Raw genomic sequence first — 72,089 nt, 5'->3', positions numbered from 1 at the left:
ATAATATTGCAAACCCAAATTCTAAAAATGAACCAGACAGACCTCAGAGTCTCTAAGAGTGTAAGCGTGTGCTTCAGTGAATGTTCAAGACAGTGTTTGGCAAAAACAGGTCTCATAATTTTTATAAATTCAAATGCAACACAGTGTCCCATGGGAAAGAATTTTCCTTGATGTCTTAAGCATCTGCTAACCAGCATTCTGCCTCTGTTTGTATTCACTTTTACTTCAACTGGACACCTCCTAACATCCCAAGAAGGAAATGTTTCTAAGCTATAAAGAACTTGGAATGTTGCGATGGCTTCAAATAAGTTGGTGATTAGAAAGCTGATGCATGAATATAAGGCATTATTATTCTACACTGATGCTTCAGAGGAGGAAACTAGTTAAGCAAATATTTTCCTCCCTAATATTTTATCCCTGCTGAAATAAGTCAAAATACCCAATGTTCTTTGTATTCAGAGGTGACACTGGTAGCAGCACAACTGTCAGCTGCTGTCAATCCCAGGCTATTGGAAGCAATGTCATGGTGCTTTAACTTGCTTTTCAGTTTGCACAGCATGTCTTTGAAGCATTGCCTCTACTCATCTCTTCCACAGCTCACTGTTCAGCCAAATTGCACTATTTCAGCAGGAGCTCAGCTAAATACTTAAAAGCTAGTGGGCCAGCCTCCTCCTTGTTGAGGTTTTAAGTCTGTGTTTTTCAAAGAGAGATCCTCAGACAGGCAGCAGCCATACTGCCTGGGGTGCTTGTTACATTGCCTATTCCTGGACCTTATCCCTCAGAAGGATTCAGAAACTCTGGGAATGGGAAATCAGATAACCTGCATTTTAAGCAAATAAATGCCGCTGGTGATGCCTATGCACTGATGGTTAACACCTCTGAGTTGAGGGCTTTTACAGTCACCAACTATGTTTTGGTTGAGCCTCATGTATTCTTTTACACACTGGGACATCAACAGTCTGTAGAAGCCTGTTCTCAGAAATACACCTGGACATCTCCACAAAGGGTAGGTCTGTTCATATGATTCAAAGCTTCCCAGAAAACTCCCTGTCCCTTAAATATTTTACGGCTTATATTTTGAAAATGTCCCACTTGCAATCAAGTATATATCTTTCTAAATGGCTAGGTAGATCTAGAACAAAGATAAAAAACAAACCAAATCCAAAACATTAACATACTTTGAAAGAAGAAGAGATTGAACAGTGAGAGTAGAATTATAACTTTTCACGGGAACAGAAAAAGCCCTCAGCTTGGCTGATACACAGGCAAGAACTCTTTCAGGTATTTGTTAAGAAAATGAAAATAAATTCAATATCTTGGGCTTCCTTCCCAGACAGGTATCCTCCCCGCTGCCCTGCTCAGGGAAGACTGCACTTCCTCTAGTGGCCCAGGTGCAGTGGCCATTCCCCCACCTCCTCACCTCCCACCCCCCAGTTCAGAGCTTCCTTTTCCATCCATATTGTTTCTACAACCATAGGCATCATTTCTGCCCAAGTTTTTAAAACTTTTGATTTTGAAATAATTATAGATTTGCAGGAAACTGAAAAAAAAAGTACAGGGAGCTACCATGGCTCCAATATAATAAAAGTTTATTTTTTATCCAAAGAAGAGTTCAAGGAAGATCTTCTATATAGCAAGTATTTCTCCTCCAATTGGCAATCAAGTCACCCACACTCTTTTCATCTTGTGACTTTGCCACTTTGATGGTTAATTTTATGTGTCAACTGGACTGGGTCATGGGATGCCTAGTGATTTGGTTAAACATTATCTCTGGGTGTGTCTGAGGGTGTTTCTGGATGAGATTATATTTGAATCAGGAGACTGAGCAAAGCAGATTGCCCTCCCCAGTGTGGTCAGTCCTTATCCAATCTGTTGAAGGACTGAACAAAATAAAAGGCTGAATAAGAAAGAATTCCTTCTCTCTGCCTGACTCTCTTTGAGCCGGGACATTGGTTTTCTCCTGTCTTTGGACTCAGATGTGGACTGAAATTTACACCATTGGCTCTCCTGGTTCTTAGGCCTTTGGACTTGGACTAGAACTGTACTACTGGTTCCCCTGGATCTCCAGCTTGCCATCTGCAGATCTCAGGATTTTCAGCTCCCATAATCATGTGAGCCAATTCCTGATAGTAAATCTCTTTCTCTCTATATATCCTATTAGTTCTGTTTCTCTGGAGAGCCCTAAATAATACAGCCACTCTCTAAGGCTGTGCATAGTTGCCATTGCACCTCTCTAGAGGATGGGTACAGAGAGAATGGGAGAAGCACAGCTACTTCTTCGAGATTTGACTAGGCAACAGTCTGATCACTTTCACTTACATCCCATTGGCAAGAACTCAGTCACATGGCCACACTCAACTGCAACAGGGGTTGAGGAAAGTTGTCTAGATCAAAGGACATCTCTCTTCTAACTTCTAAAAATGGAGGTTCCCTTAGGAGGAAAAACTGGGAGAAGAAATGGCTTTGGGATAAACAAAACTAGTGACTAAAAAAAGTATGCATGCAAAGATGATGCCACGAAAATGTTCATCAGAGTTGCTTACAACAGTGAAAATATTTTAACAACCTAAATAAGGTATAATAGGAGATTGCTTAAATGTAATACATTATGATGGATTCATACAGCAGAATAAAATGTGATGTTCAAAATAGTATTGTAGAAGAAAACATGATTTAGAACTACATGGAAAATGTTTATAATGCATTGTTAAGCATGAAAAGCAGGTAATGAAACCTATACAGTATATTTCCTCTTTTATAAAACATCAACAAGAATAGTAAATATGTGCACAGAAGAGAGACAGGATGGGTATATACAACAATTTTAATAGTGGTTATCCTTCTCTGGAAAATTATAGGTGATTCTTAATTTCTCCTCTTTTTTAAAATCTGTATTTTCTAATTTGGGGGGACTATGCCACAAATGTATTACACTTGAACAGAAATAATAAAAATTTAATTTCTTTTTAATAATAAAAAGAAAAGAATAGATCTAGATGACCATAAAACTGGTGACCTGGGTTTGAATCCTCACTCTACCACTTACTAGTTGTATGACCTTGGGTGAGTTACTAACCTTTCTAAGTATTGATTTCCTCATCCATAAAATGAGAACACTGGTAATAAAAATACCAACCTCACTGGCTTGTTATGAGGCTTAAATAAAATATTGTTCTTATAGTTCAGTACTTGGCACACAGTAAGAGCTCAAAAAGCTTAACCATTGTTATCATGATCATTATTAATAGTAATAATAGTGTCTTAGGGCAACTCAAGGTCATGGGGTAACATAGAAGTCATTGATGGTTCTCTCCACTCCTGGGTCAAATATCAATCTTCATAAATAAAGTCCTGTTCCCCCTAAATCTACATTGCTTTTCTTTCGCCTCAGTTTTGGCACCATCAATCAATCATCATTAAAGATCATTTCTAAAGAATTCAGCTCTTGGCGCAGTGGCTGGGAGTCCACCTGCCGATGTGGGGTTGTGGGTTCGTGCCCCGGTCTGGGAGGATCCCACATGCCACGGGGCGGCTGGGCCCGTGAGCCATGGCTGCTGAGTCTGTGCGTCCGGAGCCTGTGCTCCACAACGGGAGAGACCGCAGCAGTGAGAAGCCCGCGTACAGCATAAAGAAAAAAAAAAAAAGAAAAAGCCGTGTGTGTGTGTGTGTGTGTGTGTGTTTTCTTGGGAACTTTGAGTAGGGCCCAACGAATAAAACTGCACTCCCTATCCAGGTTTTGAACCAATTAAGAAATAAGACAAAGGATGAGGCAGATAGGGACCGAATATCCTCTTTATCACTGATAAAGTCCAGGTTAGAGACACTGCCAAATGGGCTTCCCGTACACATCCAGAATTAACCAGACTTAACCATAATGCGCTCTGGCCCAGGGCAGGCTCCCCAAAGGGAAGGAAAGGAAGTCCTGGCTGAGGGAAGGGGGAGGAGTGAGTAAGGGGCTGGAGAGAGCCAGGAGAGTTAGCTCCACATAAAAGAAACACTGGGAATGGAGACAGGTATGTGTGTGGAGGTGGTGAGAGAGATGTGTTCTATAAAATGTGGTCATCATAAATGCCTAGAAGTTTCTTAAGAGCTTAATTCTTTTTTTTTTTTGCGGTACGCTGGCCTCTCACTGCTGTGGCCTCTCCCGTTGCGGAGCACAGGCTCTGGACGCACAGGCTCAGCGGCCATGGCTCACGGGCCCAGCCGCTCTGCGGCATGTGGGATCTTCCCGGACCGGGGCACGAACCCGTGTCCCCTGCATCGGCAGGCGGACTCTCAACCACTGCGCCACCAGGGAAGCCCCCACACACATGGCTTTTTGATGATACAACTTCAAAGGATAGGTGGGGTTTTGTGTGTGTGTATGTGTGTGTTTTGTTTTTAACTAAAGCTACAGTAGGAAGCAGGCAGCCAGGAAGGTATACTAAAGCATCTAAAGGAATAAAAATATCTTTAGATGCTTTAGTATACCTTCAGAATAGGAAAGACTAGGTGAGTGCCCAATGTGGATTCAGTTTGCATATTTAGGATAGGCTAGTGGTTCTCAAACTTTAATAGTGACAAAGAATCACCTGGGGGTGTTGTTGAAATTCATATCTGATTCAACAGGTTTGGTGGGGAGCCTAGCTCCACAGGAAATTCTGTATTTCCAATAAGCTCCAGGTCCACAGACAACATCTGCCTCTGGTCCACAGACAACATCTTAAGTAGCAAGAGTGTGGAGTATCATGAATTACTATCTTCCACACTCTATAATCACTCATCAACTTCTTTATTTTGAAGCAAATTTACATTAATAATTATTTTGCTTAATCTAATATTTACGATGAGCCTACAATTTCCTAACTATATGTCTATCTGGATAGCATGTCATATTTGCTCACCTGCCTCCACCTTTGAATGGCTCCCATTATCAGCAGGCTTTTGCTGTTTAACAAACCACGCCAAATGCAGTGGCTTAAAACAACAACCATTACTGTGCTCACAGTTCTTTGGCTTGGGCCCAGCTGGGTGATTCCCTTGCTGGTGTTGACTGGGCTCGCTCTTGGATCTATGGCCAGCTGCAGGGAGCTAGGTTGCTGTTCCCCTACCAGTGCTGACTGTTGACTTGTGCAATGGAGAGAACTGGACCACATGTTTCTCATCACCATCCAAATGACTAAAGCAGGTTTGTTCATGTGGCAGCAGAAAGTTTCCATGTGCAGCATGGGTCAGCCCACATGTGCAAGCTCTCTTCATGACTCTACCTGAATCACATTTGCTACCATCCATCCCACTGGTCAAAGCAAGCTGCATGATCAAGTTCAGTGTCAGTGTGGGATAGAATTACCTACGTTGTGGATGCTGAAGGGGGAAGCATTTGTGGCTGCTTTTGCAAACTGACTATTCAAGTTCAAGTTGGCCTTTAAGGTCCACTCCCTTACCCACCAAAAGGCCTATCAGGCTTATTTTTATCTCTGCACTATTACTCATTTACTGCCCTCCTCCTGGAACACTCCTTCTACCTATCTTTGGACAGAGACCTGTTCCACTTTCAAATGATAAGTCCTACTTAAGCTTGTTGTCTAAATTGGATGGGATCTTGAGTTATATGGCACATCTCATCCAGACTCTTATGTTACCTATATGCAGGTTGCATCCTCCCTTACTAGATCAGATATTTCTAAAGGGTTTTGATTGTGGCTTGCTCATCTTTGCATTCCTGTGACATCCAGCAAATAATTTCAATTTCAAGTCCATTCATGTTGCTGCAAATGGCAAAATTTCATTCTTTTTTATGGCTGAGTAGTATCCCATTGTGTGTGTGTATGTGTGTGTGTGTGTGTGTGTGTGTGTACATATAAACACACACACACACCACATTTTCCTTATCCATTCATCTGTTGATGGACACTTAGGTTGCTTCCATATCTTGGCAATTGTAAATAATGCTGCTATGTACATTGGGGCGCATGTATCTTTTCGAATTAGTGTTTTTGTTTTTTTTCAGATATATATCCAGGAGTGGAATTGCTGGGTAATATGGTAGTTCTATTTTTAGTTTTTTTGAGAAACCTCCATACATTTTCCCCACAGTGGCTGCACCAATTTACATTCCCACCAACAGTGTAAGAGGGTTCCCTTTTCTCCACATCCTTGCCAATGTTTGTTATTTGTATTCTTTTTGACCATAGCCATTCTGATAGGTGTGAGGTGATATCTCATGGTGGTTCTGATATGCATTTCCCTGATGATTAGTGATGCTGAACATCTTTTCAGGTGCCTGTTGGCCATCTGCATTAAAAGTAGGTATTCTTATTGCTTCCTTTTACAAATTAGGAAAATGAAATGCAGAGATGTAAAGTAACTTGTCCAAGATCACAGAGCCAGGAAGCCAAAGACCAGGATTTGAACCCATATCTCTTGAACTCAAGAGCCTGGCCTTTTCAGTTAGTCTCCTAAGGGAATGAAAATAAATGGTGTTGAATATGCCACATGCAGATAATTAAGAATTGAACAAAAAGTGTATGTTGGTCCACTTGAGAATGCAAGTTGGGCTTTGGGGGGTAGAAGAAGGTCTCAGGGTTAATGGGCTTCTCATAGAGATGAGCTCAGATTTTGACTCAGATCTACAGGTTCACAAACTATTCTCACTTCTCTGTAGAACAGTTTTCAGGCTCTGTAAAATTGAATCATTGATAAAATGATTACAGACTCACAAAAAGCTGAAGAAAACTCTAGAATGCTAACTCATTAGTGTTGAGGGTGATAGAGAAGTTACAACCACACCAGCACAGGTGTCAGATGGGCAGCGTGATCCTTTATCAATAGGGAAACCTAGTTAAGATGAAAGGGTTGCAGAGTGTGTTTATTTCCTGCCTTCTTCTGAAAATGATTTGAGTCCATTGCAAAGGGAGTGGCTATTTTTAAGTAATACAGTCACCAATGAGGGATGGTGAGTCATTCTCAATGAAAAAGCTAAATCTGTCAAGCTGACGGAAAGACTCATATTGAGTCATCAGTGCTCCATCTCTCTTGGGCAATACTGGAGAAATTCTCCTCTGTCAGCGTCTCCATTTTCAATATTCCATGAGCACATCAGTATGGATTGGGCTCCCCTTTCTTGGTTTGGGAATGTGAAGTCTGCTCTACTCTGATTTTCTGACTCTGATTATTCCCTCTCCAGCATCACAGTAGCAATCTGGGCAGCTGTCACCAGGGGATGACAATGCCTCAGGCTTAGTTACATAGGGATGGGGTAATTGGTCAATCTTCCTGTAGGTGTGAATAACTCAGGGAAAATAATATTACCAGGTAAAGTGGATGATGCTTTAAAGACATTTTTTTTTCAGTCATGAAAAATGTGATAACAATTGAGATTGTGAAAGAAAGAAATGCAAACATCTAGTGTACTAGTCAGGATTGAGTGCAGGAAGCAGACATGCCTCTAGATATTTTAACTGTTAAGGGACTTAATATAGAGAATAAGGTGTTTACAAAATCATTGGGAGTTCTAGGGGTGTAGGCCCTAGACTGGGCCTCTAGAAATGCGTTCCAGAATACTGCAGAACTGACCTGCCAAGGAAGATACCACCTCTGGGGCCATTGCTATGGCTACTGATGTCAAGAACCCAGAGCTGAGACTGTGTTCCTAGTATCAAGGTCACACTGCCTCTGGATACCCAGGAGACTAAAGAATGGATTCTGAAAGGCCAGAAATTTCATGTGTCTACTGCCTTGCTTGCCAGTGACAAGAAACAGTCAAAAGAAGCAGGAAATGCCCTCCATCTTCTAAGTCTCACACAAGTACAGCTAATTGGCTAAACTTAGTTTGTTTCTAGAGTGCTAGTTGGGAGTCTGGAGAATGTATTTCGTAATTGTCCAGCTTCCGGTAAGGCCCATGAGAAAGAAGCTGTACGAGCCAGTCCACACTCTCCACACCCAGGGTCAAGTGACTGACTCACTACCATGGCCACTACTAGCTGCAACAGCAGAGATCAGGGTCTCCCATTTGCTGAGTGCTCCCTTGGTGCCAGCGCTGGGCTGAGCCCTTTACATCTGTCATTGCCTTCCCCTCACTATTATTAGATTCCTTTCACAGAGGAGGGAGCTGGGGTCTAGAGAGATTGGGTAATTTGCCCAAATTTATGCTGGAGGAAAAGGAGGAACCAGGCTCTGAACTCCATCTGCCTGATTCCAGAGGCCACTTCCTCACCATTACTTGACCACCAGCCACTCACTTCCCTTTATCACTGTTCCCCCAACCGCCATCACTCTAAGTCAAGGGCCTCTGAAACTCTCATTACTCTCTTTCAAGTGTCAGCGAGCCCCAGGCTCTGGGCCAGTTCACAGACTCCTGACAAGTCTCCCACAGCTTTCCTCTTGGCTCCTGCTTTTGCAGGAACTGTAACCATCTCGCAGTTTTATTGCTTGGAAGAAGCTTTCTCTACCCATCCCTCCTCCCTCTGGAGAGAGAATTGCTTTACTCATCCCAGAGAAGGTCTTCAATTACCTTCTGCTACATCCACATCTACTTTTATTTCATCTTTCTCCATCTGAAATAGAGATGAAGGTGAGACCAGGATCTCTGAATTCTGAGCCTTAGCAAAATGTAATTATGACATTTTTTTCTTTTTCTAATCACAGGAGACTTTTCTGAGCAACCTAGTTACTGATTCTACTACTCCCTCACTTCCTCCTTCCAACTGCTCTTTGAAGCTTGACATTGGTGTGGAAGTTATTTTGCTTCAAATTGCTTAAGAGGTCTCATTAATGAGGTTGACAACAGCCATATCCTGCCATGCTTCGTGAGACTTGTCATCTCCCCCAACCTAAACATTTTTAGAACACATGTGAGTGGAATGACAAAGTGATGTGGTCATTATTTGCCTATTTGCATTTGCCTTTGGAAAGTATTTCCTTAATTTGAAATACCCTCATCACATGAGGTGTCACCTGCTCATCTCTGGTCCCTGCTCTCTCCCCTCTCTTCATATCTGGGTTCATTCAGCAACCACCAAATGATAAGCAATCTTTGGGACCCATTTTTATCATTTATTCATTCAAAAATGTTGGTGAATGCTTACTATGTGTCAGACACCATGCTAAGTGCTGGAAGAGTAGGTGAATAGATAGTCATGGTTCCTGTCTTCCAGGAGCTTCCATTCCAGACATTACCCAAGCAATCAACTCATTAAAGAATTTTAAGTGAATATATAGGCAATTTACTTCAAACTAAGTTCTTACTTAGATATGGTGATCCAGGAAGGTTTCTCAGAAGAGGTGACATTTACACTGAAGGAAAAGTAGGAGCTAGCCATACAAATGGAGGAGGGGAAGATCATTTAAGGCAGCAGGCACAGCATGTGGGTAGGTCCTGAGGTTGTAAAGGAAAAATTTGGTGTGTTCCAGGGTCTGCAAGGAGGTCAGTGGGGTGGGAGCCCACAGGCTAGAGCGGAAAGATATCGCTTGATGTTAGTGGGGACTAGACTTTGTGGGGCCTTACAGGTCAAGGTAAGGAGTCTGGATTGTATTTGCAGTTGTCTAAGGTTAATGAGATGCCTGGCATAGGTGGCAGAGGGAAGATGGAGAGAAAGGGCTGGGGTGAAGCATGAAAAGATTGTTGATAGATGAACTGTGAGTGGTGGTGGAGTGGAAGGGTCTATGGTGCCTTCTGGGTCTTCAGATGCTATCAGGGCTCAGCATCAAGGACTCCTGATACCAATATGGTGGGGTCTTTTCTGCCCATAAGGTTTAATGGCTTTAAGATTTAATCATATGCTTTTGGCAACCTGTCCTCTCTCCCCTTCTGGCAATATTTTTGTTACTCCATCCACATCCCATTGGATAGTTCTTTGAGGCTGCATATTTACCTATCTAAAGCATGGATCATGCAGTGCCTCTTGGCTCTGACACTGGGTGGGGATGGGGGTGGGGGGGCATTGGTTAAGAGCACAGTCTCCAGAGCCAGACAGCACGGTCAGAATCCTGGCTATTTCCCTTGACTATTGGTGCAATCTCACCTGGCTTCTTTGAGTCTTAGCTTTTTCAGTTATAAAATAGGGTGAGGATAATAATACCTGCCTCATGGGCCACTGGGAAGATTGGATGAGCTACTGCAGGTGAAGTCCTCAGAGCAGCACCTGGCACATGGGCTCAGTGTTAGCTCTTATTAGAGCTAGGGACCAGGTGCTTTTGAACTGCCTTTATTTCACTCTTCACCCACGCTAAGAGCAGGATTTAGTGCTTCAAGACATCGCCAAAATAGATCCAATCCCATAATGGATTAACAAGAAAAGACTATTTTACTAAGTGTTTCATAGGGAGATGGAGGATGGGGGTTTCCTCTAGAATGTACAGCACTTCACCTCAAAATCCCCGTTGAAAGTCTGGCTCCTTCTCTCCCTCCCTGGACACTTGCTGTGTACCTACCTTCCCCTGCTACCCCTCACACTTCATTCTTGTAGTTTCCCTGGTCTTTGGACCTGGACCCTGCTTCCCACCTCATCCTTAGTTTTTTCATAGAAACCACTATTGCTTTTGCTAATCCTCTCTTTGTTTTCTATTTCCTTAATTTCCAGTCTTACTGTTATTATTTCTTTCCTTCTATTTTCTTCAAGTTTATTTTCTATCGTTTTACTAATTCTTGAGATAAAAGCTAAGAAAGGTTTAGCTTTTTTTTCTTCCTTTCTACTATATGTTTTTTCCTTCCATGCCCCCTCCCTTTTGCTTTTTTTAAAAAAAAAATTATTTATTTTGGCTGTGCCGGGTCTTAGTTGCGGCACACGGGATCTTTAGTGCGGCATGTGGGATCTTCATTGCCACATGAGGAATCTAGTTCCTTGACCAGGGATCAAACCTGGGCCCCCTGCATTGGGAGCACAGAGTCTTAACCACTGGATCACCAGGGAAGTCCCCTCTTTTGCTTTTAGAGTCATATGTTTCTCCCAAGCATGGTTTTAGCTTCTTCCCATAAGCCTTGATATGTGGTATTTTTGTTATCGTTCAGTTCAAAATACTAATTTCTATTATAACATTTTCTTTGGTGTATGAAGTACTTACAATATTGCTTAATTTCCAAATAACCTTGTTTTTGTTATTGATTCTTAGCTTAGTTGCATTGTGTCAGATGAGGTACTCTGCAGGATTTTACTGCTTTGAAATCTGTTGTGACTTGTTTTATGACCCAGGATATAGTCAATTCTGGTAAATGTTCCACGTGACCTTGAAAAGAATGTGTGGCTCTGCAGTTGTTGGGTACAGGGCTCTATGAACGTCCATTAGGTCAAGTTTACTAAACATAGTGTTTCTTAATCTTTACTAATTTTTTGTGTTAATTTGACCTATTAGTTCCTAAAAGGTGTTCTGTAATATCTCAAAATGACTATAGATTTATCTATTTTTCCTTTTATCAGTTTTGACTTATGTATTTTGAAATTATATTATTTGGTGTATACAAATTTAGAATTATTATATTTTCCTGGTGAATTGAGTCTTTTATCATTATGAAGTATTCCTCTTTATGTTTAGTAATGCCATTTACCTTAAAGTCTACTTCATCTAATATTAAAAATCTATGTCATCTTTCTTTTTTTTAGTATTTGCATGTTATATTTCTTCCCATTCTTTTACTTTCAATTTTCAATCTTTGTATAGTCTTTTGTTTTAGATGTGTTCTCAGCACAAAGCATATAATTGTTTTTAAAAAATTGTCTGATAATTTGCTTCACTTATATTTAATATAGTTTCTATGTGTCCTACCTGTTCTGTTTCTTTTTCACTCTTTTCTGCCTTATTTTGAACTGATTATTTTTTGTTATCCCACTTTTCCCCCATGTTAGATTGGAAATTACACACTTTTTAAAACTATTCCTTTATTGGTTACCCTAGAGATTATAAAATAAACTCTAGATTTGCAAAAATGTAATATCAATTGGTAGTTTTACTCTCTTTTTGAGACAATACAAGCACCTTTGGAACAGTATTTCCCAAACTTTAATGTGCATGTGAATCACAGGGGAGCTTGTTAAAATGAAAATTATGATTTAGTAAGTCTGGGGAGAGGACCAAGATTCTGCTTTCTAGTAAGTTCATGGGCCACTCTATGACTACAAAACCCTCAGAACACTTTAACTGTATTTACGCTATTTACCTCCTCCCTACTTAAATGCCTACCATGTACTTTAATTCTATATATAGTTAAATCCCTCAACACATTACTGTAGTTTTTTATGTAGACAATATTAGCCTAGATTCACCCATATATTTACATCCATATATTTTCGTTGTTCCTTATCCCTTCTTGCATCTTTGCTATCTCATCTGGAACTTTTTCTTTTTGCCTTGAGGACACTCTTTAGCATTTCCTTGAGTGGTGTTCTGTTGTTGAAAACTCTCTGTTTTTGCCTGCAAATGTGTCCATTTTTAAAAAAAATAAATTTTTAAATTCTGGAACAATTTTAGATGTACGGAGATGGATAAAGTTTCCCATATATCCTTCACCTAGCTTCTCCTAATGTTAATGTCTAATATTACCATAACACATTTGTCAAAACAAAGAAACCAATATTGACACATACTGTTGACCACACTTCAGACTGTTATTTGGATTTTTCTGGTTTTCTCACCAATGTCCTCTTTCTGTTCCAGGATTCAATCCAGGAAACCACACTGCATTCAGTCACCATGCCTTCCCTAGTTTTCTTCGGTCTATGATAATTTCTCAGATTTTATTTTTTTCCATGATTAGGACAGTTTCGAGGAGTACTGGTCAGTAATTTCCTAGAATGTTCCTCAATTAGGGTTTGTCTGATATTTTCCCATGGTTATAATGGGGTTATTAGTTTTGGAGAAAAATATCATGGAGCTGAAGTGCCCTTCTCAATGGCAATGGAGGCAGGCAGGGCAGTGGGAAAGCTTTATAATGGAAAAAAAGAGAAGGCGTCAGGTATACTCCGATTGTAGGCTGTTGGCATGAGGAAGCTAGAGATGGGTTAACTAGAAATGAGGTATCTTATGTGACTGGTGTGAAGAATAGCTTTTTCGAATCAGTCCTGCTTTGGAAGTGGAGGCAAATTAAAGGGATGCTTTTGGTGCTTGACCAAGTCCTGACTATTCTAGGATGATTGCTGCAGAGACAGTGGTTTGCCTTCCTGGACTGGTTGCTGCAAGGTTTTGGGTACGAGTTCTATCATCATAAATGGTCTGGCTAGTGTTCCTTTGTATAGTCAGCTCCTCAGACCCTGCCCTTTTGGGTCATTTTCTCACTTGAAAGAGGTTGGCCAATGTAGGGAAGGCTAGAGATCCAGATCTTCACCTCCTAGGGATTGTTCAGTTGCCTTCATAGTCAATTTTATTGTGAGATCTTCTTAAACTTTTTGTTGTTTTATTATTATGGTAATAATCTGATGAAAGAGTGAGTGTACAGGAGAATTTAAGACTCTACATAGAATGCAAAGACCAGCATCATGACCATTATGACAAAAACAAGTAAAAGTTCTTTTAAGATGCTTTAGAACCAGGAACTCAGTAGATCCAACTCAGGCCAAGACAGCAAATCTTACAGGCCATGAGTATCAACTTAAGCCAGCTAATTAGCTTTTTCCTTAAAACAATGTATAGCCTTTTCTATCTTGGATTTTTTATTGATCTAAGTACAGCAAGAATTTTAGCAATGGCACAGATGCCACCATGACTGGCCAATAAGAAACCTAGAAAAATGCATTTGTCCATTACTACTCATGCCAATGAATTGCAACTAATTTGTATTCCATCTAGAGCAGAAATGGTATCATTGAAAAATTCTGCTTTAGTTAGCAACAAGTTTCTTATAGTCTTTTCTCTTTGTATGATTCTCACCACTGGGGACCCTGCCTGAGCAATGAATCAGTAATTCTCCCAGGTAGAGAATAAGCAAGCAGATAAAAAAACAAAACAGGGGGCTTCCCTGGTGGCGCAGTGGTTGGGAGTCCACCTGCCGATGCGGGGGACACGGGTTCGTGCCCCGGTCCGGGAGGATCCAACATGCCGTGGAGCGGCTGGGCCCGTGAGCCATGGCCGCGGAGCCTGTGCGTCCGGAGCCTGTGCTCTGCAGTGGGAGAGGCCACAACAGTGAGAGGCCCGTATACTGAAAAAAACAAAAACAAAAACAAAACAGGAATAGGGCAGGGATCTTGGTTCAATATCTTGGGAGGAAGCTGTCTACTATTTGAGGTTATCTGCTTTTTCTGAAGGTCTTGAGTCAGCTGTCAACTTCCAAAGATTGGCTTCTTCTAGAAGATCCCTGAGAATCTTCACTTTGAGCTGCCTTATTGGAGTAATCTTCTAATTGCATGGAATTCTGAATTGATTCTTTAGTTGTGAAACTTGAATCCCATGATTGACTCTCTGGAGTAACACTGTTGTACTTGTTGTTAGCAGTTCCTGATAAGGTCTTTACCAATGAGGTTCAAAAACAGTTTGTCTCTTATATGTCTTCCAATAGCTGAAATCTCCTGGCCGAAGATCACAAAGAGGCTGTTTAGGAAGATGTTGTGGAATAATGGCAAAATGATCTTGGTGATAGGACGCGGTATAGTACATGAGTCCCTGCAGTATTTTCTCATGTCTGTGTGCAGCAGGATAGAGACTATTATTAAAGGTGAAATCCCTAAATGCTTGGGCCTTCCAGTTGCCAATTCATAGGGGAATAACTGATGTGATATGTGATGTGTCCCCAAGGGGATGGACCATATGGCCATAAAGGCTAGTGGGAGTGGGATTACCTTTGGCCAAATGATGGCAAACATTTCTGAAAGTTTTGTTAATTTAAATTTAAGGATGTTATCGGTTCTTTCAACATTTCCAGAACATTGTGGGTGGTAAGAACAATGTAGTTTTTGAGTAAGGGGTAATGCATTACAGAATTCTTTTATAATGATTACCGTAAAGTGTGTGCTTGGTCACCTGATGTACAAATTGGTATGCTCCAGGTTAGAAATAAAAATCAAGCAGATTTTTAGTAGCTGTGAAGCCTATAGCTTTTTGGCAAGGAAATGCTGCAGCTCATCCTGAAAGTAGACATACAATCACTAAAAAATATTTTAAAATAGACATAACAATAAATTGAAGGTGTTCAAAAGGCTATTGAGGCTTTGGTTCCAGGCTACGTCCCACCTTTATGGTTTTTTTCAGGATTACGTTGTTGATTGGTGACACATGACCTGAAAATAACCTCAGCTAACCTTTTAGAGTTTCCTGATCAGTCCTGGTCTAAGACAGCAACTGATTTGTCTCTATCATGATAAGTAGTTTCATGGAGAAATTTAGCTAATTTCCATTTGAAGTCATCTGATGACACCAAGCAGCCATCTTGGGAGTTCCAGAGACTATCTGAGCGAAAGGTACAACCAGAGTTTTCCATTTTTACCTTTCAAAGTCAGGGGTTAAACACTGATATTTATAATGGCCTCTTCGAATATCTCCATAGATTGATGCTTTGAGGTTTAGGTAGGATCATAACATTGGTTAAGGCTGCTTATTTGGCACAATGATCTGCTAGAGCATTTTCTTTACCATATTATCCCTTTTTGCATGAGCCTCCATTTTCATAACAGCCACCTCTCTAAGATGTAGGAATGCACCTAAAGTTTCCTAACTCATCCATTTTTTAAATGAGATTTCCAGTATTGTTTTCAAAGTCATGTACTATTCCAAAAGCATACATTCTATCTTTCTATACATGCTTACTCTCTGGTCTTTGGTTAATTGACTAGCTCTATTAAGTGCAATAAGTTCTGGCATCTGGGCTGATTTTTACCTTGGGCAGAGGACTGCATTCCAAAGGAGAGCTTAAATTAGTGATAGTATATCCTGCTTGATGACCTCCAGTTTCAGTTTTGAGGTATGAGCCATCAACAAATAATATTAGTTTGTGGTTCTCAGTGGCATTCTCTAATACATTTGAATGCGTACACAACATTCCCTAGCAAAGGTAAGACAATTGTGAGGTTCACATTCCTCTGGCAAAGTGGCAAATTCAGTGTTGGAGTGGTGAATAGTTAGCAATGCGAGACTACAAGAGTAACAATGTCATAGGAGGTTAATCAGCTGGCTGAAAAGTGTTGCATGTTCTTAGCCAGTAGTAATGTCTGTCCTGTATGAGGAACTGTGACGTCAAGCAAGGAGCCTAGAACTAGCTCAGCAGAAACCTCAACAATTATTTATTTATTTATTTTTAGCAGCAGCTATTACTATAAGACATGGGGAATAAATCTTTGCAACCAGGTCAAGGGTCTGGCAATAAGTTTTTGATGGTTCCCATGAAGTTGAATTAAAATCCCAAGGGCTTGTCCAGATCACTTACGCACATATAGACAAAAGGGAATTTTGTAGTTAGGAATGCCCATGAATGAATCTACTGAAGAACTTTCTTCATATTACAGAAGGCCTGTTCCATATCTGGGTTCCCAGAAAAGGTCTCTTACTGAGAACTTAGTCAACTCATAAAGAGGCATTGTAATCTTATAAAAATTTGTCTGCAATATCCAGTTAAACCTAGAAATCCTGTCATACTGTTATTTTGTGAGAGGTCTAAGGTAAGTTTGAATAGTCGTTTGTCTATCAAGAGAGAGCGTTTTCCCCTCCTTAGATATCCCATGACCTAACTAATGGACTGTGCTTTGTAAAAACTGCAGTTTATCTGTTGAAACTTTGTCCCTTTTCTTCTAAGACTGAGAGCAAGTAAATGGAATCCTTTTTCAAGTTTTCTTAATCTTTGAATAAAGTAAGGCATCATCTACATATTGTATCAGAACTTAATAACATGGGAAATTTAGATCTGTTAAGACTTGGTTGAGGAACTGAGAAAAATAGGAGGGGGCTTCAGTGAACCTCTGGGGCATGACTGTCTAGGAATACTGTTATCTTCTTCAGGTGATGGCTAAAAGGTATTGACTGTCCTAGATGTGATCTAGAGGCACATCAAAAAAGACAAAGCAAAGGTCCACTACAGTAAAGCAAGTAGCTTCAGGTAGAGTTGATGCCAAGATAGTATTTGTGTTAGGTATCACTGGGAAGTGAGGGATAAAAGTTTTGTTGATTGTCCTGAGATCTTGAAGAAATTGATATCCTTATCCATTTGGTTTCTTTACTGAGTGTTACAAGGGCTAGTGAAGGATATGAGAAGACCTTTGGATATAAGGCATTCAACTACAGCTTTGAAACCTTCATTTGTTTCTGGCTTCAAGGGATATTGGGGATATTTGGTAGGATCTATTTACTGCTCTAATTAGTTTTCTATGTCAGGAGACTTTTAAGGTCATAGAATGTCATGTATGATGTCAAGACCTTTATCTGGGGTATGCATCAAATATAATAGAGAAGGCAAAGGTATATCCAGAACAGACACAACTTGATTATGAATAGAAGAGTCCTCTGGAACTTTAATAGTCGTTCTGTTGTGTATTTAATATTACAATTCCATTTGCAAAGTAAGTCTCTCCCTATTAAATTTGCAGGGTGGTATCACAGAGAAGGAAGGAATGTTTTTTATTCAAGGGCTAAAGTGTTACAGCTAAGGGCTGGGAGATAGGAAATATCTGTGGGTTATTTGAAAGAATTGTCACTTGTGTGTATGGTTACTCTGAGGAAGAGGTTGAGCAAAGATGGTGTTTAATGTAGTAAGAGTAGCATCCCTATCTACCAGGAATTGATGAGGTTGACCATCTATATTTATTCAACTTGAGTGTTTAAGGGCAAGTCAGGATATTGAAAGTGTTTTCCTTTTTCAGAGCACCCCCACTGATCAGAATCGAGGGATTTTCTTCATCTTGGTTTTTCTTTTATAGGATGGGACATTCTTTTTTTCCAGTGTCCTTTTTGTTTACAATATCTACCTTGTCAAAAATAGTTGTGTGGGAAGTGGGCCACCTAGCTGTTGAATCTGCATGATTATAGTTTATTTTGGATTCTGTCTTACTTTTATCTAAAGCTGTTCAAAATGTTCTGACAGGTGTTTTTGTTCAGGCAAAGGAGATATTTCCCATTCTAATTTCTACTTTTGAATTAGGCTTCTAGTTCAGGTTTAACCCCATTGACAAAATGAGATGTAAGGACTACTTTTACAACTGGCACCTTCATTAACTCCTGAATTTTTTCAGAAGGTATTTTCTACTAGAAAATCATGGAAATCTCCTATATTTTCATCATTTTTCTGTTTGTATGGTTCAATTACGGTCCAATAAATTTTTATTGGAAATGTTTATGGATACTACAGTACTTTTAGGAGACTTTGTCCTGCTTTTCAAATATATATATATTTTTTAGATCCTTTTTTTTCGACAGGTTTATTGTAGAAAGAGAGATTCTGTAGATGCCTTTCTGGGTCAATCCAATCAGCTTTGCCATCCAAGATTTAGCTGAGGTTCTGAGGTTCTGACCAACATGTGTACAAGTTGATATAGGTTAGGTAACCCTGAATCATATGCACCCAAACTAATTTAAAATTCTCCTATGAATAGTTGCTGGTCTTATATGGCAGCAGAGATGCTTAATTATAGCTCTTAATTCATCTTGGGTCCAAAGTTTAAATTATGCAGTTGCCCATATATCTGGCTCATAGGAGGGATGGATCTTTAGAGGCAACTGGCATTTTGTACCCTTAGGAGAGTTTCTGGGAGAAGGAAGGGGGTGTGGACAAGAGGAAGAGAAGGGAAGAGTTGATGAGATCACAGGGACAAGGAAGAAGAGGGACATCTGGATGTAGGGAGGCACCAGGATGAGGAGGATTTACTAGGAAAGGAGTCTAGTTTATTGTTGCTTAAGTTTGTTAAATTGGGACTTCCCTGGTGGCACAGTGGTTAGGAATCGCCTGCCAATGCAGGGGACACGGGTTCGAGCCCTGGTCCAGGAGGATCCCACATGTCGCAGAGCAACTAAGCCCGTGTGCCACAATTACTGAGCCTGCACTCTAGAGGTCACGAGCTACAACTACTGAGCCCATGTACCACAACTACTGAAGCCCGTACGCCTAGGACCCATGCTCTGCAACAAGAGAAGCCACCGCAATGAGAAGCCTGAACACCGCAACGAAGAGTGGCCCCTGCTCACTGCAACTAGAGAAAGCCCACGTGCAGCAACAAAGACCCCACGCGCAGCAACAAATACCCAATGCAGCCAAAAATAAATACATAAATAAATAAATTTTTAAAAAAGATAATATCTTTAAAAAAAAAGTTTGTTAAATTGCTCATTGGCTTTGGCTACAGAATCTTTTAGTGAAATACTTTTCGAACCAGAATTTCCTTTGGAGGCTTCTGCATACTAATCAAACACAGCTGCCCATTGGGCCTGAGAAATCTTAATTCCCTTTCTTTTCTAAGGTGCCTATCTAATAAAATATGTATTCAAGTCAAATGTTCCCCAGAGTGGCCACTGAAGGCCCAAATACCCACTGTTGACATTACGCCATTTAGAGAACTAGGCACCAGAATTAGGATTGTAATAAAAATACACATAAGAAGCAGCCATTTTTCCCAGAGGAGGAGAGGTTTTAAGCTTTGATGACCTCAGGAGAGCTGACAATGGTTGGTTAAAAGTGATGTTTGTTCTCTTCATGTTTCAAGACCCCTCTGAACACAGACCCAACAATCTGTGCCCCTTGGCAGGTGGAAAATTAGAGTGAACTCCCTCTTGATCAAAGGCAAGCTCTCAGGACAAAAAATCAAGAGGAAAGGAGAACCTCATCCAGTTTTACTGGTGACTCGCAACGAAGTTTGTCCAAATGTATGCCGGTCTGGTAAGAACAGCAAACTCATCAGTCTGTGAGGCTGGCTCAAACAACAGGCTTACAGGGCCTATGCCTGTGTTCTACCCCATGATTCTTCTTCTTATGACCACACTTTCAGACAGCTCAATACAAAACAGAAGTACAAAAGAGAACCAAAAAGCATGAAAAGGAATGGTCTGATTCCACCAAGGATGTCAAACAAAATCGGAAGCAATAACAAAACCTGGGTACCAAACTTAGAATAAATAGCTGAGGAACTCAACACAAATATAGTGGAGCTCAGATTCGGCACTGACTTACCATGTTGGCACAGACTTGACAGCAACAAGGAGTAAGGCACTACGGTCTCTGTGAGAACCTCATCTGGCTGAAGCCTGGGGTCCATAGTGATGGACAGTGCAGTCCGTGTCTCAGTGGAGTCTTCAGGAAAACTGTGGAAAGTAATGAAGACCATCTAAATAACAAACAGAGACTATTTATTCAGAACTTGGTAGTGCAAGAGAGTTAGTTACTACCACTTGCATTTGGCAGACTCAGAGGCAGGCAGAGGAGTGGAAAAGCTTTATGGTGAAAAAGAGGAAGGGTTCAGGTGTGCTGTGATTGGAGGCTGTTGGCAAGGAGAAGCTGTTGAACATCTATTACATAGTGTTCCGTGCTGTGCTTTGAACACAGATGTCAAATATAGTCCTTGTCAACCAGGAGCTCACAGTCTAGTTGAGGAAGACAAAACATTAACAATTGAAATGGAATTTGACAAGCACTGTGGCTGATAAATGGCAAGATGCCCTGGGAACATGCAGTAGGAATAGTGGTGAGTTGGTACATGTTAAACAACTGAGTCCTAGGGGAGTGGTGTATGGGGGGAAGGTAAGAGCCGGATTTGTAGAGTTTGCTGATTTCCATGGTGTAAATACTCCTACCACAGCCAGTTTCAAGCTACCAACATGATGCCACTAAAAAAGGGAGTTGGAAAGAGATGGGCAGTAGGATGCCAATATATCTTATTTCCACTATTCAGGTACAACAGATGTAAATAATCTCAAGAGCAGAGATAATAGTAAAATGTAGTAAAATAATTAGGAAGTGATGACTTTGAGTATTTACTACTTCTGCTTTTAATACAGTTGGCTTAATTGTAAAATTACAATTAAGAGAAGCTGTATTTAAAAACCAGCCCACAAAATTACTGAACATTTTTTTAACAATCAGCTCTTGCAAGCAAGTATGAACCAGTGCGAGTGGGCCCTAGCATACCACTAGATAAGAGTGATTTCAGGAATTACTGTAGGCTCACCTAAAGGGAAGATTAGGAGGAAATCAAAGGCAGGGAATCTGCCTTTTCATTTCTGTATCTCAGGCACCTAGTGCTGGGTTGTTGAATAGTGAAACTAATTCATTAATTCAGTATTAAAAAATTTTTTTAAGCCCCTTCTATATTCTGGGCACTTTTCTAGGTGTTCGTGGAGTTTAGCAGCAAACACCAAGGCCCTGCCTTTCAGAGAGTTTACATTCATAGGGGTGTGTGTGTGTGTGTATAAACAAATGTCTGTTATATCAGGAGGTGAATGATAAGTGCTATGGCCAAAAATTCTGTAATGCAAAGGAGAAAAGGAGTGGAGCACCACTATTTCAAATGGGGTCGCCAGGGAATTGCCTGGAGGTCCAGTGGTTAGTACTCCACGCTTCCCCTGCAGGGGGCACTGGTTCAATCCCTGGTTGAGGAATTAAGATTCCCCCATGCCAGGTGGTGCGGTCAAAAAAAAAAAAAAAAAAATGGGGTTGCCAGGCAACTGTAAATGTTGAGATGTATGAGGGTAAGGATGAACGGTTCAGGAATCTGAGAAACACGACCTGAGTAAGGCTGAAGCACAGACTCCCAGAGCTCATCATTCAACAAGAGTGGAACACAGAGTAACTTCGGAAATGTTTTCTTCAGAGACACCACGCACTTTGCCCTGACTCCTCAGCCCCTCCTCACAGAAGAAAAGTCCTTCCTTCAAAACGGTCTCAGGCACACTCGGGTTTAACTGGACCAATCAGATGCAGGGAGGCGGGGCTTGTTTTCTGTACAGCCTGAAGCCCGCCAAACGCCCTGACACCTCTGCGCATGCTCAAATACTTCCGTTCCTGGCACGCTATTTGGAGCGGTTTGCGCATGTGCGAGAGCGAGACGTAGATGTTTGTCCCAAGGCCTTCCCGTACCGTCCAGGCGGCGAGTCGCCTCCTGGTTTCGGAGTGTGTCCGGCGTGTGCCAGTTGTTCTCCGGCAGCAGTCGCCACTACGGACATGAACCGCGAGAGCTTCGCGGCGGGCGAGCGTCTGGTGTCGCCGGCTTACGTGCGGCAGGGCTGTGAGGCCCGCCGCTCGCACGAGCACCTCATACGGCTGCTTCTGGAGAAGGTACCGAGCTTTCGGGTCCCTCCCCAGCTGCCGCGCCCCCCAGGCTCCGCCCAGCGCCCCTGTTAGTTCCAGGACCTGCCTCACCCGCTCGTATTTGCTGGTTGAGCCCTGTCTTCAGAGTCTTTCGCAGCTGGGCATGCCATATGCCGGCTTGGCGCCGCTCAGCTCCTTCTCAGCCTCGCCAACGCTGGCAAAACCCCAGAGAGTGTTATTAGGGGATGTGGGGAGTTCGGAACTTCGAGCCCCCCCCCCTTTTTTTCCCCTAACTTCGGGTTGGGGAAGCGAGGGGAAGACCGGCATGATTTACTTTTTTGTTTGCGGATGGGGCAAAGTTCGTGTCTTCCATCTTTCACTACTCCTGGGGAACACATGATATTTATAAACTACGATATACTAACTCGAAGCAGGTGTTGCTGAGGAACTTCACAGGTCTCGTTCTTGCCAGCATCCTGAATTTTAATGTCACTGAAGTTTGACACCCCTAGTTCTAACACCCTGGTGTGAAAAATCCTAGTTGAAGATAAGGTTTGTTCGTTTTCAGTTACTTTCAACTGAGACTTTAAACCTGAGTAATCTCATTGTATGTATTTATCATCACTTTTCGCAGCATCGTGTGGATAATTGTAATACAGTGTAACAAACATTTTGCCTATTCAGAGTTTCTTCAGAGTGCTGAATTTATGTCTGAATTTTAGAAAACAAGGAGCATGGCAAAATGTGCATGGAAAAGTTTTAAAGTTCATTGAAGTAGGGTTCTGGGGAATGCTGGTTTCTTAAATATAGTCATAAGCCTTTTTTTGTTTTCTTTTTTCTTTTCTTAAGGGCAAGTGTCCAGAGGATGGTTGGGATGAAAGTACACTTGAACTCTTTTTACATGAACTTGCAATCATGGATAGCAACAATTTCCTGGGCAATTGTGGTGTGGGAGAAAGGGAAGGGAGAGTGGCATCTGCATTAGTTGCTCGGCGACATTACAGGTATGATTTTTTTAAGTACAAAGCATTTCCTTTTCCCTTTTTTTTTTTATTTTGTTAAAAACAATGGTGGCATTATTAATCATATTAAATTAAAAAATGTCCGTTTGTAACCTACTTCTTGTTTAAATAGGCATGTGAACTAGATGCAACAGGGAGATGGAAACAATGTACCTGAGTAGGTGCTTTTCAGGACAATAGGGTAAAAGTTCTAATATGAGGTGGTTATACCCTGTCAGCTTCTGGGTGATTAAGGATACTGGCTGTACCTTCTGTTAAGAATGTTTGTACTGTCTATACATTCTGTTAAGAGTGTTTAACGTAATTAACCTATTTGGTTGTTAAGAGTTTAAAATATGCTAAGGTTGTTTATAGTTTTCTATGTTTCTTTTCTAACATGGCAAGTTTTTTTAGAGAATGGTATATTTATAGAACTTTAACGTCATTCATCTGCATCTAAACTGAATCCCATTTTATAAATATCTTGTTTTGTTGCAGTAGATGTGGGAAAGGTATATTATAATTTTAGATTATTAAGTCACTTTTTTCTTTTGCGTTATTCAGAAAACTTTTCATCAATTCTGATAACCATTTAGTTGTTAGTGGTTCCAAATATGATCATTTCTCTGTTCTCCAACCTTTCTGCGAAATATAGGTAAACTCTTTAAAACTCCCGTCTTCCATGATTTTAAATCATGATGAAATTTTCCTAGGAACAGTAGAGTTTTATTTCAACCGAAATTATTGCAGTCAAAACTAATGATAATGAATGTATGACCTGGATGAAAAACTAATGGTTAAAAATAAGGTGATAACATGGTTGATAATATATGTAAAATAATGCTTTGCATGTGAGGTTGCAGTGGTAATAGAGTGTGACACGTGTTCTGTGATAACTCCAGTGTGCAGAATTTCTGATCTAGGCAACTATAAATGACAAACAGATTTTTGATTTTGAAGTGTATTCAGAGGTATCTTTAAATAGTGTATAACATGATTAAATTTAAAATGAGTGGATTTGCACACTATTTTTCAAGGAGCATGTACTTCTTCTAAACTTAAGGCAGTATTTTTTTTTTTTTTTTTTTTTTTTTGTTAAAGAGGGATTTTTTTTTTAGATGTTGGGGGTAGGAGTTTATTCATTTATTCATTTATTTTTGCTGTGTTGGGTCTTCGTTTCTGTGCGAGGGCTTTCTCTAGTTGTGGCAAGCGGGGGCCACTCTTCATCGCGGCGCGCAGGCCTCTCACTATTGTGGCCTCTCCTGTTGCGGAGCACAGGCTCCAGACGTGCAAGCTCAGCAGCCGTGGCTCATGGGCCCAGTCGCTCCGCGGCATGTGGGATCCTCCCACACCAGGGCGCGAACCCGTGTCCCCTGCGTTAGCAGGCAGACTCCCAACCACTGCGCCACCAGGGAAGCCCTTAAGGCAGTATTTGAAACATCAGCTCATCCCTGTTAGAAGTTAGTTCACTGCTCTGATTATGGAAATGGGAAGAAAGAAGAGAATTTAATGGTGCATATATCCTGGTTTTCTATTGCTGTATAACAAACCACCTCAAAACATAGTGGCTTAAAACAGTCATTTATTGTTATCTCCGACAGGTTACCTGGACTCAGCAGGTGATTATTGTGTCCGGTCTCTCATCTCTCATGTAGTACAGTCAGGTGTTGGCTGAGAGTTTAATCATCTGAAGGTTCAACTGGGCAGTTTATCCAAGTTGAGTCACTCAGATGGCTGGGAGCTCAGATGGTCTCTCCAAGTGGCTTGGCTTGGGCTTTCCCCAGCATAACAGCTGGCTTTGAAGAGAGGACCCCCTGCCCCTGACCTCCCCTTGAGCAAACCCTTCAAGAGGCCAGATAGAAGCTATAAGGCTTCTTATGACCTAGCTCAGAAGTTCCAGACCATCACTTCTGCTAGATTCTTCCAGACCAAGCAAGTCACTAAGGCCAGCCCAGATTCAGGTAGAGAGGAATTAGACCCCATCTCTTGGTGTGGCAGTGGCATATGGGCATAGGGAGAAAAGGAATTGATGATGGCCATCATGAAGACTAGCTACCACAGCATACTTGATGAATTTGTTTTGATTTAATTAGATATTTTCACATTATTAATAGTCAAGTATAGTGTTTATTTGGTTATTGTATTTGTATACTTATACAGTGGATTACTTAGAACACTGAATATTTTTGTCCAGTTGTTGGCCATTTTTTGCTTAGGTTCATTCATGGAATTGGACGATCGGGTGATATTTCTGCTGTGCAACCCAAAGCTGCAGGTTCTAGCCTTTTGAACAAAATTACCAATTCTTTGGTCCTGGACATCATAAAGTTGGCTGGTATGTACTGTGTTAATCATAATACTTTTGGCTGACCAGTCACACAAACCTTTGCCTAATTTCTTTTATTAATGCTTCTCTCCAAAAAGAGTATAAATGGCTTTTGAAAAGACAAATATATATATATATATATATATATATATATATAAAACTTTTAGAATAAGATAGAAAATCAGAGCCATAAGCCTGGAGGATGAATTTAGCAGTGAGCTTCCTGAGTGTGAGTACAGAAGAATAAGCACTAAGTCTGTTAACTCTTTTTATTTGATAGAAGTATATCATTTCTTTAAGAAGGATGCTGTTTTTTTAGTGGAATAACTAATTTCTGTTTTCTTCTTATTTGTAGGTGTCCATACAGTGACCAACTGCTTTGTAGTTCCGATGGCAACTGGTATGAGTCTAACCCTGTGTTTCTTAACATTACGACACAAAAGACCAAAAGCAAAGTACATTATATGGCCACGAATAGACCAGAAGTCCTGCTTTAAATCCATGATCACTGCAGGTAAAAAAAGAGAAGTAACACATATGTTTTTCAATGTCACAGAAAATTCAAACTTTTTATATAGAGCTAGATAAATGAAAAAGAAACTAAACCTGTTCCTATTCCTTCTTTTTATTGTGGTAAAATATACATAACAAAATTTGCCCTTTTAACAAAACATTTTTAAATGTATAGTTCCTTGACATTAAGTACATTCCTCTTGTTGTGGACCATCACTGCCATCTCTCTACAGAACTTTTTCATCCTCTGAAACTGAAACTCTACCTATTAAACAATAACTCTCCCCTCCCCACCACCCTCAGTCCCTAGCAATCACTATTCTATTTTCTGTCTCTATAAATTTGTCCTTCATATAGGTGGAATTATAGAATATTTGTCCTTTTGTGACTGGTTTATTTGACTTAGCATAATGTCTTTAAGGTTCATCCATGTTATAGCATGTGCCAGAATTTCTTTCCTTTTTTAAGACTCCCATTGTATATATATCCCATATTTTGTTTATTCATTCATTCATTCACTGGTGCACACTTGGGTTGGGTTGCTTCCACCTTTTGGCTGTGGTGAATAATGCTGCTATGAACATGGAGGTACAAATACCTGTTTGAGTCCCTGCTTTGAATGCTTTTCAGTACACACTAAGAAATGGAAGTGTTATGTCGTATGTCCCTATTCTTTAAAATGGGGATATGATCACCTGCCTCAGAAGACTGTTTTCAGAATTAAGTGGGATGACATATGAAATGCCCAACAATAATCCCTAGAGCATAAGAGGTGCTTCAGGAATGTTTGTTCTGTATACATGAGTGGAATACACGTAAATCATTACCATGAATCAAAGTACAAGGATACAGGCATCATTGAGTATAGATGAGACAAAAACTTTAAGTTGGTATTTTAGTATTTGGCTTGCTTAGGTCAAGTTGAATTTGAGAATTTAAAGTTATTTTTTGAATGGCCTCAGTCTGTTGTATGAAATGAACAGTATTGGGCTGTAATTAAACTGCATAAATAATCCTAAAGAAACTCGTGTAAAGGGATGCATAATAAGGACATATAGCAGAAATGGGTAGACTTCTAAAAGGTTTATTTTAAGTGGCATAAAGCTGTCAAGTCTGTTAATTTGCAAACTATTAACCAAAGAACTGATAACCAAACTTATAGAAAGATTGGCGTATTGAAAAACTGTAAACTTTTTCCAAATGATGTATGACTTGGACTATGTTATGTTCTTAGGAAGCAAGATGGTTGTATTCTTAAAAAAAACCCAAAAACTTGCATCATAGTTGTTTGAAAGCAAAAGTAGGGTTGAGTGTAGAGAATTTGAGAAATAATAGAGAATTAACTGTCCTTAGGAAGTTACTTATTTAAGTAAAGTTTTCTTTGTTTTAATAGCTGTATAGATATGAAACCTAGAGTTCTGTGGACCACCGTATATGAATTGATGATTTTATAGTGGCTGAAGTTTTATATTTCTATAGATAGAATGTGGACAACTTGATGTGGATTCTAAAACAGAAGACTGCTTGCCTGTAACTTTGCTTTAAATTACTGTGTGACCTTGAGGAAGGCACGTAATCTTCCTAAACTTTGGCTCCCTTATCTTTGAAGTGAGTGAGTTGAGCTAAATGGTTTCTGAATCCCTCATAGCTCTTAAATCCACAAATCTAGCCTGCTGCTAGATCTGGTATTTGAGAACACTGAAGATGTGAGTACATAATAACTCTTGTGCAAAATAATTTTTATATTTAAATTATAGAAGGCTTTTGTAAGCTATGAGATAGGTCTACTAAAATGTATTTTTCTTTAGAGGTAAAACATTAAGTTGACGATTGTGATTTGTTTCAATACTTGAACTATTATTTTTGTTCATTTCTGAAATAAAGAGAAATTTAAAATAAAACTTAAATGTTGCCAGAGAATGAGTAGATTTACTTTTCTGTGGACTGAAATTGAACTGGGCTAAGTGACCCTTTTTGTCATCAGTGACTCTTATTACTTTTTTTTTTTTTTTTTTGCGGTACGCGGGCCTCTCACTGCTGCGGCCTCTCCCATTGCGGGAGCACAGGCTCCAGACGCGCAGGCTCAGCGGCCATGGCTCACGGGCCCAGCCGCTCCGCGGCATGTGGGATCTTCCCGGACCGGAGCACGAACCCGTATCCCCTGCATCGGCAGGCTGATTCCCAACCACTGCGCCACCAGGGAAGCCCGACTCTTATTACTTTTGTAGGCATCTATTTAACATTTGCTTCCTTACTTCCCAGAATTAGTCTTTCATGTCATATCAAAATGTTAAGTAGGGCTTCCCTGGTGGCGCAGTGGTTGGGAGTCTGCCTGCCGATGCAGGGGACGCGGGTTCGTGTCCCGGTCCGGGAAGATATCACGTGCCACGGAGCGGCTGGGCCCGTGAGCCATGGCCGCTGAGCCTGCGCTTCCGGAGCCTGTGCTCCGCAACGGGAGAGGCCGCAACAGTGAGAGGCCTGCATACCGCAAAAAAAAAAAGAAAAAAAAATGTTAAGTAGATTTGTGGTCCTAATTGTGGTCTAGATGTCCTTCACAGTATTTTGACCTGCCTTTGACTCATGCTGGTATTAAGCCAGGTCTTTATTATTAGAGAAGAGTTCATTGACTAGAATAAATGTTTAAGAGTTTTTGTGTAGAATAGCACTGCTTCCTAGAGTCCACAATCTCCCCTTATTTTAGTATACTAACATTTTGGTTTCTGGTTGACTTGGTTAGGTTTTGAGCCTGTGGTGATAGAGAACGTTTTAGAAGGTGACGAGCTACGCACAGACCTGAAAGCAGTGGAGGCTAAAGTCCAGGAACTTGGCCCTGATTACGTTCTTTGTGTTCATTCTACTACATCCTGTTTTGCTCCAAGGGTGCCTGATAGGTAAATGATTTGTGAATATTGTCCTTCAGTGTTCATCAGTCTTTTACATAAAATGCACTTATACTAATTCTCAAAGATGCCTAAATAACATTTGGCAGTAAATACTACGTGAATGGACTGTTGAAGAAACAACATAATGGCTTGGGAAAATAAAAATTAGATATAGAAGAAGGAAAAAACAACTAGTACCAAGTGGAGATCCTTTTATCACCTGAGTAGATGCAGAGCATCTCTGTTTTCTTGCTCTTCTTTATGTTTCTGGACATCTTGCATCTTTTTCCTTATTGTTTACTAGAAATCTCTATGCTAAATTTTGGATTAACATACTTGTTTTTATTGCCATCTCCACTTTGATCTTATAATTAGTTTTCATATATAGGAGCTATCAGTATTAACAGATTTTAAATAGAAAATTTTAGGATTATTGTCCCCTAATTTTTTTTTTAATTGCAAGACTAACCCAGATATATAGTTAGGTGTATAATTGTCTTTGCATTTTGAGAAAAATGCAGATATTTAAGAAATTTTTTTTTTAAAAGGCAAATGTTTGCTTTTCTGAAGGATGGCCGCAGATTTTTATTCTGAAAATGTAGTAGGCTTAGATATAGTAATACATATTTCTAGTTTTGACAGCAACTGTTGGTTTCATTTTAACATTTTGAACAGAAGTGCTAATAATTTGTAAAAGAACTATTGACTTTGGACTATTTTCATAGCATCAAGTTATACTTTGGTTTTAATTCATGGAGTCATATAATTTGACAGTAATGAATGCATGTTAGCTTTTACTACAGGCAGATTTTAAGAGACAGTTTTAAAACCCTGCTCTTGAAAGTTTACCTTGCTTCATTCATGAGTCTGGATTCTATTTTCAGATCATGTTGCATATGCTTTAGTTGTTTATTCATTACTTATCAATCAAATTTTAAATTTGTATTTAAATATTAAATAAGCATCTTTAGTCTTTCTTCATTGATGTTTTTGCTATCTAGAAAAATTTTAATGTGATTGAAATAAATTACATTTCCAAAAACACCATATGAATATTTGTATTAGTTAAATTATTTATCCTTGAGGATATCTTTGTTTTTGTTTCATTTTGACTTTTTTTTTAATTGACATATTTTTAATTGATGTATAGTTGATTTGCAGTGTTGTGTTAGTTTCTGGTGTACAGCAAAGTGATTCAGTTATACATATAGATATATATATGTATATATCTATATATATAACATATATATACACACATACATATATATGTATATTCTTTTTTGTATCTTTTTCATTATGGTTTATTATAGGGTATTGAATATAGTTCCCTGTGCTATACAGTATGACCTTGTGGTTTGTTTATTTTATATACAGTAGTTTGTATCTGCTAATCCCAGACTCCTAATTTATCCCTCCCCTAGCCCCTTTCCCTTTTGGTAACCATAAATTTGTTTTCTGTGTCTGTGAGTCTGTTTCTGTTTTGTAAGTTCATTTGTATCATATTTTACATTCCACATATAAGTGATATCAAATGGTATTTGTTTTTCTCTGTCTGACTTCTCTTAGTATGGTAATCTCTGGGTCTGTCCATGTTGCTGTAAATGTCATTATTTCATTCTTTTTTATGGCTGAGTAGTATTCCGTTATATATATATATACACAGACCACATCTTTATCCATTCATCTGTAGATGCACATTTAGGTTGCTTCCATATCTCGGCTATTGTACCTAGTGCTGTTATGAATATAGGGATGCATGTATCTTTTCGAATTAGAATTTTGTCTGTGTATATGCCCAGGATTGGGATTGTTGGATCCTATGGCTACTCTATTTTCAGTTTTTTTAAGGAACCTCCATAGTCTTTTCCAGAGTAGCTGTACCAGTTTACATTCCCACCAACAGCGTAGGAGGGTTCCCTTTTCTCCACACCTTCTCCAGCATTTATTAATTGTAGACTTTTTAGTGATGGCCATTCTGACTGGTATGAGGTGATACCTCATTGTAGTTTTGATTTGCATTTCTCTAATACCTAGTGATGTTGAGCATCTCTTCGTGTGCCCATTGGCCATCTGTATCATTTTGAATAACTGTTTTGGAATGTTTACAGTATGCGTGGTATAGTGCTAAGTACATTTTACATGCGTTGTCTCCTTTGGAAAAAATCAAAAAGGTTTTTTTTCAGTCAGTAGAATTCTCATATACTATATTTTGGTGATGTTACATAATGAATGTTTCTGATTAGAGTGAACTTTAGGAAAATGGTGATGCTCAGTTATTAGTAATATGTTTGAATTTCTGATTTTATTAAATTTAAAAATACATTTTGATTTCTTTAAGTTTAATTCCTTTATAGTCTTAATTTGAACATATATATTGTCTTTATTAGTTAACTGGACAGAGAGTATTGTGGGGCAAAATCAAAGAAAATGTTAAAAAAAAGAAGAGTATCATTTCTTCAAATTGAGCAACACCTCAAATTGGCTTCTAAGTTAGAATACAATCTGATTCACATGGAAAATATTTTTTTCTGCTTCTCTTTGCCTTTCTCATACACATTGAAAATATTAGCAAATTTGATCAATTCAGAATATTTAAAATTACTCAAGTGATTTTTTTAAAAAAATAGTACTTTATGTTATTATAGTGCCTTACTCTCAAGGAAGCTTGTTATCAAGGAATACTTTCATTAGAACACAAACATGTGAAAGTGCCTTTTATGAAGAAAATACTTGTGTGTATCCCAGAAGGTCCATTTTGTTAAAAACAAAATCTGATAAGTTTTCTGCCTTGATTTGTGAGGTTTATGAAAATGAGTGATAAGTTTTTAATTCATAAAACTTTTAGGGAAGTAAATTGAAAACTTCTGACAGTTGAACAGAATAATGTTAGTTCTGTTTGTAGTTTAAAAACATATTAATGCACAGCTACTATAAAAGGAAAATGTATTATGTGTAAGTTGATAATTAAACCATATAATATATATTTGTAGTACATTTATCTGAGAAATAATTTTTATTCTCTCAAAATGCTTTGCTTCCAAATTTTTTATACTGTAGAGAGAACGTTTTTTAAAAATTAATTTTATCAAACCATAGGATTTAGTTTTAGCTTCATAGTGTGAAGACTTTTCTGTTAGAGATGACTTCAGTCACAAATATTATTTGGTTTTGCAAAGGAACATCATTTATGACACTCTAATTGAAATTTATTATCTTACTTTGCATAAAGTTAGACTCTCAGATTGTTTTAATATGGGGAGTGTCAAATGAAGGCGTACGAGTGAATTTAAAACCAGCAGCTATTTAAAAGATTGTTTAGTATCCAAGTTGTTGGAAAATGTTATTTTGGTACTGAAATATTTTAATGTTCTGTATTTTTTAATACATTAAAGTCTATTTGAAAATGTATTTTTTGCTTTATGAGATGCTTAATGTGAGATTTCTTAACATTTCAAGATATGCTGATTATTTTGCAGATATTAGTTTAGGATGATAAGCAACTGAAAGCATTTAAAAATGAGCATATCAGTTTTGTAAGAGGTCTTTATAAATAATCTGCTTCTTGCTTTTTATATAGGAAATTTTCAGGTGATTTAAAAGCTACCATCTATGTAAGATTTTTCTAAATACACATTTTCTTATTTATTGGTGACATTAATTTAAAAGCTTTTTCAAGTTTATCCTTAAATGCCTGCTATGCATTTCCAAGGTGCCAAACTATATGCTAAAGTACTGCTGTAGAAATTTCAGTTTCTCTTTTTTTTCCCCTATTATACTTTAAGGATAACTATTAAATTAAAAAACTTTTCTCGTAATTTATTAAGACAGAGTATGAATATGTCTTTCTATTGAATATGTTTATAGATTAGAAGAACTGGCTGTGATTTGTGCTAATTATGGCATTCCACATATAGTTAACAATGCTTATGGAGTGCAGTCTTCAAAGTGCATGCACCTCATTCAGCAGGTAAGAGAGTTTCAAAAGATATGTCAGGGAAAAATGGATTTTAACATATTTGGGATTATTACTTTGTTTTCCTTACAACCTAGTACAGAAAAACAGTTAATCTAGCATCTTCTAATTCATGGAGCATTAGAAATTTGCATCCAGTAGTCACTCAGTAAAAGTCATTATTCTTTGCTAGTGTCATTGGACTATAGTTTTGGTCAGCACCAACATGGAAATACTTTAGTAGCTTATTTTTTTAACTTTCTGAGAATGTTCCATTGCCAGTGTTTTCATTTTTCTAATATAGTGGATTATAGTGTTTTTAAAACTATATTGATTACTTGTTCTATATTCTATATTTAGTATTTAAGAAATCACTTTACCTTTATATCCTAGACTGAAAATGACTTCATTTATAAACATTTTAGCATAAAACTATGGAGTTGGCAGGTTTTTAAAAACTGTGATTTTATTTTTTTTAATTTTTATAAGCATCACCTAGATCCCAGTCATCTGTTTTAGATTCTTATTTTTAAAACATGTCTGAGCTTCCCATCCCACTCAGAGTAAGAGTCACAGCCATGGCTCTGTGTCCTCAGGCGTCTGCAGCTTCCCTGATTTCATTTCCTGCTGCTCTCCCTCTTACCCACCCTCCTGGCACATTTTCCTCCTTTCTCTTCCTCTTGTCCTACCCGTGTGCACCCCACTCCTGCTCATACCTCTTGTTAGGTTGCTTTTCTAGAGAGTTGCGTGGCTTCTTACCTGACTTTCTTTAGGTTGATGAGACTTTCTCAGACACCTTATTTGAAATAACACCTTCTTCCTTGCCAGCATTTTCTATCCCTCTTTTCCTGTTTTGCCATATTCATTGATTTTAAAGTACACGTTTTTCCATGTTATATCTCTGAAATTGAGGTGTCTTATAATGTTAAATGGCAATGTTTATTCTTACCTAGCGGTATGTAAAGTAATGGTGCTTCTTGAAATTGATGGCCTCTTTCTCTTTTTCGCCATAGCACTTGTCACCATTTGATATGATGTTTGTTTACTGTCTACTTATTGGTAGTGATTAGAATTAAGGTTCTGTTAGGGAAAGGACTTTGTTTTGTTCACTGTTATGTCCTCAATACTTAGGACAGTACCTGGTACATAACTGACACTCAATAATTGGTTACTCAAACAATTGAATGAGTAAATGATGTATTACATTTACTTACAGTGATTAATTATTCACACTATATCAGGATATGGGTAGATATTATCTAGGTATGATATGAATTTTATGATTTGTGTGCATAATGATGTTAGTCAAATATTCAGTTTTGACACACATGTGATTTGTGTTATGTGGATAAGAGTTATTCAGGATTATCTGTGGCCTTCTGCCATGTGGTGGTGAATGCTCCTTAGCCCTGTAGATCCTATCTCATAAATTTTTTTGTTTTCTCTTTTGTTATTTTGAGTACTAGTATTATCTCTGATATAAATATGGTTTATACAGTAGTATTAGCTGATTTGCTTAATTTCTTTACTCAAAGGTTGTACCAGTTAGAATGTAATTGACTGCAAGTAACAAAAACCCAACCCAAATTAACTTAATCAATAAGGAAATAGATTAGTTTACATAACAAAAGAAGTCCAGAGGTGGAGTGGTTGTATGCATGGTATTCGAGGGTTTCTTAAAACCTTTGAGAAAGACCATTTACTGTTTCCTTGGTATCCTTTTGCATTATTCCTTAACTTTTTAAGGCTTATCACAGTGTCAGACTAGATTATATCTGATTTGAATGGTAGCAGAGGAAGGTTGTACAGTTATCTATGCTGGAAATCTTGAAAAAACATACTATTTCAGTGATTCATTTTTATTCCTCCTCCCCTTTTTCCTTTCTCCTCCTCTTTAATTTTTGGCAGCTTTAATTCTTTTAAAAGTCAGATATTCTAGCATTCCTAAACGTTTAGAAAAGTGAGGAAAGGGTAGAAGATCACTCATAACCCTGTTACCCTAACAATTACCCTTAATAATTTGTGTATCCCTTTTTTCTCTTTAATACATATACGTATTGCTTTTTACATGGTTATAGCCATTGTGTACATTTAGTATTAACTTTCTAAAATGTAGTCAAAAGCATATTTAATTTTTAAACTTAAATATAAACTTAGATTATATTTCTATACTCTCCACATGCTTATAAAGTCTTCATAATGATCAGTTTAATGGCTCCTTAACATTTACCCATATGTTATGTACTTAACTCAGCAGTGCTCATTGTTTTGGTGCTCATGACATATTTTTGAATACTAGAAAATTTGGTGGTGTAATTGAAGAGATTAAGACTCTTAAATGAAAACAAGCTCCAGGATACAATATGAAAGCTGCCCATGGAGTTGTGTATCACGAATACCCTACTTTGTCATCACCTCTCTTCATTCGTGAGGTGGTTTTACTAAAATTTTAACCAGAAAATAACACTATAAGATGGTAAATGAATTTTTATAAGGTAGCTGTTGTATTGTTGCAGATACTGTATTACCTTCTAGAATTGACATTTCTTTAAAAAAAAAAAAAAAAGCAGTACATAAACATTGGCCCTCACAAAAAGAGGTGGTGTCCCTATTGCTTTCAGCCAAATAAATACTTGGGTCTTATTCAGTGCTAGTTGTTTCATGACACTCTAAAAAATTAAAATTAGCTTTAATTTATCTCAGTAGTTTTTATCAGTTATACATACCATTTACTGAGTACCCATACCCACCATGTGTCAGACATCCTGCTAGACTTTTTTTTTTTTTTTTTTTTTTGCAGTACGTGGGCCTCTCACTGTTGTGGCCTCTCCCGTTGCGGAGCACAGGCTCTGGACGCGCAGGCTCAGCGGCCATGGCTCACGGGCCTAGCCTCTCCGCGGCATGTGGGATCTTCCCAGACTGGGGCACAAACCCGGGTCCCCTGCATCGGCAGGTGGACTCTCAACCACTGCGCCACCAGGGAAGCTCCCTGCTAGACTTTTAAAGTTTATTAAGTTAATCCTAACAGTTTAAGGTGTACTTCCCATTGTTTCCATTCTACAAGTAAGGAAACAAACTCGGAAGTATTAAGTGACTTGCCTAAGGTCCCAAGCTGCAAAATGGCCCATATAGTTCAGTGTGACTCCAAATCCCTTTATCTTCCTCTAAAAAACAAAGTACTAAAATTGGGAAGCTTTCTTGAGAAGATAGTATTGTAACAATCAAGCAAACAATGAAGAAAGAGGTATAACTAAAATGTTTCAGAATTTTTTTTTTTTTAGGACAGTGTCTCAGAATGACTCAGTGCTGAGCATATAGAGCATTCTGATATGCATATGTAGTCCCCAGGAAATTAGCTTTGCAGAACCTATACTTCTGACATATAGTAAACTGACTAATTTAGGAGACTCATGGAATATGGATGTGAGGACACATTAATAGAGAGGGTTGTAGTAGAGTCACAGAAATACATAGAATTAAGGATTGTAAAGCTCCCCGAGTGTGGGAAGCAGCAACTTTGTTTATTGAGAATTTGAGAGAAGTAGGTGTTATACTAGTTATTCATAGACCTAATTGTCAGTTCATTCAACAGATATTTGCAGGGTTCCCACGGATGTGCCAGGCGGCAGGGTAGGCACTGGGGATGCAGCAGTAAATACAACAGAACCTTTATCCTCATGGAACAGAAGCAGACAGTAAACAGTAAGGATGACAGGCCTTGATAAATGCTCTAGTATTTGTGGGGGAGGAGTATCAGATGGCGTGATCCAGGAAGTCCTCTCTGAGAAGTAACATTTGAGCAGAGCCCCGAGTGTTATGAAGGCATGAGCTGGGCAGCTCTCTGGAGAGATTCCAGACAGAAGGCAACATCAAGTGCCAAGACATTGAGGCCGGGGTGTGCTTGGAATGCATGAGGCCAGCGTGGCCGGACCAGGGCAACTGAGAGCAGTGGTGGTCGTAAAGAGATTTGAGGTGTGTTAACTGAGGTGTGTTAAAGATTTGAGATTTTCTTCTTGGTATGGTCATCAGCCATTGGAGGGTTTTGAGCAGGAGAGTGACATGTGACGGCTGCGCTGCGGGGAATGGCCTGTAGGAAGGCAAGCGGGGAACGCTGTTGCAGTAGCCCACATGAGATGCATTGGTGGCATGGGCCAGGGTGGTTGCTGTTAAGGTGTTAAGAAATGGTTGGATTCAGATGTATTTTGAGAGTCGATCTTACACGGTATGCTGATGAACCAGATGCAGGGAACGAGGACATGAGGATTCAGGGACTCCAAGGCTTTCGGCCTGAGTTGCTGGAAGGATGGAAATGCCATAGGAATAATATTTTATTTTTTAAACATGGGCTCTTCATCCTGATTACCTAGGTTTTTGCCTGGGTGACTTTCAGTAAGGTGCTTTAACTGCCTGGATTTGAGTCCCAGCTGTGCTATTAACTACATTTCTGACCTTGGGCACGTCACTTTAATTTCACTGTGCCTTAATTTTCTCATCTGTAAAATAGCTATTATTGTGGCATCTGCCCAGATAGCTATTGCATGGGTTAACTGAGTTAAGAATGTAAAGTGCTTAGAACAGTGCCTGATGCATAGTAAGTTCTTAGTAAATTCTGGCCGTAATTATTGTATGAACAATGATCTGTTTTATTCACTGCTGCTATGCCCAGAACCTGGAACAATGTTTGGCAGATGATAGGTGCCCAAATATTTGTTCCCTGAATAAATGAGTAAATGGATGAACTGATAAATGGCAACCGTTTACTTCATAGGACATGCTCCTGTGTTTCCGATTCTGTTTAAGCCCTTGCACCCTTCTGGTGTTTTTCTCTCCTCCTCATTAATGGCCCCAGACTTTAGTGTGGAGAATGAGGTCTATACACTGTTCCTGAGATTGGGTCCAGCCTGTTTGTTTTCTTGCCACAGAATTTGCTACCCTTTGAATGCTTTCTGTGTTTTAGTGATGAAGGGATTCTAGCAACGTCTGGTGCACTGATTGCTCTCTTAGTACTCCTCGTAATTTAGGTTCAGATTTCTCTCAGGAAACCTTGGGCACTACTTAAATGTTAAAAAAAAAGGCAACTCTGACTGTTCCACTTTATTTTTATGTGCTACTTTGCACGGTTTTCAGTTATTTATTCAATTAGTCTCATATGCTTCTCTCTGTTTTCCTGTGATAAGGTGAGATTTTCTCTGATCATAGTTCATGAGGAAGTTAGAAAGGAGAATGACAGGGGAAGGTTAAGATTTAAACAATCATGCGATAGCCTCCAAAGTTGTCTGTGCCCCTTCCCTTTTCTGCTTTTGCTGCTTCTACCTATTGCCTGGATCTGGCCTCTTAGATTAGGCTACTTCTGTCCTCTTCTATCTGCTCCTTCAATTCTCCCTCAGCTATGGATGTGGATATAAAGTGGGAGGATGAAGGTCAAATATGGTTACAATATTAATAGGAATGTAGATTGTGAATACAGATTGAAAATCTGTGGCTACAGATGAAGAAAAAAACTATCTTAGTTGAAATTTAGATAGTATCTCAGTTTTTAAGAGGAGGAAATTGAAGCACATTAGGCAGAATGTTATAGACTATGTCGCATGGGACTAGAACTTAGTTTTACATTTCTAGCAAGTATTCCGTTTTTCACCAGAATACTAGATTTTCACTTGAAGTTCATTTGCCGTGGAATGAGATCATCTAAGATTATAACATTAGGAAACATCAGTTATGTAGAAACTCTTACGTAGAAACTCTTATGCCAAGAGTATACCCAAAAAATTCCATTAGTTGAAGTTAAAAATAAAATTTTTCTTTTCTCCTTTATTATCCAAGTGGTGGTAGGAGCAGAGCTTGTTGCTTAAAGTGGTCACGCAGGTTAGTAGATTATCCAAGCATCAAAGAGAGGCACTTAATGTATAATTTATTGATTGGCAGCATGGGTGGCTACAGGCCACTCGTGAACTCACAGAGGGTGTTTAAAATTACTTAATAGTTGTAGGACCCACTGTTGTTATTTATTGTCAAATAGAAGATCACAGCTGAAAGACATGGGAGGAATTTGCTCTCTCTTACCCAATTTTAAGGTGAAAAGTTCTGTTTCATTGTAGTTCCCACCTGAACTGATACTGAAACTCTGCCTTCCTCACAGGCTTGGTGTGAAGATTAAATGATTTATGTGTGAAAGCAGCTTGTAACTATAAAGTGCTCTTCCACATATAAGGAGCAGCATTTAAAAACTCAGTTTAATGCTTAAAAATATTTTACTGGCATCGGTACAAAGAAAACAAAAATCTTTCATCTGTTTTTTGTTTCTGTGCATTGTTTTAATGGTATTTATTAATAGAAGTTGCTGTCTCTTCTTCTAGAAACTAATATGTAATACTACATCTTATTCCATTTTCCATTCTAGGGGGCTCGGGTTGGTAGAATAGATGCTTTCGTTCAGAGCTTGGACAAAAATTTTATGGTTCCAGTAGGTGGCGCTATAATTGCTGGCTTTAATGATTCCTTCATTCAGGAAATAAGCAAGATGTATCCAGGTAAATAAATCAGTTGCTCTTCAGAAAAAGTAACTAACAAACAAAAATCCATTTGTACATAGGCTACTGTAATAAATCTTAATTTACAAAGCTTTTTTCCCCTTCTGAATGTAACTTATCATCCTTATTTCAGGAAGAGCTTCAGCTTCACCTTCTTTAGATGTCCTTATTACTTTATTATCACTTGGATCGAATGGCTACAAGAAGCTATTAAAAGAAAGAAAGGTAATCTTTCCCGTTAGGTGTAAACAATACTGTTGACTAAAACAGTACTCCAAAGTATTGGTGTTTTTGTCTATTGGTTTATCACATTGGGATGTAGATACCTAGCAAAGTCCTAGGGGATTTACTTTGATCTGGACCCTCCCTAGGTGGTTTTCAATTAATCATTGTTATCCTGTCTGTTCAGATATCCTGAGGAATCTTGGAAAAGTGATTTTTGCTTTTGTGTTTGTTTTTGTCTTAAAAAACTCCTGCATCAGGGATTCTTATTATTTCGGTAAAATTTAATTCATTTATCACTTATAGGTAGAGGCTCTTAAAAGACAAATGGACAAATTTTTTCTTTTTAGTTTTGGAAGCCTGAAGATTTGTTTAGTTGTGACATGTCAGTTGCAGGAGGAAGAGCCAGGTCAGATGTTGGCCAACTTCTCATTCTAAAATAATAAGTCCATCCCTTGGCATTATTAGAATGCTGAACTCATTGATTATGTTGGTTATGAAAAGAAAAGTGACATTTGTGCTTAAAAATTGGACTTTGTGGGCTTCCCTGGTGGCACAGTGGTTGAGAGTCCGCCTGCCGATGCAGGGGACACGGGTTCGTGCCCCGGTCTGGGAAGATCCCACATGCCGCGGAGCGGCTAGGCCTGTGAGCCATGGCCGCTGGGCCTGCGCATCCGGAGCCTGTGCTCCGCAACGGGAGAGGCCACAACAGTGAGAGGCCCGCATACCGCAAAAAAAAAAAAAAAAAATTGGACTTTGTCTCCAGCACTAAAAACTAGTTTAATTCAGGGGCAACTCCAAAATTGTAGACAAACAATGTTGGTAGGGCAGATCAGACTAAGATGTTTTATTCATCTCCCATTTGGGAGAGCTAGAGGCCCCTGGTACAGTTTTTGTATCTGTATAACTTTCTAACACTTTGTAGCAATTACAGTCCCTTAGATTTATAATAGTAATTTATATATTTTAAAGTATTTTCATGTATGTCATCTGAGGGATCCTCTCAACAGCATTATGAATATGTAACAGAAGTTTAACATTTTCTGTGCCCTGTTTTACCCTAGTCCCTTTCTCCCCACTAATTCAACGCATATGAAAGTAATTATTTACTTTCCATTGTTAGGACATCTCTTAAGATTTACGTGATATAGGAAAAGATGCTCAACCTCAGTCATTAGGGGAATGCAGATTAAAACCACAGTGAGTTACCACTACACACCTAGGAGAAGGGCTAATATTAAAAAAACAAACAAACAATAAAAACAGCACTGGCAAGGATCTGAAGCAAGTAGAACTCTCACATATTGCTGAGAGGAATGCAAAATGGTACAGCAACTTTGGAAAACACTTTGGCAGTTTCTTATAAACATTTACTTACCACATAAACTAGCTGTCCCACTCTTAGCTGTTAACTCAAGAGAAATTAAAATTTGTATCTGTACAAAAACCTTTATATGAATGTTCATGGTGATTTTATTGATAATTGCCAAAACCTGGAAACAACTGAAATGTCCATCATCTGGGGTATAAACAAACTGTGGTACGTACATACTCAGCAATAAAAAGGAACAAACTACTGATATATGCAATACTGTAACAACTCTCAGATGCATTACGCTAAATGAAATAAGCCAGGCTTGAAAGGCTACATATTGTATGGTTTTATTTATATGCCATCCTGGAAAAGGCAAAAAAATACCAGGACAGAGAAAAGATCACTGGACGCTAGAGGCTTGGGTTGGGGGAGGGGACTATTAATGGTAGTGAAATGTTTTGTATCTTGTTAGTGGTAGTAGTTTCATGACTGTATATGTTTGTCAAAATTCGTAGAAGTGGACACCTGAAATTGTACTATATGTAAATTATGCCTGAAAAGAAATTTTAAATGATTAGACTAACACTCCAGTTTGATAAACTCCAAGAAGTAATCATCTCGTTCTGGCCAGGAGAAAACCTCAGCAGAATCTTTCAAGGGCCCTTCTCCGTATGACAGATGAAGACTGTTTATAGGTGCGGAAAGCCATCATTTCTCTGTATGAGAGTTGAGTTGTATCCCATGTCAGTGAGTCTTAGCTCTCCTATCACTAGTTGTTTCACTATGGAAAAGGTTCTTGAACTCACAGATTTTATTTCATTACTTGTGAAAGAAACAGTTGCTATCTCAGGCCACTTCTAGTTCTAAAAGATTGTAGAATATTTCCTGAAATAAAACAGCTACTTTCTGGGCCGTGAGCATTATAATCATGGGAATTGGCCTGCACACATCATATGGGTACTTTATACATCAAACTCAAGTTTGAAATTTTTAAGATGATGGTCTCTTCAGTTTCATGGTGCCTCCTATCCATTTCCACCCCTATTAAGCTGTCTTGACCCCTCCCATCCCCCATCTGAACAATGACAAGCCCATGTAAAACAGCACGGTCTGCAGTATGGACTATTGTTTCCTTGAAACTGAAAGTAGATGACGTTGAGTGTAGGATAAGTTTCCTTGAGTAAATACTTAGTTTACTAAATATCTGTTGAGCATCTGTTATGTGTCAGGCACATAATATTTTTTTTTTTTTTTTTTGCGGTACGCGGGCTTCTCACTGTTGTGGCCTCTCCCGTTGTGAAGCACAGGCTCTGGACGCGCAGGCTCAGCGGCCATGGCTCACGGGCCCAGCCGCTCCGCGGCATGTGGGATCCTCCCGGACCAGGGCACAAACCCGTGTCCCCTGCATGGGCAGGCGGACTCTCAACTACTGTGCCACCAGGGAAGCCCCAGGCACATTATATTGATAGAGCAATCAATAAAATAGACAAAGATACCTGCTCTTATGGAGCTTGCATTCCATATGGAGGACACCAGCAATAAACAAATCACATAAAATATAAATATTTGTTTAGTATATAAATTACAAAGCTGAAAGTGCTGTGGAAGAAAAGAATAAAGTAAAACAAGGGGGGGTTGGGGATGATGTGCGGGGGGAAGTGGTGAGAATTGATTTTTTAAATGCAGTGGTTAGTGCAGGCCTCATTGAGAACGTGACATTTGAGTTGACTTGAAGAAGTTTGAGAGAGTATACATGTATGATGGAGAAGAGTGTTTCAGGCAAAAAGCCAGTACCAGGAATCGGGGTCGAGTCAGTGTGTTTGAGAAGCAGAGAATAGGCCAGTATGGTTGGAGCAGCGTGATCAAGGAGAGTTGTGAGAGTTGAAGTCAGGATGGTAATGGGGGTGGGCTGGTCATGTAGGGCTTTCTAGGCCATATAAGGTCTTTGCCTCATATTCTGAGTGAGATAGATAGAGAACCATTGGAGGGTTTCGAATAGAGGAGTAACGTGATCTGATTTATATCAGGAAGGATATAAAGGATCCTTGAAGGATCCTCTGGTTGAAGGATTGATCTGGTTGCCGTGTTGAGAATCAATTAGGGGGGCAAGGGTAGAAGTTGAGCTTTTGCAGAAATCAGGAAGTGATGTTGACTTGGATCTAGATGGTGCCAGTAGAGGTAATGGAAGTGGTTGGATTCTAGCTCTCTTTTGAAGATTGAGCCAACAGGAATTCCAGATGAATGTATTGTGAGTGAAAGAGAGACATCAAGAATAATTCTGAGGTTTTTGACCTGAGCAGCTGGAAGAATGGAAGAGCCATTAACTGAGATGGGGAAGCCCATGGGATGGAGGGGAAGGCCAAGAGTTCAGTTTCAGACAAAGTTGAAATCACGATGTCCTCTGACGTCTAGGTAGAGATGTAGGTATGGAGTGCGATACGAGTCTAGTGTTAAGAGAGAGAGCTGAGCTGGACATAAACATTTGGGGGAGTTAATTGGCTAAGAGATTAGCTGGGATTTTAAGAGAATGAGTCTAAAGAAAAGAAGTGCAAGGACTGAGCTCTGGGGCACTCCAACATTAAGAGGTCTGGGAGAAGGAAAGAGATCAGAAAAGGAGACTGAGAAGGAGGGAAAGCAAGAGCGTGGAGTCCTAGAAGCCAAGTGAATGAAGTGTATCAAGGAGGGAAGTGTGATTGCCCAGTGCCACTGATAGGTCAGGTAGAGTGAGCACTAAGGTTTAACTACTGGGTAGAAAAGTTTCATGTAAAATCATTCTTAACATAGTCTTTCAATGCAGGGCTTGTGTTATCTAGCAGATACCATATATGTGTAGATACACTTCTGTATATATATGAAGTTATAACCCCTAATACTGAGCACTTACCATGTGGCAGGCTCTCCTTGAAGCACTTTGTCACGTATTCATTTAATCCTCACAGCAGCCCTGTGAAGTGTTATCCTCATTTTCACAGGAAATGTAGTGACAGAGAAGTAATATGTATGAGGTAAATTGTGGGACATGGATTTAAATCTAGGCAGTTGGGCTTCTGATCCTCTCTCTTAAAACCTCTAAACTGTACTTTTTTTTTTTAATATAGGTAAATAATGTAGTTTGGTAGCAATGTAGCTACTTTAAATAGCTATAAATCTGAAGACCTAGGTCTACTAATATCCAGAGGATGCAAAAACAATAATACATTTAGCAGCTTTGGCCAAAAAAGCTCAGTTGTATTTTAGATATACACTATTTGCTTGCGCAGAACCACTGTTGCTGGGGAACTCCCTCTCTGACTCCAGGTGGTCCTGGTGAGACTGTCAATCACAGGGTCCCTTCTCCTCTTTCTTAGGGGTGGCCACGTGATCTGGCTAGCCTCGTTCGCCAGGTGGACATGTGGAGATAGAGTCCTTCCAGCAGATTTGATAGTTCATTTAGAGATGTTGTGTCTGTTGCTTTGCAGACACCGTAAACTATAAGGATGTAATCTTATGACTCTCAGCTGCCATATTTCTGGCCATGCCAAGAAAGCCTTCTTTAGAGAACATAAGAGGGAAAACAGAACTGAGAGTCATTTGAGTCTCTGGATCCAGCCTTACCTGCTTGTAGAACTGGCTGTTAGATGACCAATAAATTACCTCTTTCGTTTTAAACTAGATTTCTAATGCTGGTACTTCCTTTTTTTTTTTTTCCATTGAAGTATAGTTAACTTACAATGTTATATTAGTTTCTGATGTACAGCAAAGTGATTCAGTTATACATATATTCTTTTTCATATTTTTTCCATTATGGTTTATTACAGGATATTGAATATAGTTCCTTGTGCTATACAGTAGGACCTTGTTGTTTATCCATTCTGTATATAATAGTTTGTCTAATGCTGATACTTTTGATTCCTCTTATACCCTTCATAATGTTTCAAACAGTCATTTCTTCTTTTCCATTGTTTCGGCCACAACTCCCTAAGTAAAGCCCTTACCATATCACACCTGGATGGTTACAATAACTTACTAACTCTTCTCCTGATCCCCAGTCTTGGTCTACTCTAATTTGTCATGATGTAGAGCAGTGCCAGATTATATTCTTAAAATGGGGAAGTCCCTTTTGGTCCAGTGGTTAAGACTGTGCACTTCACTGCCAAGGGCGCGCGTTCAATCCCAGGTCAGGGAACTAAGATCCCACAAGCCGCTCAGCGTGACCAAAAAAAAAAAAAAAAAAGATTATATTCTAAAAATGCACCTTTCTTCAAGTTATTCCACTTTGGGTTTTGGTTGCTTTTTTGGTTGCCTGTAAGACAAAGTCCAAACTCCTTAGCCTCCCATTATGATCCATCATGATCCTTTGTGGTCTGGTCCCACATTACCTGAGCAGCACTGGCCCCTGCTCGTTCATTCATTCAAGCAAAGAAATGTTTATGCATAGGCCCTAAGGTTAAATTTACGAACAAGACTGACATAGTTGTTACCCTTAAGGAAATTGTAGTCGGGGAAATCTACATATTAAATAAATAATTACAAGTCTGATGAGGGTTATGAAAGAACAAGCAGAGTATATGAGAGCATATATCACCTAACCCAGCTGGGGCACCTAGCCCAGCTCTCACAGGGTCAAGTGTCACTAGAAGAAGTGACATCTATTCTATGAAAATGCAACTCGTGCACTTATTAAGTGGCCCCCATGGTTTAATTGTAGGCTAGAATTGATGACTAGCCTAAATGTAGAATTCTTAAAGGGTATTTTAGACTGAGTCTGGAAAGCAAAGTATTGTGCAATTATTGGAGATTTTGTGATTTAGATCACTTTCCTTTAGGGTAAGTTTAGATTCAGTAGGTCTGGAGTGGGGCTTAGACACTGCATTTTAACTAAACTTCCCTGATAAATCTGATGCACACCCAAGTTTAAAACCCATTATTTTGAGGCACACAGGTCACTTGTATCTGTAACGGAAACTTGGAGAGGAATATATCATAGCATTTTAATACTTATACATAGATAATATTTCATGGAGTTTGAGGTGAACTGCACAAATATCGCAAATATCAAAGCTTTAAAATATAATTTGTTAGTTTTCTATTTATTTCTGGTATTTTTAGTTGTCATAGTTATAATCTTTTCTTATACCGTAGCTACTTTTTACCTTATATTGATCAGTCTGCAGGTTTGGCTAAAATTTCATTTTTAAACTAAATAAATAGAATATGTTGTAGCTCAAACAATAAAACCATTACACAAAGTTTTAAGTTAGACATTTTAAAACTATACTTTATAGATGCAAATTTTTTAATTTTTATATGCTGTTATTATAATATCAAATAAACATACTATTCAGTTTTTCCTGTTTTTGTTCTTGAATTGAAACTGTAAATAATAATAGCTAATAATATTAAATATTTGCTATATAAATTAATATAAGTCTTGAGTAATTTTATAGTAAACTTATTTAATTAGCAAATTAAACTGACTGTTTCAATGCACATCCCTAAAAAATTACCATCAGGTGTCTGAAGTGAAACTTGGTACTTGATTTTGGGTAGTCTAGTAGATTACTGCCTACTTTGGAGTTTGCCGATTGATCCCTCTGTTCTTAGCATCCTTTGCTTGTTATATAGTAGATGCTCATCAGATGTTTATAGAATGAACTAATGCAGGGCATTTGGGAACACATAGGTCCACTGTTGTACAGTCTTTTCTTGTTTTACACAGAATAAGTATCTTTCTATAAAATTAGGCAGAGAGCAAATAACATTTTGATACTGACTTCCATTGTGACTTAGATGTTCTTATAGAGACATTTCTCCATATGGATATAGTTGAAAACTTGTGAAAAGGAATAAGTTAAAATGGTGATTACCTGTTGTATGTAACAGGCACTGTACTTCTGGGAGTAGGGCTTCCTCCCTAGTGGATACTCCTCTTCCAAAAGTACTTTTTCTTACCCCTAAGGATTTTGGAATTGTTGATATTAGGGTTGTTCTGTCATCTTTTTGGAATCTAAGAATTTCTTTTTTGCCATGCTTCTTCTGACCATTGACATTTAGGGTTTGACTTTAAAATTTTCAGCTACTTTTAGGTGATACCAAAGGCCCATGCAGGTGTACATTTTGCTTAGCAAGAATGAAATTCCACCTTCTTTGAGACTGACCTGCAGCAATATGTAGCTCAGCTGGTGAATGGATCGAGTAGGCAGCCCAGCTCTGCTTTTCATTGTGACCTTGTCCTTTGTTAATCATCAGGTAAATATTTTGTGGGGAAATTTTATGTTTTTAGTGTTATGAATTGGATGACTCCATTTTAGATGTCAAGTGGTAACTTGCTTTGTAACATCCAGAACTTCGTTCTTTTCCTTTATCTAGATAGTGTAGAGTGGAATGAGCAGGGACAGGACAAGAATAGGATTATAGCTGCAGGGTATTAGCATGTGTCTGTAGGAGTCCTGCTAGCTAATGTTAGTTATTTCAACCTGAAAACTATTTTAGGCTAAGGGAAAAGTAGGTGGGTAGGAAACTAATATTTTTATGAATGTCTGCTGTATGCCAGGAATTCTGCTAGGTTCATTATATTCATTATAATGAATTCATTATTTTCATTATAACAAATTCATTATTCATTTCATGTACTACTCAGAGCAAGTTTCTGAGGTAGGTATTATCCCCATTTTACAGATGAAATTGAGGCTAGAACAAGTATACTTACCCAAGGAGCACATATAAGTGCCAGAACCCAAGTCTAGGTGATGCTAAAGCCTCTGCACTTTCTGTCTTCCCACTGCTTCCAGTCACCCATCCACTGTTGTGGAAGTGTTTACCTGCTGTGTGCTAAGCATTTGAGCCATAAAAATGATAATCTCCTGACCTCTGTTCTTATCTAGTGGAGGTGTGTAAAACCCCAAAGGCTCTAATGTATTCATTGGTTTTATTTAAAATTCTTTGTATAGAATTTACTTAGAACAGAGACTATCTATAGTAGTAATTGTCAGAGTATAAAAATGCTCATTTGAGGGCTTCCCTGGTTGAGAGTCCGCCTGCCGATGCAGGGGACACGGGTTCGTGCCCCAGTCCGGGAGGATCCCACATGCCGTGGAGCGGCTGGGCCCGTGAGCCTGCGCGTCCAGAGCCTGTGCTCCGCGGCGGGAGAGGCCACAACAGTGAGAGGCCCACGGACCGCAAAAAAAAAAAAAAAAAAAAAAGCTCATTTGAGAACTTTGAGAACTCTATCATTGTAAGAGCATAAAGTTTGCTTTTTAACAACTTCATTCAACAGGAAAGTCTTTTTGTTGAAAAATGTGGATGTCCTCCATAAACCATAATTGCATATATGTAGCATAAATATTGTTTTTTTATTGGATTTGTTGTGGAAGTAAAGGCCTCTTTTGTTTAAATGGACTTGCTTTTGGACTGTGAAAATTTAATCGTGATAGTTTATTGGTTTAGCTCTGGAGAAGCCGAGGCAAAGCTATATTGCTCCAGCCAGAGCTATTTATATACCATCACTGAGAGCTCCTCTTTATATTATTGGTGTTATTGCCTACTAAAAAAGGAGTGTTAAAAGACAACTTAGGATTTTGTTTTTATTCCTTGCCCTTATTCACCACAATGATATTTTTAGTTTATTTCATTTAGCTCTACATCTTCCAAGAAGGCTTTATCTTTTTCACAATAGAGGCAGACAAGAACTCAGCTTGAAGCCATTTCTTCTCAAGCCTTTTTTTTTTTTTGAAGGGTGAAAGGATCAAAGAGAGTGGAACTCTGGGTGTGAATTGAACCTCTTTGCTCTTAGCCCCTTCCTGATCAACACATCTGCTTCACTGAGGGGAGAAGTGACCAGGAAGTTTAACTGCAGAGGCCTTTAAGAAAAGGGGTGAAAATTGTAGAAATTATTTCTTTGAGTTGCTCTATGCAGAAGGAAGGATCAGTCTTAGACATTCATCCTTCACATTTGGTTCTGAAGAAGATCATTATAATTCTGCTTAGCTTTACTTTTAGAAGAGTGCTTTGCTGAACAGGGCAGACAGATAATCATTCATTGTTGCAAATATCTGCTGAATTGGACAAGCGCAGAAGAGGAATGACAGAGGACTGGCTGCTCCTGTGGCTGGAATTTGTTAGCTGAAACTTGGAGAGCATAAGACATACAGCTTCAAACAATGTCCTATAATAAAGCTAAGTTTGGGAACTTAGAAGATTTGCATCCCTGAAAGTAGAGTAGTTGAATCTCAACAAAAGTGTCAGATTTCAGGCCTGGATATGGGGCTTCAACAGAAGAGTTTGAAAGCAGTGCTTTAGCCCGTGATGCAAGGAGTATGCCTGGACACTGTGGCCTGGCCACAGTTATAGATAGCAGCATCCCTCATTTAGTACCGTTGTCTTCACTTAAGGACATCTGTGTGTGTGGATGCGTACCAACAGTCCGTTGTCCATCCAACCTTCCATGTTATCAATGAAATACCAGACTACTTGTTATGTTTCCTTTTTTTGAGGCCACCTTATGAGGCATATTGTGCCACCTTATGAGGCATATTGTAATAATATGTGAAGTTCTTCTCCTGTAATATGTAGCAGTATAAGCATAAGACCTTTTTCTTTAAAATTTAGTGAATTATGCACATCTTTGAGTTATGGGAAGGGATAAGCTAGATGCTGGGCTTCACAACTGCAAATCAATTTGCAAAAGACTATACGAAAGATAATGCTTAATATAATTCAACTTCTCTTCCATTAACATCTTGAATTATAGTGTAAAGTTTTGTATTTTTATTCTAGAAATGTAGCTGACATTAGCATTCAGGTATACAGTTCAGTTTATCTCTAGTGAAGAGTCTTTTAAAATTAAGTTAAATACAGCACAAGAGACATAGAGAATCGATAATATTTCATTTCTTTTAAGTAAGATCTTTCTGTATACATTTGCTTGGGGTGCTTATAAATTTCTCCCTTTACAGAAGTATTTTATAATAAATGTCAGTTATAGATCTAACTGTAGCAAAAAATAATGCAGGTTCTGGAGTACCTTTGATATATCAGATAAAAACTGCTTAGCTAAGTAGCAGTGTAGGAAATAGTGGTACAGTCTCTTAAATGATATTTTTAAAATGTAGTGATATCAATGGGAGAGCATTTAGGACCTTAATATGAAAAATACTGTAGGATTCAGTACATTGAGCTTTAAGATATTGTAAACTGCTTTGCTTATTGGATTACCTATCATAACACTTTATATGGAGTAGAGATACTAAAAATATTTGCAGATAGATGTGAACTGGACTCACTAATATATTCTTTTTTGTTTACTCCCATTTACTAGTGATATGTGATTGAGTTATTATTACGTTTATAATCTGAAGATTTTTATCCTAATGTTAGCTACAGTTGTAGTGGCATTAGCAAGTTATTTATGGAACTGGTTAGAACTAATTTGTTAAATATTAGAAATTGAACATTGGGAAAATTAGTTTTTTAATAGCCACGTATGCATTAGTAAATTTAAAAGCACCCTCTAGGGGTGTTACTAAGGAAACTTTTTTTTTTTTTTTTTTTTTTTTTTTAGAAATAACTAAGGACAAATTAAGGACAAATTAACTACTCATCAGGTTCCTTTCACCCTACAAGTGTAACCGCATTGGTGATTATTGTGGCAGCCATGACTAGATAGAATAATATTCTAAATTGGCCCTCACAATTGAAATGTTTTTTTGTTGTTAGGGGGGAAAATGTAGGAGTCTGTAAAAGGCATTTCCTGGCTATCAGATTTGTTTCTGCTTATGAGAGGTTAATGAATTTGAGAGTAAGAGAGAATTAGATGCAGTTGAACTTTGGTATATAATATAATGAAGAAGAATCAACAGTTAATATCTAAATTAAAATGTATGACTCCTTTTTTCTTTTTTAAACAACGCTGAGCATTTCTTTTCTTTTTGGCCTCGCCACGTGGCTTGTGGGATCTTAGATCTCCGACCAGATTGAACCCGGGCCTTCGGCAGTGAAAGTGCCAAGTCCTAACCACTGGACTGCCAAGGAATTCCCAATACTGAGCATTTAAATTATGACCTAGTTACCTCATAGTAGATGAAAATATATAAATGAAACCTAGGAATTGTACTCTTCATTAACTCTGGTGTGGTACTAAAAGATTATGAATTGTTTCAGTTGCAGGAAAAACTCTTGATTTTTAAATTTCATTTGATTTTCTTATTGTTTCACCTTCTGAAGTGAACATCAATATTAGTTTAAGAAGGAGGGGCCAGGAAATCTTTATATGTCTAAGAAAAGATGCCTACTCTTTTTTCTGTTTCTTCAAATGGTGATAACATGCATCCTTAAGTATTTCTATACACTTTTTTTAATGACAAAAGAGAAAGACTTATTACATATAACAGTATGTTTACTTATAGCTTCATTCGGTATGACAGATGTGGGTGTTAACTTTTTGAATATAAAAAGAATCAGTACATTTTAGTGATCTAAGATTTCATCATTCTGGCATGCTGAGAATTGATCTTATAAAATATCCTAAAAATTTAAGAATGACTATTAAAGTTTTGTTAGTTCAGAATATAAAATATACTGTGTTGACAAGGATAAAAATGTTTGTGGTCTTAAGGAGACTCATTAATAATTCATATACCTGGTAAGAATTTTCCTCTTTTTTAAATCTTTACCTAACAAAAGATGGAGTTAGTCATCTACTACGTACTTTAGACATGAAAAAGCTACTCTGGGTCTCAGTGTGGGATCAGACTACCCAACTCTCACCTTAGAGAAAACTGAAGCCGCTTATGTGGCCTTTGAAGTTGAAGTATCATTTCCTCCTGTCTCCACTCGGATACTCTGTTGGCCCTTGGCTCTTTGGTGCATCATTAGAGTTTATATGTTTTGACTGTGGCTGGAGGAGTTCAGTGCAAATGGGTTTTGTTCAACTGCAGACTCACTTGGGCAGATTTTCATTTCAACACTTTTAAAGTGCTTACTAGGAGAAGAAAATACAATTTTAGGTCAAACAGTTGCCAACTTAATATTTATTTGTAGGTTTATTAAATTTTTGCATACATGTGCACATGAGATTTTGTACTTGTAAAATATATGTATTTTTATTTTTTACTACTGGGTATACACTTTTTCAGAGTAGGATCAAGAATACAATTTTTAGTTTTTAGATGCTGTATTCTTTTAATTGAGTTAAGGGAATTGTTAATTTTAAGTTTATAATATTTAAAGGAAATACACTGTTAAACGTCCTCTTCCTAAGTCTGGCACATACTAAAAGTCTGGCACGTTTTTCTTGCTGTTGGGAAAGCAGTGGTGAAGAAGATAGAAAGTCCCTGCTTTCAAGGAGTTTTTCCATTCTAATAGGTAGTCATAGGCAATATTTATTTAAGCAAATAAAAGAGAAATTTCAGACTGTGATAAGTATAGTGAAGGACCCAAAATAGGTAATGGTGTTGGAGGGAGATCGGGAGTTGGGGGTGGGCAGAGTCGGAGAGCTACTTTAACAGGGAAGTAATAAAGAAAGGTCTCCTTACATTGTGACAAAAGGGACCACTCATGGAATCATCTGGGAGAAGAACTTTCCAAGTCCAGGGGAAGCACGCACAAAGGTTCTGACATGTTCAGGGATTGGAAAGGAGGCTGATGTGGCTAGCATGTCGTGAGTGGAGGGAATGACTGTCACTGAGTTGGGTATGTTGGCTGGGGTGTATCACGTGGATGAAGAGTTTGGTTTTTTTAACACTTACAGGAGGAAGTCGTTGGGAGGGACATGATCTGATTCATGTTTTTGAGAGACCACTGTGGCCTCTATCTGGAGGGGTGGGAAAGTAGGCAGAGAAGTCATTTAGAATCTATTGCTGTGGTCCAGGGGAGAGGTTGATGGCTGCTTGGACTAGAGTGGTAGCCCTGGAGGTTCTGAAAAGAGGAAGGATTTGTGATAGATATGTGATAGCCCCAGAGCAGGAAATGTGCTTGTTCTTTACCTTTAAATCCTGTGGTTTCTGATCATTCTGGCAGCTTTAAATCTTCTGTATTGTGGCAAAGGAAAATAATTGCTCCTAGGGCAAATGAAGGAGTTAATTTACAGCATAGACTGTACACCGATCAGGGTTGTTTTATTAAATCTAGCAAGTTGCAGTGAGTATTTATTTGATTTTCTTTAAATGTAACATTTTGTTGTTGCAGGAAATGTTTTCATATTTGTCCAACCAACTAAAGAAGCTGTCAGAAGCCTACAATGAAAGAGTGTTGCATACACCTCACAATCCCATATCTTTAGGTAATTTTTTTTCTTAAAAAAACCCACAGTAATTCTGAACCATCCCCAGTGGGAAGCTGGTGTTTCTGGAAAGAGTATGAATTCTTTCTGGTTACAGTGATGATTCTAATTTCATTACAGTGCTAATTTGTAAATTTTAAAAGTTTAGTCAGCCTGTATAAATGCTGTAATGTATTTCTAAGATAAAACCTATACGCTGAAAGAATTCAAATGTATGTTAAGTGTTATACTGAATATATGGAAAATAATACTTTTAACTCTTGCTTCTCACCAAAATAACTCGGTCACTGATAAGGACTCTATATAAATATTTTAAAATTTCTACCAGTTAACAAAACACGATAACATCAAAGATATTCTTATAATTTTTAATGCTGTTATTATTTATTTTCTTGAGTATGCCTGTGTTAGAGGAATCTGTATTTATGATCATTTCATTTTGTCATGTAGTACGAGAACTACTAAACAGGATAAAAAGAATGTTGACTTTTATGCATTTAACTAACTTTTAAACTTCATGATTACCCCTTTTAATTTGTGAATATATATAGTATGGTTCATATTTCATGTATATCTGAGGAAAGTAAGGAAATAATAATTTGTAATTGAAGCCTTTTTCAGGAATGGGCTTCCTTGGAAAACCATTTGGCCACTGATAGATAATAAAATCACCCCAATCAGTCCTTTGTTGGTTTATAATCTATGTAGATTTTATAGAAGGTGATACGGTATGATTTGAATCCCAGTTCTGCCATGTACTAGCCTCTAACTTCCTTTTCCCTGTCTATAAGTAGAGATAATGATCCCTCACATACAAAGTTGTTAAAAATGGTTGAGATTATATTTGTAAAGTATCTAATATGGCAAGTCATATTATCCATGTCATTGTTCCATTTATTTAATTGGAAAATTCACTTTTTGGAAGGGTGATATGGAAATTCTCTTCTGATTCTGAGCATGTTTATGTTAACATATTTTTCTCTGATATGGAAACAAATCCTTACTATAATTTATTAAATGCATTAAAGTGAAATGGTGCCATGTGACAATGAATAAAAAGTGATATCTCCATGAAATAAGACAGTCACAAAAAGACAAATGCTGTATGATTCCACCTATATGAGGTACTTGGAGTACTCAAAATGATAGACAGAAAGTGTAATGCTGGTTGCCAGGGGGAGGGGAGAATGGGGAATTATTGTTTAATAGGTATAGAGTGTCAGTTTTATAAGATAAAGTTTTGGGGATGGATGGTGGTGATCGTTGTGTAACAAGATTGAATGTATTTAATACCACTGAACTGTATACCTAAAAATTGGGTAAGATGGTAAATTTTATGTTGCATATTTATTAGCACAATAAAAAAAGTGATGTCTCTGTGATTGTTTGTTTCTTAAGTGGTTTTGTGCTGGTGAACCAAGGCTCACTGGAATACTTTTTTCTTTTTCAGCTATGACACTTAAAACACTAGATAAACACTGTGACAAAGCTGTCACTCAGCTTGGCTCCATGCTTTTTACCAGACAGGTTTCTGGAGCCAGGTAAGTATGTTTAAAAGAGGATTGGATTTATTTCACTTTTCAAAATTAACTCTAATAAAGCACCTTTCTTTAACAATAAGTCCCCCAAATATGTGCTGAACTGCACCTGAGAATTCATCGTGGAGGAAAAGAATGATGAGGTAGAGAATCTGTAAGGCTGTCACACAGTCAGTCACCTGTGGAACATGAAATAGTCACAGGAAAGATACGAGTCTTGTTTGCTTTAATAGACATACAGAAACAAAGTTCATTACCCCTCTGTACAAATTTTTGTCTTTATTTTCCTTTGTTAGATTATCTTCAGTGGTGTCACATTGTGGTGTTAGAAATAAGTTGTCTTCATTACTAAGTTTAAGTGAAAGTGTTTTTAAGGAAAAGTCCATTTCCTAAACGGAAAACGCTATGCAGTTCTTGTCTAAGTACTGCCTTTGAAAAATCTACTTTTTGCTTTTATATGTACATAGCTTAAGATGAATTTCATTTTTCATTTTATGTTTGATGAGGTCAGAGAAAAATGACTTGAAAAGTACCTTGCTCTAAGTGCTCTTCTTTACGTGCTTCTGCTAAAGAATTTCTCTCTGACTACCAGAGGTTAGAGATTTCACATCAAAGAACAACTTTTTAAAAGGAAAAAAATCTTAGATTAATTCACCTTTTACCTTTATGAGCTATATCTATATGCAGCATAGTTTTGACACTTCTAAAATGGTTTTCTTGGCCTTGCTTTTTAGTGTTGCCACTATTTGTCTTTATGTTTAGGTTGATCTTAATTGAGCTCTTAAAAAAAAAAAGTACTGTTAGAAATCTGCTTATATCAAGTATGACAGTGAAATCAAGCTTTAAAAATGCATGTACCATTGCTGAATATTACTGATTGCTGACCATCAACCCACTGTAAGCAGTTATGTAATTTCTGCTGGATCCTGGCTTTAAAACCTTCCATTGCATAACATGATCAGATAGATGTAATTCTAGTCTATTGATTACTTGAGGCGATACACGGCAGTTAATCAAAGTGGTTTGATTTACAAACTTAAATATTCCATTAAAGTATGTATATGTGAAGTCAGATTCTGTTATTTGATACAAAAACAGAAATAACTTTCTTTTTACCTTTTTGAAGATGTAAAGGTGTTTTTGATTCCTAGAGCTTGTAGCTCTTTAATAGAAGCTAAGTAAATGGTAAGCATCAGGTAGTACTTTCCTATGTGAAGTGCATTGTATAATTTTATTTTAAGGCTGCAGTCTGTTTTCATAGGCTACGATTTATGGCTTTTATTAAACTTCTTACTAAGTAGGTGTAAGGCTTAGTAACACAGCTTTCTTTTGTTTATGGGTGATACTCTTAACATCACCAGACATACTAAATTGGTAAATCTTTTCCCTTTCAGGGTTGTGCCTCTTGGGTCTGTGCAGACTGTGAGTGGCTACACTTTCAGAGGCTTTATGTCACATACAAATAATTACCCTTGTGCTTACCTCAATGCTGCATCAGCCATCGGTATGAAGACACAGGATGTGGACTTGTTCATAAATAGACTTGACAAGTGTTTAAAGACAGTAAGAAAAGAACAAAATAAAGAGAGTGATGTATCTGGAGTTGACAATTATGATAAAACTGAAGATGTGGTTATAGAAGAAATGGCTTTAAAACTAGATAATGTACTTCTTGGCACATGCCAGGATTCTTCCTGATGACATGTGAAGGGTTTCTTTGTGATAATTTAAAAGAAGTAATGAGGCTACAGTATAAGCTAGCAGTTTAAAGACAAGACTTGAGATTTCTGAATTGAGAATTTCATGGAGAATATTTGGTCGAGGAATAGAACATGGTCTGAGCTAGCCATTGACGATTGTTACATTTGTTGTTCTTAGGCTGCCTCAATCATTATCCTTAACAGGTTATAATGTACAATTAGCGTTTTTCTAATGGCTAAATATTTGCCCAATAAACATTATGATTCAGATAATTCTTACTAATATAATGATAGTAAAATTACACATAACTCTAATTCTCTTTGAAATGTGTAGACTGCTTTCTTCTGACCATTCTCTATCATTCACAAATTACTTATGTTTCTGACCACACAGAATTTAGAAAGATCGCTAATGCTACTAATTAGTAGATGTTTGTTGATGTGTGTAAGTCACAGTATACCTGTAAAATGGACATTTCCCAGGAAAGCAGAGTCAAGGTCAAGGTGTAAGCTTTAATTTTTGCTCAACAGAAATGGATCTCAACTGGGGATGATTGGCTTCTTATATCTAAGTAACATCTGGAGATATTTTGGGGAGTTTTTTGTTTGTTTTTTTTTTTCGGCCACGGCACACGGCTTGTGGGATCTTAGTTCCTCGACCAGGGATTGAACCCTCGCCCTCAGCAGTGAAAGCGTGGAGTCCTAACCATTGGACCGCCAGGGAATTCTCTGGGGATCTTTTTTGATTGTCAAACCTAGTAGGATGCTATTGACATCTGGTGAGGGGAGGCAGGGGTGCTGTTCAACATCCTACAATGGACAAGACAACTTCTCAAAACAAAGATTTATCCAGCCCAAAATGTCAGTAGTGCTGAGGTTGATAAAAACTTCTCTAAAGTAAAAGAACTCCTCAGTAAAGAGAAGTTTTCCATAGCAACTTGAATTATTCAGTAGTACTTCAAAGAAGGTAGCTCTATAAATGTTACCAACTAAACAGCATATAGATTCTTTTCTTTTTTGTTAACATCTTTATTGGAGTATAATTGCTTTACAGTGTTGTGTTAGTTTCTGCTGTATCACAAAGTGAATCAGCTATACATATACATATATCCCCATATCCCCTCCCTCTTGTGTCTCCCTCCCACCCTCCCTATTCCACCCCTCTAGGTGGTCACAGAGCACCAAGCCGATCTCCCTGTGCTATGCAGCTGCTTCCCACTAGCTATGTATTTTATGTTTGGTAGTGTATATATGTCAGTGCTAGTCTGTCACTTCTTCCCAGCTTACCCTTCCCCCTCCCCATGTCCTCAAGTCCATTCTCTATGTCTGCATCTTTATTCCTATCCTGACCCTAGGTTCATCAGAACCATTTTTTTGTTTTTGTTTTTTTAGATTCCATATATATGTGTTAGCATACGGTATTTGTTTTTCTCTTTCTGACTTACTTCACTCTGTATGACAGACTCTAGGTCCATCCATCTCACTACAGATAGTTCAATTTCGTTTCTTTTTATGGTTGACTAATATTCCATTGTATATGTGTGCCACATCTTCTTTATCCATTCATCTGTCAGTGGACACTTAGGTTGCTTCCACAGCATATAGATTCTTAAGTGAAAACTGAGGTTACCATTTCTAAATATGTAATTATAAATTGTTAATATGGCATGTGTGCATTTTTCCACTTGGGAAAGTGAAAACTTTATTCCATCGTTTTGCTTCAAGGAGTCTGTATATTTGGTTGGTTTGTTCAGGTGTTTTGCACAGCTGTCATTAAGAGTGGTTAACATGGGGATTCTGAACATATTTTTGCTGGGGAGGTGAAAATGATAGAGTATGAAGAACAGGTGTATTCCCTTCTCATTGCCCATATGCTTACTTTCTGAGTCTGAAATTCCAGACGTACTGGCTATAACTATTATGTTTGTTGTTAATTTTAAGAAATAGACTGATGTCTTATAGTCTAAGGAGTTAGTGAAGCCTCTGAATGCACCAAAATGTCAAAGCTGTATTTCTCAAGACTTGCTCTGTGGAGCATTTATTCCTAAGAGATGCTCATGGATATAAAAGGTTCCACGGACAAATAAGTTGGAGACTTTGCAAACCTGCCTATTGGCATATTAAAGTTTCTAAGAATTCCTTCTATTCCAGTTTGAATGTATCCTTATCTAAAGATGGAACCCTTTTTTTAATTAAATACTTACCGACAACCCATTGAACGAACTTTTGAAAACACTACAGTAGAGAATGCCACGTAGCTTTCTGGATGATGTTTTTCTCTGTTGTTTTGGCATTGTAAACTATGTTAAATGTGAGCTCAGACAGCTGCCACTCCCATGGGTAAGTTAGAATATTTTGGATACTGGCTTGACAACCTTGGAAGTCAACTGTGTTGAGATAAAGTACTTAATTACAAATATTGTAAAGATTACTTTAAAATTATTGTATCTTTGGGGTTCAGATATTTGAAGTGTCTGGGTTCTTTAAATAGCTATAATAACTTCTTTCAAAGGAGTAAATCCTGGATTAAAAAATTGTATAATTTTTTAATGTGAATTTGAGACTGAATTGTAGAATTAATAAAGCTGAAGAGTTGCTATAGACCCTCTCGAATCTGTGAAAGGGAATGAAGTGATGTTGCAGATGTAGATGCTGGCAGTGCAGCATACCGTCCACGTAAGCCAAGATTGTTTTATAGAACGAGTGATCTATATTGTGTGATCATCATTTAGTTTAAGAAAGGCCAGAGCCAAGAGACCAGCAAATGTTTTCTCATCTGCAGTGTATCAGCAGTTCTTGGGCTTCAGCTGCTGAATAGATAATAATTCTAATTGAAGATAAATTACATGAACCCACATGTGAATGATAGATATGTTATAACATTTCATTTCTGGTGCATAAAAATCAGCTGCAGTTTTTATTATTAGTCCTTTCTTTTCAGAGGTTTTGGAATTCCAGCTCTGTTCCTGCTGGTTTCAATTTGACCTTGAGGTCTGAGAAGTCACAAGAATTTTTGAAGGGATGTTGTAGGTTCTGCATATTGAGGCTTTCCTTTGCCACCACCCCAGTGTCCTTTGACTTGCTGTCTCTCATCTCCACATATAAGTATAAAAAAGCATTTACATACAGTTATTTATTTTAGCCTGCTAGTAATGATTGGTAAACCTCATAATTGGCCTCAGTTATTCTCGTACTGGGGCAGAGGGGCAACGGATGATATCTTTTCCAGTCAGTGACTAAGATGTCCTTTCTGTCTTTGTGATCCAACTGCCCTTATTAAGACTATCAGGTAGAATTTTGGAGTTTGGTTTTTAAAGTCATTGTGCTATGGTAGTCTGCCCAGAAAAGAAAATTGAATAACATGAAATATTCTTTAGGTCACCGAACGTATTACTAATTATACACACAGCAGGGAAAGGTATTTTAAATCCAATTCTCAATTTGGCTCTTGAGTTCTCTGCTGACAAATTCCCCCTCTGTGTGATACTAGCCTTAGGAACTCTGTGTTCAACTATAAATCTTTTTATTTAGCTTTTTGCATTAGTTGACAAGTTGTCCGAATATGAACTATTGAATACAGTTATGTTCAGCCAATAGGCACTTGATATGCAGAATGATAACTTTTAAGTTTTTTCTAATATTTTGCCATGGCATATACCTCTATTGTGGTTCTGTTTCTCTAACCACTATAATACGAACTGTAATTGAGGTCTAAGCTATGGGATGTGCTTTTATTTTTAGACTAAATGGCTATGATACGTTTTAGTAAAATTAAAATTAAAACAAAGATAATTTTTTAAACCAGCAATGTTACTTTAATATTGAATTAGTAGCTCATCATGAGTTAAATTCTTGTGTTCTTTCATAGAGGAAAATAGCCAACAATTGACAACAATGACAAACCCTGATGAGTCTCATTGATAATACACTCAGAGAAATTTTTTTGAATACATCCACATTTGGTGCATATGAAAGTTGGGTTTTCTTTCCCACTGTCTAAGATGTACTAATTTCTGCCAAGCCCTTAAATGGTTTTGTTATGTTTTGGATTCATGAGGCTGACCTTATTTTCTAACTGAGTTTGTGTACACAGAAGTTTGATCATTTCAGAAGTTTGATACCCACTGAATAATCTGATAAAAACAATTGAATATGCTGTTAACGTATAACATAAAGAAATCCAGTGAACAGTTTTTTTCCTTGTCTGTCAAATTGTGTTGATTATTTGTCTCTTGTGGCTACTCAGTGTACAGGTCTAAGACTTACCTGCTGCTTCCTTTTGTGCCTTCCTTTTTACTTGCATGCTCTTTGTTGGCTATTATGGTAATATACACATGTAAGATGATGAATTCAAGGCTAATGAATATATCTTTATAATTTTCCACCTAATATTCTACAGTTCAATCTAAGACCTTAAGCAAAATCTGGAAATGTTTATATGGTCTTGTTTTTATCAAGTGGTATCAACTTGAACTTCCAGAGAAATGTGAGGAAAGGCTATGTTCTTCATATTTATACATATAAATGTATAATTGTGGGGGATTTTAGCTATTAGAATTGAAGCTGGTGTCAGCCTGCTAACCTGTATGTTATACTAAAAGAAAAAGATGTTTCCAAAAATATTTTTGGTGTAGACTATGTATAAATAAAAGTAAATTATATAATTTATTACATGAAATGAAATTTTAATAAATCATTGATAGTGCATTATATTATTTTACCTAATCACTGCTCCAGATACAATTTGAAAGTACAGATAACTAACATTAAATTACTTGCCCATTTTTTGATTCAGTCAACAGTATCGACTTGCCCAGAAATCAGCAAGAAAAGGCATACTTTTTAATGAGAATCATGAGTCACGGCGGTGGAGGCTAGATTATTTAAAAAAGAAAAAAAAACCCAGCAACCATTTCCCAAAGGATCTATTGACTATAGAAAGTTGGAGACTTAGAAGTATTGAATCTTTTCTAAAGGAAACACCTTAATTAAAAATAAAATAATGTCACTTCTTCAGCACATTTCATTTTTAAATTGTACTATCTGAATTTTACATGTAGTTCTCATTTGATTTGGAATTAGATCTCTGCACTGGTACTTTCTGACCATGTGAGTTCACATATTTAACCTCTCTGAACCTCAGTCTCATCATATGTGAAATGGGTACAATCCTATAGGATTGAGAGTCAAATGAGATAAGTAAAGTGATTAACTCAGTGCCTAAAACATAGCACTTGCCATTAATAACTGCTATGGTGGTCTGCATAAAGCTATAATGTACCAATTTGTACTAGATTTAAATTTTAAAAATTAAAATTTCTTCATTAGTTTATTAGTAGAATGTTTTTTGAGAGGGAGTCATCAATGAATTTTGCTCATCTCCAGTGGAAATTAAAAAGTATGTACTTGATTTTAGATGACGATCTTTTTTTTTCTTTTTCCAGAATTTTTCTACTTTCATTTTTATGAGTTTCTTTTTGTTTTGTGTTTACACCTGAGTATTTTTTTAAGAAACATATTTAAAGTGCATTAACTATTTTATGTACCTGAAATTTCAGATCACAACCCAGCAAAAATGTACAGAGAAAGTTCATTCATTGTGACTTCCACATCAACTGTATTATCTGACCAAAGTTTTTGATATAGTCAGCAGACCTGCAGGCATAGCAGTTTATTATATTTAGCCCTATTCTTAAATGACTTTATAGTAGAATGATCATGGCTCCCAAGTTTACATCTTTAGCAGACCTCTTTCCTGAACTCCACACCTTGGAATTCTCCTCTTTTCCTCTCTTTCTCACATCCTACATCTAATCCGTCAAGAAATCATGTTGGAGCTACCTTAAAAAGTTATCTAGGATCAAACCGCTTCTCACCTCCTCCGCTGCTACCAGCCAAGTCTCAACCACCAATGTTTCTTGTCTGTATTATTTTGGTACTTCACGTCCACCCCCCCACAAGAAGTCTCCCTGCTTTCTCCTCATACCCCATTACAGTCTATTCCCAACACAACAGCCAGGGTGATCCTTTTAAGGCGTGTATCGTGGTCTCTTATCTGCTCAAACTCTTGCAGTGACTCCTTATATCACTGAGTATAAGCCAAAGTCCTTGCTATGTCTCCAGAGGCCCTACAGCATCTGGCTATCCTACTCCCACCCCCTTTATCTGACTCTTTTCTTCCTACTCTTCACCCTTGCCTCCTCCAGCCAAACTGGCCATCTTGCTGTTCCTCAAACACACTAGCCACACTTTGCCTCAGAGCCTTGGTTCCAGCTATTCCCTCTGCCTGGGAACATCTCAACCCAGATGCTTGGTTAACTCACCTCTTTCACGGTTTTAATCAAATGAGGTCTACCAGACTATCCTCCCTTTTTCATACTGGTAGTCATCTCTCCCACTTTAACATTGTTTAAAATTTTTCTTAAAGTTGAAAGTGGAGCCTCAATTTTACTGTGCCTAAGAATCACATGGGGTTCTTGTTAAAATGCAGATTTGAGTTCAGTAGGTCTGGGATGAGGCTGGCATTTATAGCCAACCCACAGGTGTTACAGACACTATTGGCCCATGGACCACACCAAAGAGTGAAGATCTAGCATTCTATGTAACTTACATATTTATTACGTTCAACTGTTTGTGTCTCTCCCTCTGGCTAGAACATAAGCTCCCCCAGGGCAGGATCTTTGTCCACTCACGTATTCCCAAGTACCTACGTGGCACCTGGCACATGACAGACAAGATATTTTTTGTATGAATGAATCAGTAGGCATTATTAAATATATAACTGTGTATGAAATCCCATCATGTCTGATTGAATCTCTTCAGTGGTTTTCCGTTGCTTCTAGTACAAACTCCAAAAATCCTACTTGGTGTGGCAGTCACAAAGAGGTCCTGCTCCAATCTCCCCGTCAAGAAAAGATTTGCTACCCAGCTGCAGGAGTGTGCTTAACGAACAGCCTCCCTGCTGTTTGCTCCTTCAAGGTTAGCTCTAACCTCAGTTTTTGAGACAAAGTCACGCCCTTTGGACAATTTCTGAGCAAGGTGGTAAGCACAAGGACCTGGCTATTTCCACCCCAATCAGGACGCCTCTAAAGCCAGTCTTTGCTTCAGGGCCCACGGCGGGGCTGGCTGAACTTTGCGGTGTCTGCATCACAGCCTGATGGCTCCCCTGCCCCAGGCTGCTTCCTTCCTTTTCTTTTACAAGCGTTATTCCCCTGTAAACCTTGTGAACCCTTAACCTTGTCTCAGCATCTGCTTCCCGGAGAATCTAGCCTAAGACACTTGTGGCCTACGAGGTGGGCTGCACTCCCCTGCCTACCTTTCTAGTCTCCTTTATCTCCCATTCCTCTTCTCCCTTGCTCCAAACAGACCCGCCAAACCCCAGAGTGCACCCACTTACTACTATTTAAATAATAATGTTTAAATCTAATTTATAGTTGCTCATTAGCCTAATAAATCTTTCATTTGTTGGCCATCAGAGATTATGATGTGGTTTTAGTCTGGCGTAGATTTTTAGCATTTCAGAATTTAAAATACTAATTACTAAATTTTAAATACGGGGCAAGACAATGATTTAGCACACCTTCGATAAGTGGTTCATATACTGTGAGAGAAGTAAATCATCCACTGAACTTTTAGGAAGAGTTCTGTTCCAGGTACTACAGCGACTGTGACGTAATTAAGAGGCCAGACTTCCACCTGGGCTGAGTGACAGTACACAAGTTACTTCTGACTCATCTGTAAAATGGGAATAATAATATCTAAAAAAGTTGAAATAAAGATCAAATGTAATCATGTGTGTGAAGTACCTAGCAAGGAGTCTGATAAACAGCAAGTGCTTTTGGTAGTAGCTATTGCTACATGGCAGTTAGCAACAACAAAAAAAATGGAGAAGACTTTCAATAAAGTAGCTCCAGAAATAGTCTTTTAAAAATATGGCTGTGTTAAACAGAGACAACAAACTTATGGTTATTAAAGGGGAAGGGGGGGATAAATTAGGAGTTTGGGATTAACATATACATACTACTATAAAAACAAACAAGGACCTACTGTACAGCACAGGGAACTATACTCAATATTTTGAGTATAGGGAAAAGAATCTGAAAATGAATATATATATTATATAAAACTGAATCACTTTGTTGTATACCTGAAAGTAACACAACATTGTAAATCAACTATACTTCAACTTAAAAAACTGTAGCTGTGTTTATTGGCCTGATCTTGATTAAATCCTGTTAGGTCAGATGAAAAAAAAAAATTGAGACTGGAACTGTATTCAGAGTTCTTGGTTCGAGTGGCTGTTTGTGGCCCCTTCCCTCCCTCCTCTCCCCTTTGCTCCCGTCTTATTTGCCACTGTTGGATTCATTTTTTTGTCTTAAGTCTTTCTTTCTCCTGTTAAAATGTAGATACATCAGGAAATAGATAACTACTATTTATCCTTATCAGTTAGTGGCATCTTAGTTTGTATGAGTTTATCAGATGTTTCCCTAAGAGTGGGTTATTAAAGAAAACTTATCATAGAAAATTTCAAACATATACAAAAGTAGGGCAAACCATATAATGAGGCCCAGTATTCATCACTCATCTTTGGCACTTGTCAAGTCCAATTTCATGTCACCTCTACCACCCTCTTATCTGAAAGCAAATCTCAGGCATTTCAAGGTGTAGCTCACATTTCAATATGGATCTCCTAAGTAAAGGACTCATTTTTTAAAAAGTCACAATACTATTATCACCCCCCAAATTAACATAATATCTTGATATCATCAAATATGCTATCATTGTTCATTTCTCTAATTACCGTTTTTTTTTTTTTTTTTTACATTTGAGTCATGATCCAAATAAGATCCCCTAAGGGTAGATTTTAGTGGAAAAGGGAGAAGAGGTGAGAAACAGATGGCTTGAGGAACCAGAGAAAATTAGACAAGTGCAGAGAGAAGAAGGCTTGAGATGGTGTTTTTCTAACGACTTTCCCATGGATTAATAATACTGGATTTATGAAGGATGTACGCCAAATGGGCTCCTAAAGATCTTCCAGGATGCTGGAGAAATTCCCATTTGACCTGCTCCAGGTTTCACTGGTTATCATAAGAAATGGACTTCAGTCCATAGTCGTGTATAACAATTCAATTTCAGTGCCAACTTCCTTTACATAAGGCTGCGAATTAGAACCCCCAATTAGATTAGGCCTATAAGGCAGTGGGGGTAATCATTCTAGATATATAGAGGAAACCGTTATTCTAAATAAATGTGTAGAAGGCTAATTGAGTCATTGTGTTGGGCTCCAGCCAGCCAGGTTTAATGAGCAGTGGAAGGTTGAGTACCATCTCAAGACCAGTTTTCAGAGAAGGGAGGCAGACAGGGCCCCCCTCCGGGATGGATCAGAGGAGCTGAGTGTGATGCTTAATGCGAAGAATGTCTGATGTATCTCATGGACCACTTTAGAGAGACAGGAACTTTTAGGAAGTACTTGGGGCTTTTGACCAGATAAAAAGCTGAGAGAGTGTTTTTTCCACACTCCCCCCTCCAAAAAATGTGTTCATAGGCAGTAAATTGGTCCTTTACACCATAAAGGCAGAAAGTACTTTTAGCTAGAAAGCTGTCAAAAACCAAAAACAAAAAGAACAGAACAAAACAAAACAAAAGCAAAACCTCTCCTTGAAGAAGTTAACCTGGAAATGAAACTCCCCCTTTTAAGCTTTCCCCAGTAAGAACACAGGTTCTGAGAATGGCTGACTACCCAAAGTCACACAGCTAATTAAGGTCAGAACTGAGGCAGGAGCCACCTACCGGCCTATGACAGGGCAGGGGCAGGTCTGAAGGAGATGAAGAAACCCTTTGCAAGATAAAAAGTTGATCCAGAAAACATTGTCACAGCTTTTGGGTAAACTTTCTCTTTTTTTCCCCTGTAAAATGCATCAGTTTCTCTTTGTGCCTTCCATTTCCCATGCCTGCTGTCACCATGTTCAGTTTATGCCCTATTTGTCATCACCTGGTGACTCAAACCTTCTGGGGTGGAGGTGGTGGCAGGTGGGAGATAGGAGCCTTTTGCACAATGACCCCTGCTAAGTTTTCTTGAAAGCCAGTAAAAATACTCATTAGTTTTAATCTACTAATTATAAGCAAATGGACATTTTAACCTTAGGAAATTCAGCATTTTTGTTTGCATTTATGATCATTGTCTATTTTCCATTTATTCCCATCTATTTGCAGTAAGTGCATTTTGGGGCCAACTTGGTTTATGCTGTTCCCCAGGAAACAAAAAGAAAAAAAGGACCAACCACAACCAACCAAACTGCTTGTATAGCCATTCCCATGGAGCCCAGTGCTTCCTAGGCATGAAATTGACTGACACACAAAGGCAGCAGGTGCGGGGCCACATGCCACTTGCCGCTTTTTTTTTTTTTTAGTGTGTGTTTATAATCAGTAAATGGCTGTGGATGTTTAAATGGTTCCCTAATACTGATGGAGAGCGGATGCCATTATAACTTGAACTTGTATCGCCACGCAGATGGTGGAAATAAACATCCAATTCTGCACACAGTTTTGTTTGCCTCTTACTTTTAAAAGATCGGCTGAGCATCAGGCATCCTCGGTGCCAGCAGGGACTCTTGGGCGGGTCGGGGTATAGGCGAGCAGGGCTGCCGTCGGGTTCCAGATTGGCTTTTGTGTTGAGAGCCCTGAGGACAGCAGGTTTCCTGTAAGTGGCTGAGGGGGTTCATTGTGGCAGTGGACCCCACCCCTGAACTACCAGGAAGCAGCTCCAAATAGCCCTTCCTACTCGAGACGTGCCTCACACCTTTAATCTTCTCTATTAGACAAAACTGTTCTATACCTCAGGAACTCTCGCTGTACCTTCCTCTCCACCTTTCACTTTCTTAGACACTTTGAAAAATAGAGTTGGTTCAGTACTGTGGTGATGGCACCAGCTTTAATTTCACCCTCCTAGCTTCCCCTGCTGGTCCCTCAAATTGCCTCCTTCCTGGAGGTCATCGATCTATGTACTATATTTTCCTCCCTCGGCACGTTGGAGGACCTTAGTAAATATCTGTTGGTCCAGTGATCAACTAACTTGTTCACACTACAGAAAAAAACCAGTAGGGTTTAACGGCAGCCTATTCCAGAAATATTTAAACAAGTGTTTTAAAGAGTTCGGAATAAAGATAGAAATGAATCTCTGTGATCTTTTGCAAATCAGTGAGCAGAAAGAACAGGGCGGATGTGGGGATAGGGAAGTCTTCCTAGCACCTTGAGATTCCCCGGGGAGGAAGCCCACTCCTTGGGAAGTGGGTCAAACTTGGGAAGGTTAGGTAAGCCACTTCTCTGGGGCAGAGGCACTGGCCAAATAGGAATATGAATTCTTGAGGGATGATTCCTCTCTGCAGGGCCAAAGAAACTGCTAGATGGCGAGGGGCACAGGGTTTACACCAAAGGCCATTTCTAGCAGGTTTGGTCTGTTTCATTAACGAATCATGCAAAAGCAAAGCAGAACTCCCCCTCCCCCAAACTGGCTTATTTTCCTCATGCCAACCTCCTTTCTTTCCATCAAATAATTTAGTAATCCTTCCCATTTCTATAGAGTGCTTTCCAGATTACAAAATACTTTCACATACACTATTTTGTTTTCATCTGCTGTCAGTCTCTGGAGCTGGGCAGGGCGTAATGATGATGTGTATTTTGCCTTTAAGCTCCAGAGAGGTTTGGTGATTTAGATGGCTTGTCTGGTCTCATTTCAAGGGGTAGGAGGGTCTAGAAACCCTGGCACTCAGGGCTCTGATGCTGGCCTTGGAGCTTTCTTGGAAACTTTGGTACAAGGATTAAGATCCTGTGCTTTGGAGGAGGGATAGGCAAACTTGTCCTGTAAAGAGCCAGGTAGTAAATATTTTAGGCTTTGCGAGCCACACGGCCTCTGTTGCAACTACTCAAAATCTGCGGCAGACAATATGTAAATGAATGGGCATGGCTGTGTTCCATTAACACTTTATTTATGGACACTGAAATTTGAATTTCATATAATTTTAAGAGTTGTGAAATATTCGCCGTTTGATTTTTTTTTCAATCATTAAAAGTGTGAAAACTATTCTTAGCTCATGGGCCACACAAAAATAGGAGGCTGGTTCAGTTTTGCTCATGGGCCATGGTGGGCTGACCCTTTTTTAGAGCTGGTTCTGCTATTTATTAAGCATGTAATTTCGGGCAGATTACCTAGGTAAGCCTCAGAGTTCTCAATGACAAGATTGGAAAAGTCATAATGATTTCCACCTGCAGGGACTAGAGGATGAAATGCAATAATTGTAAAGTGTTTAGCAAATCACTTATACAGTTAGCCCTCAGTGGATGGGAGGTGTCATAATTTGATGATGCTACATTCTAGGGAACCATTTGTCCTCCCAAAATATACTGATAGGGGATTCTGCTCTCTCTCAAACCACCTCAGCCTTTTCCACACCTGGTCCTAATGAAAATTTGTGTATTAAAGGGAAATTCAGATATGTCCACAGGACAGAAATACTTTTTTTTTTAAGCCAAAGATAAACCATTAAAAAATAATAACTCATGGTGACAAGAAAGGCCCAAACGAAATGAAAACAGGCTGCATGTTTGGCCTGCTGACAAAATCAGGATAAGGAACTTCTGCTTTCCGGCCTTAGTTTCTTCATCTGCAAAATAGGGATAATAACAATGGTCTCTACCTCATAGGATGGAGGAGAAGATGAAATAGGATAATAGGTGTCAAGGGCATAGCATGGTGCTTAGCCCAGGGTCAGCACTCCTCCAGGGCAGGTGGACTTCATGTTCTGTGCCTCACTGGTGCCCCCCTCCAAGCTCAGGTTCTGAAGAGACCGATGTTGATGCTGATGGCGGTGGTGAGGTGGGGAGGGAATTGCCTATTAGCTGAATATGAACCTTTTAATCCTGAGCATCAAAGAAACTGAGATCTTTGGCAACCCTTTGCTCCAGGCACCTAGAGGATTCAGCCCCAGGACTAGGGTCATGGTTCTGCGGGGCCCTGGCATCACCATGGGAGGCTGGGAGGGCAGCAGGAAGAAGACGCCTGTGAGCACAGAAAGCAGCTGAGGAGCTGAATCCAGGAAAAAATGCCGAGTCTGTCCGCTCAGCATGTGCCAACCTGGCCTAGATTTGCCCAGATCTGGCTCTCTGCTCTCCCTCTTCAGAAGCAGAAGCTTGTGACTTGGCACCTGCTTCTGGAAGCCTCCATAGACAGACCTTCTCAGATGATGCTACACCCTTGAGGCAGGAAGGATAGGTCTGGAGGCGAGAGCAGGGCTCTCGAGGCCCAAGAGGCCGAGTAGGGTGTCTGCCCTCTTGGGCCTAAAGTTCCCTGCTCATCAGTGGGAATCTCGGCCCGCAGCCAGAGGACTCCTGACATTTGCACTCACCATGCTGCAAGGTGACCTTCTGCATCCTGCAGTGGTGGATGGTGAGGACCATTGGTAACCAAGCAGATGAAGTCCTGGGAGGTACAAATGAGGAAGGTCAGCCCTGTCCTTGGCTGTCCCTTCAGACAGCTTCATTGCCGGCCAGTCATGCCTTCTGGCCCAGGGGCTGCACTGGCAGTGATTTGGGGCCTGCACAGGGGAAGGCGGGTGGTGCTACAGACTGAAGAGGAGCTGCTTTTGCCTGGCCCATCCATCTCTCCAGAGCCAGCCTCCCACCTTCCCACTCCCACTCAGTCAGTCTTATATCGGCAGGGCTGGCAAAAATTACAGGTCAACTGGCCTTTCAGTTCAGTGGGACTCCCCATGGCACAGTCAGAAAGGGCAGAGGTCCTTTCTGGACCATTTATCTGTCTGAGATTTACTGAGCCCTGCTAGTTTCTTCTCAGTATTCCCACCTCTCCTCTAGAACCCTGACTTTAACTGGGAATAACGGCACCTTTCCAATGGATTAAATTTCCCAGCTTGACTTGGAGTTAAATGTAGCCACCTAGTAAGGTCAGGCCAATGAAATGTAAGCTGAGTTATTGTGTGGGACTGCTGGAAAGTTTCCTTAAGGGAGGAGTAATACACATGTCTGTGCTTTCTTGTTCTGAATGCAGAATTCAGACGTGATAGCTGGAGCTCAAGCAACCGTCTTCGACCATGAAGTAGACACACTAAGCCTAGTGGAATAGCTAGGTAGAAGGAGTTTGAGCCTCTGATGATGACAGTGCCACAAAACTTTTCCCGTTGCACACCTGCAGACATTTTTCATGAGAGGTAGATAAACTTCTACCTTTTAAAACTCTTATTATCATGAGTTCATTTGTTACATGCAGCTGAACTGATACAAGACCCTGCTGTGTGCCAGATACTCTTTCAGGTGATGGTGACACAGCAGTGAGGATGGTACATGTGGTACCTGCCCTGTATACTCCCGTTCTAGTGGAGAGAGAACCACAAATGATGAAACACAATAATTCCAGGAAATAACCAGTGCTATGAAGTACAGAAAACAAGGTAATATTGAGTGAAACATGATTCTAAGCCTGTCACATGTATTAGCCAAATTAATTTTCATGCCAATTCTATGAGGTAGGGGCTATTAATATTCCCATTGTACAGTGGCCTGTGTAAGGACACACAGCCAGTGAGTGGATGAAGCAGCATGTGAATCCCAACACTTAGCCTCCAGAGCCGACACCATTTAACAGTGGACCCTGCTGCCCCCTGAGAGGCTAAAGAGAGAAAGCCCTTCAGCTGGCATTGGGCCCTCTTATTCCTGTCCAATGGTCTTTATATCAATACTGTTTTCAGCATGGTGGTCCTGGGGTGTGAGACTTCTTAAGAACCAGCATCCTTAGAGTACCATCTGGAAGCTGCATGACCTTTCTGACCTGAGTCACGCTGTCTCTCTTCCATTGCATATTATTGGTTACAGGTGAGTCACAAATACTGGCCCAAATTTAGACCTCTACCTTTCTATATAGGAGTGTCATAGACTCTGTGGACATGTTTAAAACCACTACACATATCAGTAAGGCATGCACTCAGTAATGGCCACTCTGGTTGGGGAGGCCCCTGGGAAGAAAGGAGAGCACAGATGCGGTGACTGGAACTCAAGCAACCATCTTGGGCCATGAAGACTCCACAGAGAGACACCAGGAGCCAAGAGCACAGCACAGACAATAGGGACCTTTCCAGACCTAACCTAACATGGCTAGGTTCTGGAATCTGGGATGCTGAAGAGACCTCTGTGCCGCCCCAGGCATCAATTCCAGTGATCAGTGCTGGCTGAATTCCCCTCATTCTCCTGAGGGCCCTGTGAACTGCCAACCATTGCACCACCTGACTTGGGAATAACAGACGCTGTGTCCAATTTAGATGTGCCCAGGCGCAGGGGAGTGTCCGTACCGGGGCAGGGCCAGATCAGCAAGACCATTTATAGATGAGCTGGTGGGAGCATCAATGGACTGTTTTGAATCATTGACATCTTGGAAGTGGTGGTTTTGAAATCAACCTGTCTTTTTACAGGAATCAGCCTCAAATCCAGGACAACCTTCCACGATAAGTCCCTGGAGAGTTCCCAAAGCTGTGGAATTGCCTGAGGTTTGGGGAATATGGACCAGTGCAGGAGAAGCTTGGCATCCTGCTCCAAAAGTCTTCCAAGTGCTCCCACCCCATCACCTCCACCTCCTCATATCACCTCGGAGACAGTGAGCCACTGGCCCCAAGAAGTGTCACTAGATGGTTCACGGAATAGCAAACATAAGAATGAATATATATTATCTTATATTG

General features: G+C 38.9%; 1 protein-coding gene across 1 annotated transcript; it reads left to right on the top strand.

Moving 5' to 3' along the window:
* Positions 1-22,015: 22,015 nt before the first annotated feature.
* SEPSECS (Sep (O-phosphoserine) tRNA:Sec (selenocysteine) tRNA synthase) lies at positions 22,016-56,350 on the top strand (the record flags this gene model as incomplete). Its single annotated transcript, XM_079697034.1, has 11 exons — positions 22,016-22,144; positions 22,967-23,121; positions 25,335-25,453; positions 25,800-25,958; positions 28,695-28,848; positions 32,704-32,806; positions 39,192-39,321; positions 39,455-39,546; positions 53,021-53,114; positions 54,565-54,655; positions 56,047-56,350. The coding sequence occupies exons 1-11, from the start codon at positions 22,031-22,033 to the stop codon at positions 56,348-56,350; spliced, it is 1,515 nt and encodes a 504-aa protein (XP_079553160.1). The 5' UTR covers positions 22,016-22,030.
* Positions 56,351-72,089: the final 15,739 nt, after the last annotated feature.

This window comes from Hyperoodon ampullatus (genome assembly GCF_949752795.1).
Source record: "Hyperoodon ampullatus genome assembly, chromosome: 1".
Taxonomy (NCBI): Eukaryota; Metazoa; Chordata; class Mammalia; order Artiodactyla; family Ziphiidae; genus Hyperoodon; species Hyperoodon ampullatus.
The sequence above is the reverse complement of the archived record's forward strand: the minus strand, read 5'-3'. Positions and strand labels throughout refer to the sequence as shown.